Raw genomic sequence first — 72089 nt, 5'->3', positions numbered from 1 at the left:
TATAAGCGAAACGCTTACTAAGTACTATACTATCTCACAAAAACTCGAAGTGCATAAAAATGCAAACGATACTGAAACTGAAATGTTAAAAGAAATCTACTCATGCTCATCTAATAGCAAAGTACTCAAATAAACTAAAATACTCATGATATACAAGAATAAAGCTGAATACTGGAAATAATACTAAACATGCTCACTAAACTGATAAGAAAGTAATGAAACAAATGTTGTATGCTTAGAAACAAAGAAACTAAACTACTGTTGATTCTAAACATAGGTGATACTTGTTTCATTTACTTATAGATTTATACTTGAAATTAATCTTTTAATTTCTTTTACTTTTACTTTTACTTTTCTTTCTTATTCTTTTCTTTCTTCTTCTTTTTCTTTCGGCCCAGGCTTAGTACCATCTTAATCTTATGTGCGCTCCCTAATAGAGACTGTTGTAGTCCCACAGGGTAAAGACCTCGGTCTTACCAGAGCCGAGACCTCGGAAACGGTCACCTGGATTTGTTTAACGACAACCTCGGAAGTCGGATACTAGTCTCTTACTTTAATTTACTTGTTATATCTTTTTAACTAGACCTTGGTCTTGTTCTTACTTATAGCTGCTAATTATAGCAAGGAAAGTCCAAACTAAACACTATGTGCATACATATATATGCTAAAATCTGTTCATGCATATCTTAAAGCAAAGTGAAACAAAAATTAGCATACTACTATGTGTTATAATCTGTTCATGCACATCTTATAGCAAAGGGAAACAAAAATCAGCATGCTACTATATGCTAAAATTTGTTCATATGAATACTAAAAATCTGCACATGTGAATAACAAAAATCTGCACACGTGAATCATTAAAAATCTGTGAATGAAACAAAATTAAAAACTAATACTGCTCATGCAATTTTAATACTGCCTACTTTAAATAAATGCTGCCCTTCTAACTAAATAAGGGTTGTTCTTGCCCTTTGAGTTGCAAGGAAAATGCTAAACCATTCTAACTAATTAAAGGGCTGTTCTTGCCCTTTTGAGTAGTAAGGGAAAATGCTACACCTATTCTAACTAAATAAAGGGCTGTTCTTGCCTTCATGAAACTCAGAACTAAACTTGGGTATAAACAACATACCAGAAGCTATGGTGGACTTTAAGCGATGCATACTAGAAGCAATAAGATGAATCATGTTTAGGAATATGGACTTAAAGCCATGCATACCAGAAGCAATACTAGAAGCAATTACCAGAAGGAATAGATTCCTATTAAAATAAAACATATGTCATGCTTAAAGAATTCTGCACTTAATGAACAACAAACAACAGTACTAAATGTATTGTTCCCTTCTAACTATCTACTGCAATTACCAAAAACAGACCCAATCCGTAAGCTCCAAATGGCCTGGTTCATGCCCGCAGAAATGCAAAAGGCATGAGGCTGTTCTAAGCTCCAAATGAAGCTGTTCGTATCCCTATTTTTGCAAAATTTCAAGTTGAACTTGCTGCCCATTTGAGGTACACGACAGCTACATCAAACCAACGCCGCCCAATCTAAGCATCATGCTCACAAACAAAGAGGAGCAACCAAATCTCGGAACCACTCTAGGGTTTTCAACAAGCTCCAGAAAACAAGGAACAAAACCGAAACAAGCAACTCACGGCAGCAAACCCTAAACATCATAATTCTCTACCAATAAAGTTCCAAAAAACCCAAATGAAGCAATTCTTCCCAGAATGGATGGCACGGTAGAAAACTAGAACTCATCCCTATTCTTTCTTTGAAGATCTCGGCAGATTCAAAAACAACGAGAAACAAAACCAAAAACAACTCCTACCACAGGTGAGTAGTACTTATAGCGGTTTGCCTGCACTTACAACCGAAGGAGAGGAAGACCCTAGGGTTTCAGGTAGAGCTTGAAGGTCTCGGCTCCTCTTCGTGTCCACGGAAGCTCCTCGACGAGACGATCTCAAGGAGGTGGAGAAAACCCCTCGGAGAACCTCCTCGCCCACCGCTGGAGAAGCCCTAGATCCCCTGCTGCGGATTCGTCCGTGAAGAACTGGCGCCGTCGCGAGCGAGCAAGGAGAGGTTTCGAGAGGAAGAGAAATAAAAATAGGTTTAGGGAAAAGAAATCAAATCTTTATACTTAGGGTTATTTCCGATTCCAACTATAGCTTAACTATATTTGCTTCCCTTCTAATCACAAAACAACCGCAGATCAGTTGGTTGGCTTGGTTCGGCTATGGTCAGGTTCGACCGGAGGTCTTGGGTTCGAGTCTCACCTTTAATGATTTTTTGTCAAAACTTCTTTCTTTTTGTAAACATATTAAACGACCTCCAAAAATTACGTAAAAATACTCTAAAATTTTCTAAAAATCTCTAGAATATTCTAAAAGTATTTTCAAATATTTTTATGGACTTTTAGAACTTGAAATAGGGAAAATTGGATCGTTACAATCCCCCATACCTTATAAAAAGTTCGTCCTCGAACTTAGAATAACTCTGGATACTTCTGTCTCATACTGTCCTCCCGCTCCCAAGTGACTTCCTCTTGTATCTGGTTCTGCCAGATGACCTTCACTAGTGGCACTTCTTTATTTCTTAGTCTCTTGACTGCTCTGTCCACTATCTGTGTAGGTCTGCTCTCATAACTAAGATCCTCTTGGATCTGCACTGACTGAGGCTGAATCACTTGGCTTGGGTCGTGGAGACTCTTCTTTAGCAGTGAGACATGAAATACATTATGTATTGCTGACATGTCTTGTGGTAAATCTAGCTTGTAAGCTACTTTCCCAATCCTCTCTATGATCAGGTAAGGTCCTATGTAGCGAGGACTTAATTTGCCCTTCTTGCCAAATCTCATCACTCCCTTCATAGGAGTGACCTTGAGGAAGACTGAATCTCCTACTTGAAATTCCAATGGCCTACGGTGTGTGTCAGCATAACTCTTCTGTCTGCTCTGGGCAGTCTCAATTCTCTATCTGATTTTCTAGATCGCCTGAGTAGTCTCATCTATCAGCTCTGTCTGAATGCCCAGCTCTACTTCCATTTCTTTTCTCTCACCTGCTTCTTGCCAGCAAAGGGGTGATCTGCACTTCTTGCCATACAGTGCCTCATATGGTGCCATCTTGATGGTCGCCTGATAACTATTGTTGTAGGCAAACTCAGCTAAGCATAGATACTTGCCCCAACTTCCCTTGAAATCCAGCGCACAAGCTCTGAGCATATCTTCTAAAACCTGATTTACTCGCTCTGTCTGTCCATCAGTCTGAGGATGGAAAGCTGTGCTGAACTTGAGTTTGGTGCCTCATGCATTCTGAACGCACTCCCAAAAGTGTGAGGTGAAGCGTCCATCTCTATCAGAAACAATAGATTTAGGAACTCCATGAAGTCTGATCACCTCCTTAAAGTATAGTTGTGCCAACTGCTCTATGGAGTGGGACACCTTGATGGCTAGGAAATGGGCAGACTTAGTCAATCTGTCCACTACTACCCATATTGCGTCATATCCATTCGTAGTTCTTGGAAGACCTGTTATGAAGTCCATGGATATGTCTTCCCACTTCCACTCTGGTATTGGGAGAGGTTGTAACATTCCTCCTGGTCTCTGGTGTTCTGCTTTGACTCTCTGGCATGTCAGGCAGGTACTGACATACTTAGCAACGTCTCTTTTGAGTCCAGACCACCAGAACCTCTGTTTCACGTCTTGGTACATCTTGGTAGAACCAGGATGCATGGAGTAAGGTATACTATGAGCTTCCTCTAAAATTTTCTTTCTCAGCTCTTCATCATTGGGAACACAAAGGCGGCTCCCCTGATAAAAGATCCCGCTATCTGTTACTCGAAACTCTGATTTGTCTTCTTTCTGTATCCCTTGCTTGATCTTCTGAATGTTTGGATCTTCACTTTGCTTTCTCTGTATGTCCTCAAACAAGGTAGACTCTAAGGTCAATGCAGAGAGCTGTCCATAAATAATTTCAAGTCCAAAATCTGACAACTCCTTCTGCAGTGGCAGGGCTAATGATGACAGAGACATCAGGGATGCACTGGACTTTCTGCTTAGTGCATCTGCCACTTTGTTAGCTTTGCTTGGGTGGTAGAGGATTTCACAGTCGTAATCTTTGACCAACTCTAGCCACCTGCGCTGTCTCATGTTTAAGTCCTTCTGAGTGAAGAAGTACTTAAGACTCTGATGATCTGTGAAGATTCTACACTGAACTCCATACAAATAATGTCGCCAGAGTTTCAGTGCAAAAACCACAGCTGCCAGCTCAAGATCGTGAGTGGGATAGTTCTTCTCGTAGTCTTTGAGTTGCCTGGAAGCATAAGCTATAACTTTTCCTTCTTGCATGAGTACAGCTCCTAGGCCCATCTTGGAAGCATCACTGTAGATGTCAAAACTCTTGTCACTCTCTGGAACTGTCAGGATAGGAGCACTAGTCAGTCTCTTCTTGAGCTCTTGGAAACTCTGCTCACATTTATCTGACCATTCAAACTTCTTGTTTTTCCTGGTGAGGGCTGTTAGTGGAGAGGCTATCCTGGAAAAGTCCTCCACGAATTTCCTGTAGTACCCAGCTAAACCAAGGAAGCTTCTGATCTCCCTGGAGTTCTTGGGTCTGCTCCAGTTGTTGACCGCTTCTATTTTGGCTGGATCCACCTGAATGCCTTCTTTAGAAATGATGTGACCTAGAAACGCCACTTGCTTTAACCAGAACTCGCACTTTGAGAATTCAGCATACAGCTGCTTCTGCTGTAGAGTCTGCAATACTATCCTCAAGTGCGTGTCATGCTCCTCTGGAGTCCTTGAATAGACTAGAATGTCGTCGATGAATACGATGACAAATTTGTCAAGGTATTCTCTGAACACTCTGTTCATTAAGTCCATGAAGACTGCAGGCGCATTAGTCACGCCAAAAGGCATGACTATGAACTCGTGGTGTCCATATCTGGTCCTGAAAGCTGTTCTGGGTATATCACTTCCTTCACTTTTAACTGATGGTACCCAGAGCGCAGGTCTATCTTCGAGAATACTGTTGCCCCTCTCAACTGATCAAATAAGTCGTCGATCCAGGGAAGGGGGTACTTGTTCTTGATCGTCACTTGATTCAAAGCTCTGTAATCTATGCACATCCGCATAGATCCGTCCTTCTTCTTGACAAGCAACACAAGAGCTCCCCAAGGTGAGTGACTAGGGCGAATGGAGCCTTTGTCAAGTAACTCCTGTAATTGTGCTTGTAACTCTTTCAACTCTGCTGGAGACATGCGATACAGAGCTTTTGAAATTGGGCTGGCGTCAGGAACCAATTCAATTTCAAACTCCACTTCCCTGTTGAGACGTAGTCCAGGTAGCCCTTCTGGAAATACCTTTGGATACTCACAGACTACCCAAACATCTTCTTGCTTGGGTCTTTCTTGTTATCTTTATCCTTCCAGTTCTGATTACTTGTCTGGGTTCTCTGTTTCCCCACTGTCTTGTCTTCTATCTTGACTGGCTTGTGTTGCGTTTGTTGTGCCTTGTTGCTGTTCAGATAGTGCTCACTAATGCCCTGCTGACCAGCTCTTCACCAATCTATGGTCGATGAGTTTCACTACTCACATTAGGTGTTATTTCTGGTCTCAGCATTAGGAGCATCAGTCTGACTCGTTCTTTCACTGTACTTACTAACTATAGGCAAAGGTGAGCTAGCCTGTTAAATCTTTAAACCGCTTCTTCTACTGGTAGGTCACCTTGTCTGAATTCCATAAGCTCCTCATACTGTTTATTGGTGATCCATTGACGGAAGACTTCTTCGTAAAACTCTGTCTCGAAGTCAACCCAGCTCATCTGGTTGACTGCTCTCTCACTCTTAACTCGCTCCCGCCACCTACAAGCACCTCCAGATAGGCAGAAAGAGGCACACTTACCCTTCTCGACTTCTGGTCAGTCAAGAAGCTCCGTTGTGCTCTCAAGTGTCTTGGACCAAGCCTGGGCACCCCAGGGCTCAGCTTTCTGGTTTCAGTTTCAGCCACTGGATGAGGTATGCTTCTTGTCTTCTAGGTGTTGTGGCGACTTCCAGGGCAACTGATAGAACTTCAGTCACCATTGGGGTCTCCACATTAATGGTTGGGGGAGTGGGAGGAACTGACTTCTGATTGGCCATTAGATTGGCAATCACTTGCTGCTGCTCGCTACTTGTCTCTGAAGTTGAGCAACAACTTCAGAGAGAATAGACCCAGGGGTTCTGGGCTCTTCGTTCTCCTGAACTCGGTCCTCAGTATGAACGGTACGGGAACATCCTCTTCTTGACATCTAATTATGCAGAGGAAAAGGCTTAATAGCTCCTCTAACCCTTCTAATCATACTTATATATGAATATAGAAAAGGAAAACAAAATCTTCTATCTTACTTAAGCATTCAAAAACAAATACTCTATACTGCAGTTAATAACAAGGAAAGCATAATAAAGAAAGAATTTAAATACTTTCTTACTTGGAGACGACAAGGATGATGCTGATGTATGTGTGATGCTGGAGAATGGGACCTGCTCTGATACCAATTGTAACGACCACCCTTCTTACTACTACTCTCTGAGGGCGACCGTTACCTAACTACTACTCTACTTACTAGTGTCACTTATGCTATTATTAGCAACACTTAGATTTATCACGGCCCTAGAGGAGCTCCTATCGAAACATTTTCACAGAGTCTCCCCTGTACCGGTGACCAAATCAACAATACAAACAATCTATACTCAGTCACAGGCGGCTGGAACACATATTTTCACAACCACGCAGTAATAATACATACTATAACTAAAAGAAAGCTATTTTAACAATAGTAACCAAACATAACTCCAACAATAAGACGCATCAAACTACGAGTAGTGCGGAATAAAACTTAATTACAATCTCACAAAACTTCATAATAGTATTTAAGAAGAAAACTAGAACATAAACTGGAACTCTAAACAGGTAAGTCCTGAACATTTGCTAGCAAACTCTGGATCTCTCCATAGTCCAGTCATCACACACCTTCATCACCACCACCTTGTCGCATTCCTTTCATACTTTAGCTTTTCCTTTATCTACAGTAGGAGGAAAAATAGATCTATAAGCGAAACGCTTAGTAAGTACTATACTATCTCACAAAAACTCGAAGTGCATAAAAATGCAAACGATACTGAAACTGAAATGCTAAAAGAAATCTACTCATGCTCATCTAATAGCAAAGTACTCAAATAAACTGAAATACTCATGATATACAAGAATAAAGCTGAATACTGGAAATAATACTAAACATGCTCACTAAACTGATAAGAAAATAATGAAACAAATGTTGTATGCTTAGAAACAAAGAAACTAAACTTCTGTTGATTCTAAACATAGGGGATACTTGTTTCATTTACTTATAGCTTTATACTTGAAATTAATCTTTTAATTTCTTTTACTTTTACTTTTACTTTTCTTTCTTCTTTTCTTTCTTCTTCTTTTTCTTTGGGCCTAGGCTTAGTACCATCTTAATCTTATGCGCGCGCTCTCTAATAGAGATAGCTGTAGTCCCACAGGGTAAAGACCTCGGTCTTACCAGGGCCGAGACCTCGGAAACGGTCACCTGGATTTGTTTAACAACAACCTCGGAAGTCGGATACTAGCCTCTTACTTTAATTTACTTGTTATCTCTTTTTAACTAGACCTTGGTCTTGTTCTTACTTATAGCTGCTCATTATAGCAAGGAAAGTCCAAACTAAACGCTATGTGCATACATGTATATGCTAAAATCTGTTCATGCATATCTTAAAGCAAAGGGAAATAAAAATTAGCATACTACTATGTGTTATAATCTGTTCATGCACATCTTATAGCAAAGGGAAACAAAAATCAGCATGCTACTATATGCTAAAATTTGTTCATATGAATACTAAAAATCTGCACATGTGAATAACAAAAATCTGCACACGTGAATCATTGAAAATCTGCGAATGAAACAGAATTAAAAACTAATACTGCTCATGCTATTCTAATACTGCCTACTTTAAATAAAGGTTGCCCTTCTAACTAAATAAGGGTTGTTCTTGCCCTTTGAGTTGCAAGAAAAATGCTAAACCATTCTAACTAATTAAAGGGCTGTTCTTGCCTTCATGAAACTCAGAACTAAACTTGGGTATAAACAACATACCAGAAGCTATGGTGGACTTTAAGCGATGTATACCAGAAGCAATAAGATGAATCATGTTTAGGAATATGGACTTAAAGCCATGCATACCAGAAGCAATACTAGAAGCAATTACCAGAAGGAATAGATTCCTATTAAAATAAAACATATGTCATGCTTAAAGAATTCTGCACTTAATGAACAACAAACAACAGTGCTAAATGTATTGTTCCCTTCTAACTATCTACTGCAATTACCAAAAACAAATCCAATCCGTAAGCTCCAAATGGCCTGGTTCATGTCCGCAAAAATGCAAAAGGCATGGGGCTATTCTAAGCTCCAAATGAAGCTGTTCGTATCCCTATTTTTGCAAAATTTCAAGTTGAACTTGCTGCCCATTTGAGGTACACGACAGCTACATCAAACCAACGCCGCCCAATCTAAGCATCATGCTCACAAACAAAGAGGAGCAACCAAATCTCGGAACCACTCTAGGGTTTTCAACAAGCTCCAGAAAACAAGGAACAAAACCGAAACAAGCAACTCACGGGCAGCAAACCCTAAACATCATAATTCTCTACCAATAAAGTTCCGAAAAACCCAAATGAAGCAATTCTTCCCAGAATGGATGGCACGGTAGAAAACTAGAACTCATCCCTATTCTTTCTTTGAAGATCTCGGCAGATTCAAAAACAACGAGAAACAAAACCGAAAACAACTCCTACCACAGGTGAGTAGTACTTACAGTGGTTTGCTTGAACTTACAACCGAAGGAGAGGAAGACCCTTGGGTTTCGGGTAGAGCTTGAAGGTCTCGGCTCCTCTTCGTGTCCACGGAAGCTCCTCGATGAGACGATCTCAAGGAGGTGGAGAAAACCCCTCGGAGAACCTCCTCGCCCGACGCCGGAGAAGCCCTAGATCCCCTGCTGCGGATTCGTCCAAGAAGAACTGGCGCCGTCTTGAGTGAGCAAGGAGAGGTTTCGGGAGGAAGAGAAATAAAAATAGGTTTAGGGAAAAGAAATCAAATCTTTATACTTAGGGTTATTTCCGATTCCAACTATAGCTTAACTATATTCACTTCCCTTCTTAATCACAAAACAACCGCAGATCAGTTGGTTGGCTTGGTTCGGTTACGGTCGGATTCGACCGGAGGTCTTGGGTTCGAGTCTCACCTTTAACGATTTTTTGTCAAAACTTCTTTCTTTTTGTAAACATACTAAATGACCTCCAAAAAATCGAAACTTCTTTTTTTTTGTAAACATACTAAATGACCTCCAAAAATTACGTAAAAATACTCTAAAAATTCCTAAAAATCTCTAGAATATTTTAAAAGTATTTCCAAATATTTTTATGGACTTTTAGAACTTGAAATAGGGAAAATTGAGTCGTTACAAGCAAATTAAGATTTAACAAAATGAAAAATCAAATTAAGATTTAACAAAATGAAAAAGCAAATTATGAATTTAAACAAAATTAAAGGGGGAGCATAGCATAAGTTTCATTACATTCATGCTCATGTTTAAAATTTCTTTATTTTTTGTTTGTTATATTTTTACTTTACTTTGAACTCTGTTGCCATAATAAAAAAGGGGGAGATTGTTAGTGCGGGAAGAATCCGACGATCGAACCTGCATTTTGTTTATGTCAAAGGGTTCAAAGTTAAGTTGTTTTGTTATCTAAAATACTTGAATGAGTTTGCAGGAAAAGTCCTAAGTGTTAGAGTGTATACTAAAAGTCTAGTTTTTTGTAAATATTTATTTTGAAATAAAGAATCACATTGGTCAAATGTCTACATTTGTATGCTAAGTGTAGTTGTTCAATTAATTTATATTGTAGATAACATGGTGTGTAGTGTCACACACAAAAGATCATGTTATCAATTCCTTATAAATTATAAACAGTAGCTCACGACTAAGATGGAAAGGAACAAACCATTGGAATAGTCATAGTGTAATTTGGTATTAGTTTATCTTAACTATAAAATTACACTAGTATACTCTGAGTGTATTGAGCAGGAGCATTTAAGGTAAGTTCTTTTTTTACCGACTGAATAAAAGAACAAGACCATTTGATATTATGGAAGTGTGTGCTCTTAATCTGGATATAATAACAGACACATATATCTAGTATTTATTTATTTGACTTATCAATGGGTGAGATTTAGTTCGATAAATCAAGAGGCCCGATAAGTTGGGAAATGATATTATTTATAGCGTGTGTTGTTGATTATAGAAGGAAACTGTGTTCTAGTAATCAAGGTTGATAATGTCCCCAAGAAGAGCTCATAAGGATTGTCATGTAAACCCTGCAGGTGGACTCAATCCGACATGACGATAAGGTTGAGTGATACTACTCTTGGAGCTAGATATTAATTAAGTGAGTTGTCAGTAACTCATTTAATTAGTGGACATTCAATATCTTAAACACAGGGAGATTAACACACTCATGATAAGAAGGAGCCCAAAATGTAATTTGGGATTAATGCGGTAGTTCAATAATAATTCTTTAGTGGTATAAATTATTATTGATGAAATTAAGTTGGGTGTTCGGGGCGAACACGGGAAGCTTAATGTCATCGGGAGACCAAAACCAATTCCTCCTCTCAGTCCCTATCGTAGCCTCTTATTTATAAAGTATTATACCCACCGTCTTACCCACGTTAAGGTGGCCGGCCAAGCCAAGCTTGTGTTAGGACCAAAAGTAGCTAGAGGGGGGGGGGGGGGGGGAATAGCTCGTCGCGTTCGCTCGGTGCTCGGCGTTACTTGTTCCTTCAAAGATGTGCAGCGGAAAATACAGAAACAAACACACAACGCTAACACGGTTGGTTTTACTTGGTATCCACCTCACAAGAGGTGACTAATCCAAGGATCCACACCAACACACACACCCTCCACTAAATAAAACTCTCCTTTATGGTAACTACCAAGGGCGGAGAAGCCCTACAAGACTCAATACAAGAAGAGAGGGAAAGGATACAAGAAATACAAGCTTACAAGCTTACAATGAGTATAAACCCTAACCCTAGCTTCTCTTCTTGCCTTTGATCCGCCTCTTGACTTGGAAAGCTTCCAAGATCCTTCAAGAACTGGCGATCTGATCTTTGAGAGCGCTGTGGAGGAGCTGGCGAGTAATCTGGAGTGAATCGGAGAAGCGATGCCGCAGACATCACACGCCTGCAGCTATAAACGACGCCAACGGTCGGATCCCGATCGATTCGAATGTTCCCAATCGATCGGGGAGGCTTTGGATCGATCCACGGATCGATCCAGAGCGCCTCTGTGCTCTGGAAACACGCCTGGATCGATCCATGGATAGATCCAGCGCTTATCGCGCGAAGCAGCCGCGTCCCAATCGATCCACTGATCGATTGGGACCTCTGGATCGATCCACGGATCGATCCAGAGGCTCTCTGTTCGCTGGGACAGGTCTGGATCGATCCACTGATCGATCCAGGACTTGATTTTTGTCCAAAACCAAGTCCCAAACCTCCCAAACCAACATCCGGTCAACCTTGACCTGTTGGTATGTCATGCCTAGCATCTAGTCACTCCCTTGACCTGCTAGGACTCCCTTACCAAGTGTCCGGTCAATCCCTTTGACCCACTTGGACTTTTCTCTGTGCCAAGTATCCGGTCAATCCCTTTGACCTACTTGGACTTTTCTTTCATGCCAAGTATCCAGTCAATCCTTTGACCTACTTGGACTTCCCAGCACCAGATGTCCGATCATCCTTGATCCATCTGGATTTTCCCTTGCCTGGCTTCACTCACCAGGACTTTCACCTAGCTTCACTCACTAGGGTTTTCCATCTGCCTAGCTTCACTCACTAGGACTTTCACCTGGCTTCACTCACCAGGATTTCCATCTGCCTAGCTTCACTCACTAGGACTTTCACCTGGCTTCACTCACCAGGATTTTCCATCTGCCTAGCTTCACTCACTAGGACTTCCATCTGCCTAGCTTCACTCACTAGGACTTCCTTCTGCCTGGCTTCACTCACCAGGACTTTCATACTGCCTAGCTTCACTCACTAGGTCTTTCATTTTGCCTAACATCCCAGTTAGGACTTCCCAGTCAAGTATCCGGTCAACCTTGACCTACTTGACTCTTCTTCAATCAATATCTTATTGTCAAACATCTAAACCCAAACCAAGACTCAGCTTGGTTACCCAGGTCAACCTTGACCTGAGGGATATTGCACCAACAATCTCCCCCTTTTTGATGTTTGACAATACCACAATAACACTTACAATCCCATATGTAAGTTAGGCTAATCCCATAGCCTCCTTCTTCATGCCACTAGGTAATGAAAGCATAAATTAAGCTCTTCATTCTCCCCCTAAGAGGGCAAACTCCCTCTAGGTAATGAAAGCCTAACTTACTCCCTTTCATGAGTCCTTTCATTCTCCCCCTATGACCTTCCCATAGGTAATGAAAGCCTAACTTAACCATACATTCTCCCCCTATTGGCACACATCAACCCATCGTTGGACACACATCAACTTATGCTCCAATTCTGGGCACACTTCAACAAATCCATTTGTTGAAGACTCTCCCCCTGAAGAGTTGCTCATCGTGATCACAACTTCACTCATTGTGATCACCCGATAATGAGATCCCATACCCGTCATTATCACCTTAACTTCTCCCTCAATGTTGACAAATACCCAACCTTGAGCATTTTCAACCACTTGAGTGTCCACTTGAAATAATGAGGATATCCACTCCCCATTTCTCCCCATTTCAAGTTTAAATGCTCAACCTTGAGCAAGTTCACAACAGAAGGTTAACTACCTTCCAAGGTTCATGAAAAAAAATTTTTCATGTCTTTAAAGAGTCCCTCCCCCTAAAGACATGGTGGTAACTTCTGTCATTGCACCAACAATGACTTGGAATCCCTAAAACATTAGGAAACCCAAATTTAGAAGTTTTGAGGTTCAAATATTCAAAATTTGAAACAACCTCAACCTAAACTTCTACTTAGTTTTCGTTAACCAATCCATCCTTGTTTTCAACATGAAAACACCCTTTGTATGTATACAAATGTATTTAAAGGGTTTGGAATGGTTACCTAGACTCAAAGAGGTTCAAAGATGCTGAAATCAGGCCTTCCCAGCCAAAACCAGCAACTTGGATCGATTGAAGTTGGGTTCCAATCGATTGAACCTTTCTGAATCGATCTACTGATCGATTCTCCTGATCGATCGGCTGATCGATCCAGCGAGCTTTCGCGGGAATTGCCGTTTGAATCGATCCATGGATCGATTCAAGAACTCAATCGATCCATGGATCGATCGAGACTCTGATAGTTGCTGAAATTTCATTTCAGTCAACTTCAGAAACCCCTAGAAAATTCTACAAAAATCCAAAAATTATGAAATTTCGTGTAGACATTATTTAGGGCATACTTAATCATGGAAAAATAGCTTTCTATGAAAATACATCATATTTTCAAAGATTGACACAAATTTGAAAACTTGCAAAAACTTTAGTGTTTTTCTTCAAGTTTGTGTCTAACTATTCAATGGTGATTACTATCAAAAGATAGCCTTCACCAAGGTTTTCCAAAAACATTTCAAAAACATTTTCAAAACCAATATCCCATCATGTTCCTTGGGCATAATGCACATGACTTGTACATTAGCTTTCCCAATGATGGGAAAACACATAACTATGTGTTTTGATGAACCTAAAACTCAAAAGAATGCACTAAATCAACATCTTGAGTTCTGTTCATCATCTTAACATCTCACTTGTATATAATATAGACAAAACACATACAAGTCACCTTATAGTCTTTGTGAGATGTAGATTTTGGTTTTTGCCCTAATCTAGGGATCATGCATATTTATCTAGGCATTTTAGAAATGTTAGACATCCACCTAGGATGTCACTTGTCAATAAGTGTCGTTAGATGCCATTTGTCCTTAATTATAAGGAATTAAACTTAATGCATGATTATGTTATGGCATACATCAAAAGAAAATAATTTTCAAAAGAAAATAATTTTCAAAAGAAAATAATTTTCAAAAGAAAATATCCTATTACTACATGATGTATGAATGTCATGACATGATATTTTTGGATTTTTCATAATAAAACATGAATGCAAAAACTAGACATGATGTCATGGCATATGATGGGCAAACAATCATGGCAAGATTTAGCATAAATAAAATATACCTAGATTAACTATCTAAGTATCCTTAAAGTCTTAGCTAAACTTATAACTTAAACCTAGATTACCCTAAAGTGCTACAAGAGAATGCCAAAGCCTAAATTTGGCATTTCTAATTTCCTTGATTTAATGTATGCCAATTGAAAATAAACATGTCCTCAAATGTTGGCATATTCCATGTTTCCTCAAGAGTAACACTTTTAAATTTAAGGCCCGGATTGCCTTAGATTGCCTAAGAACATACCAAAATCCCAACTTGATAGTTCTTATGATTTTCCCAATTTGTGCCATTTTAAGATAAAAACAATTTTTCACCATTTGGCACATTTTACTCTTTCAAGGAGTAATCAATAATTCCATTTCATTTTCAAAGGTTAACTAAAACCTTGAAAATGCTCCTTGAGTGTCAATTTCCTCAAAGTTGGGTTAACTACCCTTCTAATCGGAGTTGACACTCTCTAACCCATCTATGGGGTATAGAAGATGCTCCTAGGAACCCAACACCTATTGGTGCTCCTTGGATGCTCTAGGTACTCACTAGGGATAACTTCCCTAGATACCTTCCTAGTGACCTTATTGGGCTTCTTAGAAGCCTTGGTCACATTTTCTAGGTCAACTCTAGGGATAACCTCCCTTGTGACCTTGTTTGTGACTTTCTTAGACTTCTTAGAAGTCTTAGTCACATTTATTGCAAAAATACTCTTAGGGATGACTTCCCTAGTATTTTTGGCTTGACCACTAGACCTAGGGTTTGTTCCATAACTATATGGAACTCTATGGTAAGAGGGCACATCCTTCTTAGCCTTTGGTTTGTATCCCAAACCTCTATGGCCATTGGATGGCTTTTGTACCCCTAAACTTAGGTTATGCTCATTTTGCCCTAATAGGATATTTTCCATCCTTTTTAGGGTCTTTTCCATTTTATCAAGTCTTGACCTCAAGACTTGATTTTCTATCACTAAGTCCTTAGTTTTAGATTTTTCATTTGATTCATGAGCATATTTGTTTTTGGGCTTGTATCTAAAATCTTTAGAGTTATTGCCCAAGTGTCTATCTACCTTCCTAACCTTAGGTTGGGTAGTTTTGGCATGTAGGGCCACATGTTTTTCCTTAAAGCCCTCATGCTTTCTATTCTTATGGTAAATTGCATTAAAATGATAAAAATTTGACCTAGCATGTTTTTTACCATTTTGTAAGGGAATAGGCTCAATGAAAGTTACCTTCCTTTTTACCTTAGAGGCTCCCCCTTGACTAGTGCCTCCTTGAGCCGTGACCACCTTCTTCCCTTTGGGGCATTGACTTCGGTAATGCCCCTTTTGATTGCAAGAGAAGCATATGATATGCTCCTTGCTCTTCTTCGTTCCGGGGATGGTCTCCTTGGGCTTCACCTTGCCCTTTTGTACCACTTGGCCCTTCTTCTTGGTCAATTTAGGGCACTTGCTCTTGTAGTGCCCATGTTCCCTACACTCAAAACATATTATATGACTTTTATTATTAATTGAAATATTCATACCTTTGCTTGTAGGGGTGGCATCTTTTTCTTTGGATCCAGAGGTAGAAACTTCCTTTTGATAGGACCTTGATTCTCCTCCATTTGATTTTTCTTGACTTGTGGAGGTAGAAGCTTCTTCCTCCTCTTCTTCTCTTGACCCGGATGTAGAAGCTTCTCCTTCTTCTTGATCCGGTGTCACCAAGGATTGCTCCCCCTCAATCCTAGAGGTGGAGGCTTCATCATCTTGAATATGAAACAAGGAGTATGCTCCCTCCTTGTTCCCTTCGTTGCATTCCCTTGAGGATGAAGCATCTTGGATTTCCTCTTCTTCGGAGGTTGAGCATCTATCAACCTCGGAATCCTCCTTTTGGTCTTGCTCCAAAGAGTCACCCTCTTTGGATTCTTCATGATCTTGTACAGTGGAGGGGATCTCTTCATGAAGCTTGGCCAATTTGCTCCAAAGCTCCTTGGCATCTTCGAATTCTCCAACTTGAGCCAGAATGGTGCTTGGCAATAAATTGACCAAAAGCTTGGTCACTTTGTCATTTGCCTCGCACCTTTGGACTTGTTCCGGGCTCCATTTGCTTTTCTTTAGAACTTTGCCCTTTGAATTTCTTGGAGCCTTGAAGCCTTCCATTAGAGCAAACCATTGCTCTATCTCCATCATAAGAAAGTTTTCGATTCTTGATCTCCAAGAATCGAAGCTTGCCGATGTGTATGGTGGAGCCACCCTTGTGTCAAATCCAAGTCCATCTTGGAATTGCATCTTGAAGTTGAGCTTGATAAAGTCTTGAACTTGAAGAATTTGCTTCAACTTCTTCACCCTCTAGCTTTTCTTGTTATGCTTGACCCTTCCGGCGATGATTCCGGTGAAGAGCGGCCTTGCTCTGATACCACTTGTTAGGACCAAAAGTAGCTAGAGGGGGGGGGGGGTGAATAGCTCGTCGCGTTCGCTCGGTGCTCGGCGTTGCTTGTTCCTTCAAAGATGTGCAGCGGAAAATACAGAAACAAACACACAACGCTAACACGGTTGGTTTTACTTGGTATCCACCTCACAAGAGGTGACTAATCCAAGGATCCACACCAACACACACACCCTCCACTAAATAAAACTCTCCTTTATGGTAACTACCAAGGGCGGAGAAGCCCTACAAGACTCAATACAAGAAGAGAGGGAAAGGATACAAGAAATACAAGCTTACAAGCTTACAATGAGTATAAACCCTAACCCTAGCTTCTCTTCTTGGCTTTGATCCGTCTCTTGACTTGGAGAACTTCCAAGATCCTTCAAGAACTGGCGATCTGATCTTTGAGAGCGCTGTGGAGGAGCTGGCGAGTAATCTGGAGTGAATCGGAGAAGCGATGCCGCGGACATCACGCCTGCGGCCTATAACGACGCCAACGGTCGGATCCCGATCGATTCGAATGTTCCCAATCGATCGGGAGGCTTTGGATCGATCCACGGATCGATCCGAGCGCACGCTTTAAGCGCTGGATCGATCCATGGATCGATCCGGCCATTCCAGCGACGGCCTCCCAATCGATCCAGCGATCGATTGGGACGAACGATCCACGGATCGATCCAAAGGCTCTCTATTCGCGGGGTCCAGTGCGGATCGATCCACCGATCGATCAAAAGCTGGATCGATCCATCGATCGATCCAAAGCCTTGATTTTGTCCAAAACCAAGTCCCAAACCTCCCAAACCAACATCCGGTCAACCTTGACTGTTGGTATGTCATGCCTAGCATCTAGTCACTCCCTTGACCGCTAGGACTCCTTACCAAGTGTCCGGTCAATCCCTTTGACCCACTTGGACTTTTCTCTGTGCAAGTATCCGGTCAATCCCTTTGACCTACTTGGACTTTTCTTTCATGCCAAGTATCCGATCAATCCTTTGACCTACTTGGACTTCCCACACCGGATGTCCGATCATCCTTGATTCATCTGGATTTTTCCTGCCTGGCTTCACTCACCAGGACTTTCACCTAGCTTCACTCACTAGGGTTTTCCATCTGCCTAGCTTCACTCACTAGGACTTTCACCTGGCTTCACTCACCAGGATTTCAATCTGCCTAGCTTCACTCACTAGGACTTTCACCTGGCTTCACTCACCAGGATTTTCCATCTGCCTAGCTTCACTCACTAGGACTTCCATCTGCCTAGCTTCACTCACTAGGACTTCCTTCTGCCTGGCTTCACTCACCAGGACTTTCATACTGCCTAGCTTCACTCACTAGGTCTTTCATTTTGCCTAACATCCCAGTTAGGACTTCCCAGTCAAGTATCCAGTCAACCTTGACCTACTTGACTCTTCTTCAATCAATATCTTATTGTCAAACATCTAAACCCAAACCAAGACTCGGCTTGGTTACCTAGGTCAACCTTGACCTGAGGGATATTGCACCAACAGCTTGGAGCCCAAGCTAGGGCCGGCCAAACCAAGGTGAGTTGGTTTCATTAGGTGGCCGACCCTAGCTTGGTGTTGTCGGCCACATTAAATTAAAAAAGATTTTATTTTTAAAATCTTTCTTATGTAGAATCCATGGTTTTAAAAGAGAGTTTAAAATTTAAATCTTTCCTTTTATACCTTTCTACAAAAGATTAAGTGAAAGGTTTGATATCTTTCCTTATTTGTAGTTAAAAGGAAGATTTAAATTTTGATAAAATTTTCCTTTTTTTGTAATCATCCTTATGATTTAAAAGAGAGTTTTAAAATTAAATCTTTCCTTTTATAGTTTCTACAAAAGATTAAGAAAAGATTTGATATCTTTCCTTATTTGTAGATTGAAAGGAGGATTTTAATTTTAGAGAAAACTTTCCTTTTGTAAATCATCCATATGTTTTAATAGAGAGATTTTAATTTATAAAAATTTCTTTTTATGACCAACCATGAAGGGAATTTTTAAAGAGAAATTTTTATTTAAAAATTTCCGGAAACAAATTAAGAAGTTTTAATTTTGTGTTTAAAACTTTCCTTATTTGGAGGGATTAAGGTGGCCGACCATATAAAGTTTGAAAGGAAAATTTTATTAAACTTTCCTTTCATTGGCAAAGAGAGTAAGGAAGTTTTAATAAAACTTTCCTTATTTGCCAAGACCAAGGAATATAAAAGAGAGGGTAGAGGTGCCTCACCTCATAACAATATCTCTTCTATTGGTTCCTCTCTTCCTTGGTCGTTGGCCGGCCCCTCTCTTCCTCTCCATCTCCTATTCTTCTTCCTTGGCCGGCGGCATCTTCATCTCAAGGAGTTTTTGTTGGTGGACGGATATTGTTAGAGGAAGAAGGAGAGATAGGAGACTTTGTTTCTAGCATCCCTTGGAGCTTGGTGGTGGTGGCCGAACCTCATCTTTTCTTGGAGATCTTGTGGTGGACGAAACTTGTTGGAGAAGAAGGAAGCTTGGGTGGTTCTCGTCTCGGTAGATCGTCGCCCACACGACGTCTAAGATAAGAAAAGGAATACGATAGAAGATCAAGAGGTTGTTTCTTACAAAGAAAGGTATAACTAGTATTTCTATTCAGCATCATACTAGTTTTCTTTGTATAGATTTTGAAATACCAAACACAAGAGGAATATGATTCTAGGTTTCGAATTTGTGATTCGAGTTTGTGTTCTTTTCTTTTCTTTTTCGATCTTGTGATTCGATTGTTCTTATTGGTTAATCTTAGGGTTACTATAAGGAGATTGAATATTGAATTTCTTTAAAAGGCTTTGTCAAGGAAGTGGTGGATGATCCCATAACCAAATTTTAGAAATAAATATTTAATCAACTTTGTAACATGGGTGGACTTGGATTAATAATGTTAAGCATCGTTTGCGATCCAATTCTAAACCTCTAAGAACAGTTAAGTTAAATTTGGAATCAATAATGTTAGGTTTCGCTTGCGATTCCTAATTTAATTTCTAAAGAACACAATAGGTTGTTAGGAATGGTTCAGGACTTGTACAAAATTTTTATACAGGGGAACCGGTACGATATTCCGCGTATCAACCAACAATTGGTATCAGAGCTAGGGTTACCTTTATGTGTTTGGTTTTCAGTTTAATTATGCACATGTCATACATAATTTAGGCAGGATAATAGTAGGATAAGCTAACTCTGTGGTTGCAGGCTCCAACTATTATGGCTTATAGAGATTGTGTGTGATTGGACCCTTGGACATGTCAAGGGCATTTTATTTGTGTGCATGATTGTATGTATTAAATACAGCAGGAGCTGTATTAGTTTTAGAATTTTACATTTTTGTTTCAATTTAGATTATATGTACATTCCTTTGTGGAATATAGGATCGATATATATAAAATTCTATTTTTGTCGCAGATTGTATCCTTGCGAGGCGTGGTACTATTTGTGGACCAAAGGCGCAGCGGAAGAAGAAGCAAGATAGATGCGGCGACTAGACCCGATTGCGATGGCTAAAGATGGTAGCAACTAGGGTTGGCAGCACATGGAGGGCAGTGATGGAAAATGCTATAATAGTTGGAAAATTATTTTTCCATATTTATTTCTTTATTTACTGTGATGTGTGTGTGCATGGTTAAAATTCCTCACCTTAAATAACTAAGTGGGAGAGGGATTAGTAAATAAATTCCACGGTCTCCATTACTGGTTTGTAAGTGATGCAACAAACTTGCGTGTTGGCTCTGAGTGCCTCCCTCCACAACGGATGAGTTTGTTTGCGGATCACTAGATCAAACTTCCTTTATGGATGGTTATAGAAAATTATTTAAGAGCGTGTGATCTTCTCCAACTGAAGGGGCATAATCCTATTTAATGGACTAAGTATCAAGTAATGGTATACACTTAGACACATTTAATAGTATCCTCCCCAACGGAGTCACTGCTATTATTTGTGTGACCAAAGGAATACCAACTATTAATTTTATTTGTCATAAAGTTATGATGACTAGATAATAAAATTAATGGGTAAAACCCTCCTCTTACAAATGTTTGATTTTGTATACGTCCACACTAACGTGGCATGCAAAATTCACGGTGTTTTGAGGTGTTGGTAAATTTAAATAATATTGTTTGAGGAATCAATATTATTCTAAATTTAGAGTCTTGACCAAAAGTTTATTTTGTGATTCTTAGGATGACTTTCAACCCACTGGCTATTATACTAAAAGAGAACAAACTTACCGGTCCCAACTACATAGATTGAAAAAGAAACCTAGATATTGTCCTAACTGGTGTAAGCTATAAGTTTGTACTAATGGAGGTTTGTCCTAATGTGCCTAATAGTGATTCTAGTGAAGAGGAGATTGAGTATCATAAGAAATAGGTCAAGGCAAATGAGATGGCGCGGAGTTACATTTGACTTTTATATCAAATATGCTGCAACATCAGCATCAGACCATGCCTACTGGCTATGACATGATGTACAATCTCAAGGAACTCTTCAGACACTAGAATCAGGCTGACAGGCAAGACTGTATGATCTCTAGGTACTGGACTAAAAGCAGGAATGAAGAAGCCGAAAGACAAGTGCTTCATTTACAAGCAGTCTGGACATTTGTAGGCGGACTGCCCTCGTAGGAAGAGAACAATATAGGTATATCTTATTCTCTAGTAGTAGGAACATGTTTAGTGGTGTTATCTACCGATACCTGGCGTGTAGATATAATAACCACTGATCATGTCTGCAAATTATTACAGGGGTTCCAGGAAACCCGACAACTACACGAAGGAGAAATCACTATTTACATGGGCAATGCTATAGAAGTAGCAGCTATTGCAGTGGGAGATGTTTATAGAAATAAAATATTGGCTTTAAGAAATTGTTTTTACGTACCAAGTTTTAGAAAGAACTTGATTTCAGTTTCTAAACAATACAAGGATGGATATTCTATCTATTTATGATAGCAAAGGTGTTATCAAGATAAATAGGGAAGTTATCTATTTTGGTATGTTCGTTGGTAATTTGGATACTCTAAATCCAATAACTCCCATGATACAACAAATGAAAACACATCTTCTAAATCTAATAAGAGAAAGGAACCTTCGAAAATGAACCAAATATATCTTTGGCATCTAAGGCTTGGTCATATTAACTTGAGTAGGTTTCAAAGGACTCTTGGGTTTATTAGTGTTGGAAAACTTTACAACTTGCGAATCTTGCTTGAAAGGAAAAATGACCAAGAGACCTTTTTAGGCCAAGGGGTATAGAGCTAAAGATGTGTTGGAACTGGTTCATTCTGATTTGTGCGGTCCTATAACTATCCAGGCAAGAGGTAGTTTCGAATATTTCGTCTATTTTATAGATGACTATTCGAGACAAGGGTACATTTACTTAATGCGCCACAAGTCTGAGTGCTTTGATAAGTTCAAAGAGTACAAGGCTGATGTGGAGAAACGTCATGGTAAAAGTATCAATACACTACGATGTGATCGTAGTGGCAAGAACCTCTTAAGAAAATTTAGGAGTCACTTATCAGAAGTCAGGATTCAATCCCAACCGTCTGCACCTGGTACATCCCAACAGAATAGTGTGGCAGAAAGAAAGAATAGAACTCTTATGGAAATGGTTAGATCGATGATGAGTTACCAGATTCAGTTTGGGGATATGCTCTGGAAACAGCAGTGTACATTCTGAATATGGTACATTCTAAATCAGTATCCTCTACTCCCATGGAATTATGGAATAGGCGTAAGCCTAGTCTGAGTCATATTCGGATATGGGGTAGTCCAGCACATATGCAAAAGGGAGATACTGACAAGTTGGAATCACGTACAGAAGTTTGTCTGTTTGTAGGATATCCTAAGGGAACGAAAGGTGATTTGTTTGATAATCCTAAAAATCAGAAGATCATTGTTAACACCAATGCTCGATTTTTAGAGGAATATTATGTAATAAACCATAAGCCCATGAGTGAAATTATTCTAGAAGAATTGAGAGAGGGCATGCCTACTTTAGTACCAACAGTGCAAGATGAAATATCACAAGAAACTACAACACGTATCACAAATGATACACAACCACAAACAGTGTCTCGTTGTAGTGGGAGGGTTGTGAGGCAACCTGAGAGATTCATGTTTTTGGGAGAGTCTTCAGACTTGATCCCTGGTGAACATGAACCTGATCCCTGGACATATGACGAAACACTCCAAGATAAAGATGCAGTATCTTGGCAAAGAGCGATGAACTCTGAAATAGAATCTATGTATTCTAATAAGGTTTAGGAGCTTGTAGAACCACCAAATGGTGTAAAAGCTGTTGGATGTAAGTGGATCTACAAAAGGAAAAGTTGGATAGATGGGAAGGTGGAAACCTTCAAAGCAAGGCTTGTTACAAAAGAGTATACTCAGAAAGAGGGAATCGATTACGAGAAAACCTTTTCGTCAGTAGCTATGCTTAAGTCTATCTGGATACTCTTATCTATTGATGCTCATATGGATTATGAGGTTTGGAAAATGGATGTCAAGATAGCTTTCCTTAATGGAAGTCTTGAAGAAAACATCCATATGAAGCAACCAGAGGGGTTCATTGAAAAAGGCAAAGAGCGTCTAGTGTGCAAGCTAAAACGGTCGATTTATGGATTGAAGCAAGCTTCAAGATCTTGGAACATCCAGTTTAATGAAGTAATCCAATCATATGGATTTATTCAGTGTCCGGATGAGTCTTGTGTATACAAGAAGTGTGATGAAAATGTGGTGATATTTCTTGTACTATACGTAGATGACATTTTGTTAGTTGGAAACAATATCAAAGTGTTATCGGAAGTAAGAGTATGGTTGTCCAAACAATTCGATATGAAGGACTTAGGAGAATGCACACATATTCTTAGGATCAAAGTAATAAGGGATCGCAAGAAAAGGATGTTGTGCTTGTCCCAAGCTTCATATATTGATACAATCCTAGCTCGTTTTAGCATGCAAGACTCACTACAACAAAAACTGCAAACGACAACGGATATTATCCGTTGTCGTAGGGTCAAAAAACCGTTGTAATTGAGGGTGTTGTAGAGTGTATTACCCTACGACAACGGTTTTGAATCCGTTGTCTTTGTAGACATTTGACAACGGTTTTTATCCGTTGTTGTTTATATGCTCAAAATTTGACTATGAAGGATATGATAACGTTTTAAAACCGTTGTGGTAGATAATTTCAACAACAGAAATAAACCGTTGTGGAAGACTTTTTTTTACAACAGATATAAACTGTTGTGGTAGATAATATTTGACTCGTTTTGTTTTTTTTACAACAGTTTTAATATATTTTACAACGGATAAAACCGTTGTCTTTTATCACTTTTTACAAAAAAATTTCGTTGCAATTTACCTAGTTTTTACAACATTTTTAACTGTTATCTTTAATGTTCATTAATATCAAACAACCAATCTTATTTTACTATAAGCAAACCACCAATACAAAACTAAATATTTACTACATTAAATCCAAAATATACATCCATATATAATTCATCTTGTAGCCACATATACAAAAATATACAAAATGAGTTGTTACTCATCAAAATACACAAGTTTTCCATTACTGTTCTCCATATACATTAAATCACATGTTTTTCATTTGTTGTTCTCCATATGGCTGTTAATTTACAAATTAGCAAGGCAAGTTATATCCTAACAAAGCTTACTTCTTGCATCAAAAAAACTCAAGTCTCACGAATTGCCCAACCTGCAAGAGAAAAATTTAACAAAACTTATCAAATTTCATAATTCCAAAAGGAGAATGTAATTAACCAATTTATAGTGCATAGAAGGCAAAAACAAACCAAATGAAGGAAACAAAAAGAGGTGTTTATTAGAGAATAACAGTACATGGAATCTACTAGGAGTAGTGATACCTAACTTAGCATAGTTTACTAAATAATTAGCACTGCATGCAGCTAACATTATTTAAGTGAACTATCATCCAAGATCAATAGAATCCATGCAAAGCGCATTACATCCATTAACATCTTGAAACAAAATATTCATGTAATTTTCTATGCCATTTTCCAGACTGCATTACCTTTGAGTATTTGGTAGGCACAATATGCTTTTCCATTTTGCAAGTAACAAGTTGCCAAGAGTTGTAAATTGATCTGCAATAAACAGACCCATCACAGAAGCATAAGTGAAAGTAAAAAACATGGGTTCAAAATCTTCCAATTAAAACTTGAACCAAAAGAATTGGATCATCATGATGAGTTATGTTAGGGTGAATTGTTTGTAAAGCTAAAACAACCAAAAATTCCTCAAAATAGAAATCACATACGCACAGCTTTAATAATTACATAGGACACCTAAAAGAACCAAAGTGTCAATCAAATAAGTGCAGATTAAGAGCTATAACATCACTACATTCCAGCTAGAAAAATAGATTTTTCATTCCCATTTCATCAATACAAAGAGAAAATCTAACAAATTTAGCTGCAATGCACGTGCAATTCACGGATAATTTACACTGCTCATCCAAGCAAAAGTATATAGAGCAAACTATTAAAAAATCAAACTGCAGTATATAGATGTTTTGTATATCAATATACTATGGATCATACACGAAATGCCTTTACAAGCTCTTCATTTCATTATTCTCAAGCAATCACTAACATGCATATAGATTAACATAGTTGTGCTTGATGAAGCATCATAATTGTCATTCGCGATGATACTTGCAAGGTCCAACAAGATGGAAGTAGGAAATAAAAATTTGTCATCAACAATGAATTTCGAATGTACTTTTGCCACAGTAGAATTATGCTCAAGGAGTCATCAACAAAGTATGTAGTTCAACATAGTAAAAATTTAAATGCGATTGTAAAAAGAAAAAATAATAAATTATAGGATTAGACAAGGAAATTAAACTAGTAAATGAAACAAACACAGGTACAAAATTTAAGATATCCCAACAGATATCAGATATTCCTTGGACGGTAGAAAAATGCTAGGTAAAACGTTAAAGATGTATACATGGAGACTTTGAGATAGGAGGAAAAACAAGATTAAGTCATGGCATATAGATGAAAACCATAAGGAGAGTACAAACAAGAAATTTGTAGAGCAACTCATAAGATACAAAAGGCCATCATCTAACAATTCACAAAGAGATAACTTCCACATTGTCAGTCCTTGCATAATTCGGAAACAACTAAATAAGATACTCACACAACCCAACCATTATTAATTTGGGACCACAAAGAGAGGCAATAAATAAGGGAAATGTCAGCTAATTCTGTTCATGGTAGAAATGCAAGAATGAAGTATTGAGCAAAGGAGATAGCTAGCTGTGAACAAATAAATTATTGGCAGTAAGGAATCAAAATCAATAAGTCATGGAGTCACAAACAAAGTGTTCAACCATCTTTTGAAGTCTAGTAATTTATACCTAGTAATGAATATAGTCTAGTACGCAATCCGCCCATTCGGATCGCACTTCGTCAATTTCTTCGTTGGAGTAAATTGTTTTCTTGAACCGTTAACAAACCCAAATTAATTTAGTAAAAAAAATCAGTAATGAAGAAGCAAAGTCAAATTAAAGAAATTATTTGAGAACATTGAGAATATGTCAAATATGCCAAGCAAATGAGAAAAAAAACCAGAAAAACATACACTGACCAAAAGCTGGAAATTTATGGTTGCTGAAATGAGTCCTCAAATATTCTCAATGAAGAATTAAATATGTACAACTGTACCATAGGGCACAATATTGGACTTTGATTTCAGTGACAGTGCAACTGGCATATCCTAGAAGACAATCAATCATGTCATACATTGATACACTCATTATTACAAATAATATTAAGTATCCATAATTAAATACATATATACCAACTATATATGTAAAGATGCGATTTTAAACTTGAAAGACACATTACCAGTGATGGAATGCACAGTCGTCATCAAACCTTCCGCAATTCCAAATCTATCATGAATGACCTATCATATCAAAGAAATCAATCACCTATCACCAATTTCATCACAAAGCTAAAATGCTCTGTCTCAAGTTTAACAACCTTTGCAAGAGGGGCAAGGCAGTTGGTGGTGCAGCTGGCATTGGAGACAATATTGATGTCAGATGTGTATGTATGCTCATTCACTCCCACCACAAACATAGGTGCATCCTTGCTTGGAGCATAAATGATGACTTTCTTGGCACCACCCTGGTATTCAGAAAAATAGGGATTCTCATCCTTGTCTTCCAATGTCATTTATACATGTCATCAATAGTAATAATGTCTAAACAATCTTCCAATATAACATAGGCTTGAATTTTATCAAAATCATCCAGCTGTCTTATAAAAATAATGAGACATTGAACAAGATTATTACTATAGACAGCAACATGCAGAATATCATTACAGGCAAAAAAATTTCTATGCAAGCTAACAAATATGAAGTCAATATTTAGATTTGTCACCTTTGAAAAGACAAAATCAACAACACCTTCATATGCTAGCACCAACATATGAACTTGTGCTTCAAACTGCTTCACAAAATCAGATTTATCAACACGTACCTTCTTATGTCATAAATTTTTTGAGTCAATGCAATTCATATATTTTCATTCACAATTTTAAGGAACTTCAAGGCCAGTGAATCCACATGTAATGGTCAGCAGATTTGGGTCTCTAATCTGACCATGACTCAAGAATCAAGATAGGAACAAAAATGTGAAATGGTGGGAAGTAAAATAATCTAGAATGAAGTTCCTAAAATCGAATGTATATTAGTTGCACGCAGTATGTATTTTTGTAACTAAGGTGACCCACCTGATCACTAATTACATTAAATCCACATGTACAAGCATCAGACACAAACAACATAAAACTAGTCCGTAACATTAATCTCATTCCTTGATTTGCAAAACTAGATTCCTCTTCATCAAAGAAAGAAGATCCAGTGGAGAAATGCAACCTACGATGCAGTAATTCTCACCTACCTTTAAGTGAGCAGCAGCCTTGTCCTTGTCTGTGAAGACACCAGTCGACTCCACAACGAACTCAGCTCCAGTCTCGCCCAAGGAATCTCCTCAGGGTTTCTAAACACAAACCACAATCTCTGTAAACAACTTTCACCAAAATTGAAATATGGAAAGCAGCTTCTTCTATCAGTATGACACAGATAACATGAGTTTAAAGACCTGATGCCAAAGACAATAACTTCGTTCTCTCCAAAAAGAAGGGTCTTGGAATCCTTCACTTTTATCTCATGATGCTTCCATTGTCCATGCACGGTATCATATTTAAACATGTATGTCTACAATTCATTAGCCACGGTATAGTGTCAGATTCAAGATTCAGAAAAACTAATCATATAGTTAATCATAATGTAGCAACAATAGTGCACGAACCCACTCTGCACGGATGCTTAAAAAATATCAAATCAAGCCACCAAAATCGAAACCAAAGAACTAAACTAATACGCACACTACAAGCAGAGTACCATGTAGTCGGTTGTGATGAACAGATCATTGACGGCGACGAGCTCCACATCATCGCTCTGAAGCGTGACTCTAGCGACCAACCTCCCAATTCTTCCGAAACCTAATAAGTGGTACCAAAACAAAAGTAAAGGCCTGCAGAACCTCGATCGAGGTCTTGACTCATAGGAAATCATACAGCAACTAAGGAGGAGGCCTACCGTTGATGCCGATCTTGATCTTAGCTGCAACAAAAACCACCAAACGAAAACAAAAGAGGAAACCAGGAGTCAAAATCGAGATCACATAAACATAAAAGAGATGAAGAGCAAAGGGGATCGAAGGCGTACCCATGGCAGCGAGACGAAAAGGGCTTGTGAAAAGGGCACGAGACGGCAGTGTCAGCGAGGGAGCTATGCGTCCGCCCATTAAAAGGAAAGGAAGGACTTTCTTCATTTCCCTTCTACCAATTTTCTGTTCCCCCAAATTCCATCTCCCTCCATCAAGTGGCGAGCCGTGCAAGACCTAGAAAACCTATCCGAACACACTATTTCGACCAATAAAAGTGAATAACAAATAGAAATCTATGCTTAAAACCAACGCCTTCAGAGATCAAACACCACAAACGTTGACATATGAGTAGGCAAAGGGTACGATGAAACAAATCTAAAGCTAAAAAGAAGAAGAAAAGAGAATGTTGTGCTTGCAAATACAAGTATAGTGGAATCAAAAGTAGGTTTCGTTTTTGAGACAAAATTTATGAACGAAGACAAGACCTAGGTTATGAATCTACCTTAACTATGGCTCTAGTACAAATCCAAAGAAGACAAGACCTAGGTTATGAATTGACGGAGTAGGAGTGCCACCTTTGGCGAAGAAATACACCTCGTCTGATCAAAAGGTTCCATGAGCGAAAGAAGCAGCAGTGGAAGGTCAAAGGGCCTCGTCAAACTCAGAAACCCGCTCACCAGGAAACAAGAGGAGCACACCGTCATGGAGGAAGATCCAGGGGAGGCATGAAGAGATTGTATGAGGAGAGGGAAAGAAAAATGGCTTAGGTTTTGGAGCGCGAAGGGGAAAACACGGCGCCGAAAAGAAAACAGCGAGGGAAAGCAAAACAGGGAGGGGGGAAATTACCAAATTCAATTACAACGGTTTTTTCAAAACTGTTGTCGTAGCCGCTAAAAATGCGGATAAAGACAACGGTTTATAAAACCGTTATAAAAAGTGTTGTCGTTTTTAAAAAATGTCGCTCAATGACAACAATTTTGCTAAAACTGTTGTCTTTTATATTTAATGGGGAGTTCAAAGACAACGGTTTTGACAAAAACCGTTGTCCTTGAGCAAATACGCAACGCTTTCTCTTAAAACCGTTGTCGTAGGGGTGTTGTCGTTTGCAGTTTTTGTTGTAGTGACTCTAAGAAAGGTTTTCCACCTTTTAGGCATGGAGTAGCTTTATCTAAAGAGATGTCTCCGAAGACATCAAAAGAGATACAGGACATGAAGGCAGTTCCTTATGCTTCAGCTGTCGGAAGCCTAATGTATGATATGTTGTGCACGAGACCGGATATCTGTTTTGCCATGGGCATGGTTAGCAGATATCAAAGTAACCCTGGACAAAGACATTGGACTGCTGTAAAGCATATATTGAAGTACCTGAGAAGGACTAGAGATTATATGCTGGTTTACCAAGTAGATGATTTGCTCCATGTGGGTTACAAAGATTCCGACTTCCAATCAGATAGGGACAATAGTAAGTCTACATCAGGCTATGTGTTTACTTTAGGAGGTGGAGCCATTGCATGGAGGAGTGTTAAGCAGAAATGCGTTTCTCACTCAACCATGGAAGCTGAGTATGTGGCAGCCTCTGAGGCAACAAAAGAAGCAGTGTGACTTAGGAACTTCCTAATGGACTTAGATGTGATTCCTGGTTTGGTCAAAATCATCACAATTTATTGTGATAATAGTAGTGTAGTAGCAAACTCGAAGGAACCATGAGCCCATAAGGCGAGTAAACACATAGAGCGCAAGTACCACCTGATACGAGACATGTAAAGCGAGGAGAAGTTGTTGTCGCCAAGATTGCATCAGCAGATAACCTGGCAGATCCTTTCACTAAGGCCCTTCTGGCGAAAACTTTTGATCGACATGTTGAAGGAATGAGAATCAGATGTATGACAGCGTTTATGACAGCATAGTCTTTTAGTATAAGTGGGAGATTGTTAGAGTGTATACTAAAAGCCTAGTTTTTTATAAACATTTATTTTGAAATAAAGAATTACATTGGTCAAATGTCTACATTTGTATGCTAAGTATAGTTGTTTAATTAATTTATATTGTAGATAATATGGTGTGTGGTGTCACACACAGAAGATCATATTATCAATTCCTTATTAATTATAAATAGTAGCTCACGACTAAGATGGAAAGGAACAAACCATTGGAATAGTCGTAGTGTAATTTGGTATTAGTTTATCTTAACTATAAAATTACACTAGTACACTCTGAGTGTATTGAGCAGGACCATTTAAGGTAAGTTCTTTTTACACTGACAGAATAAAAGAACAAGACCTTTTGATATTATGGAAGTGTGTGCTCTTAATTTGGATATAATAACAAACACATATATCTAGTATTTATTTATTTGACTTATCAATGGGTGAGATTTAGTTCAATAAATCAAGAGGCCCGATAAGTTGGGAAATGATATTATTTATAGTGTGTATTGTTAATTATAGAAGGAAACTGTGTTCTAGTAATCTAGGTTGATAATGTCCCCAAGAGGAGTTCATAAGGATTGTCATGTAAACCCTGCAGGTGGACTCAATCCGACATGATGATAAGGTTGAGTAGTGCTACTCTTGGAGCTAGATATTAATTTAGTGAGTTGTCAGTAACTCATTTAATTCATGGACATACGATATCTTAAACACAGGGAGACTAACACACTCATGATAAGAAGGAGCCCAAAATTTAATTTGGGATTAGTGTGGTAGTTCAATAATAATTCTTTAGTGATATGAATTATTATTGATGAAATTAAGTTGGGTGTTCAGGGTGAACACGGGAAGCTTAATTGCATCGGGAGACCAAAACCAATTCCTCCTCTCGGTCCCTATTGCAGCCTCTTATTTATAAAGTATTATACCCACCCATACCCACCTTAAGGTGATTGGCCAAGCCAAGCTTGGAGCCCAAGCTAGGGTCGGCCAAACCAAGGTGAGTTGGTTTCATTAGGTGGCCGACCCTAGCTTGAACCCAAGCTTGGTGTGGCCGACCACATTAAATTAAAAAGGATTTTATTTTAAAATTCTTTCTTATGTGGAAGCCATGGTTTTAAAAAAGAGTTTAAAATTTAAATCTATCCTTTTATAGCTTTCTACAAAAGATTAAGTGAAAGGTTTGATATCTTTCCTTATTTGTAGTTAAAAGGAAGATTTTAATTTTTGATAAAACTTTCCTTTTTTGTAACCATCCTCATTATTTAAAAGAGAGTTTTAAAATTAAATCTTTCCTTTTATAGTTTCTACAAAAAATTAAGAAAAGATTTGATATCTTTTCTTATTTGTAGATTGAAAGGAGGATTTTAATTTTAGAGAAAACTTTCCTTTTGTAAATCATCCACATGTTTTAACAGAGAGATTTTAATTTATAAAAGTTTTTTTTTATGACCAACCATGAAGGAAATTTTTAAAGACAAATTTTTATTTAAAAATTTTCAGAAACAAATTAGGAAGTTTTAATTTTGTGTTTAAAACTTTACTTGTTTGGAGGGATTAAGGTGGTCGGCCATATAAAGTTTGAAAGGGAAATTTTATTAAACTTTCCTTTCATTGGCAAAGAGAATAAGGAAGTTTTAATAAAACTTTCCTTATTTGCCAAGACCAAGGATTATAAAAGAGATGATAGAGGTGTCTCACCTCATAACAATATCTCTTCTATTGGTTCCTCTCTTCCTTGGTTGTTGGCTGACCCCTCTCTTCCTCTCCATCTCCTATTCTTCTTCCTTGGCCGGCGGCATATTCATCTCAAGGAGTTTTTGTTGGTGGCCGGATATTGTTAGAGGAAGAAGGAGAGATAGGAGGCTTTGTTTCTAGCATCCCTTGTAGCTTGGTGGTGGTGGTCGAATCTCATCTTTTCTTGGAGATCTTGTGGTGGCCGAAACTTGTTGGAGAAGAAGGAAGCTTGGGTGGTTCTCGTCTCGATAGATCGTCACCCACACGACGTCCGAGACAAGAAAAGGAATATGATAGAAAATCAAGAGATTGTTGCTTACAAAGAAAGGTATAACTAGTAATTCTATTCCGCATCATACTAGTTTTCTTTGTATAAATTTTGAAATACCAAACATAAGACGCATATGATTCTAGGTTTCGAATTTGTGATTTGAGTTTGTGTTCTTTTCTTTTCTTTTTTATTTTGTGATTCAATTGTTCTTATTGGTTAAACCTAGGGTTACTATAAGGAGATTGAATATTGAATTTCTTTAAACGGCTTTGTCAAGGAAGTGGTGGATTATCCCATAACCAAGAAAGTCTAGTGTCTCGCCATGTTTAACCTGGAAGCCAATTTTAGAAATAAATATTTAATCAACTTTGTAACATGGGTGGACTTGGATTAATAATGTTAAACATCATTTGCGATCCAAGTCTAAATCTCTAAGAACAGATAAGTTAAATTTGGAATCAATAATGTTAAGTTCTGCTTGCGATTCATAATTTAATTTCTAAAGAACGCAATAGGTTGTTAGGAATGGTTCAGGACTTGTATAAAATTTTTGTACGGGGAACCGGTACGATATTCCGCGTATCAACCAACACTAAGGTAACTTAGGCAAAAGTCCTAGCTACGGTTAGGCAGGTAGAAAACCCTAAAGGGTGGTGATCCTAGGTCCTAGGGGTGGTAACCCTAGGCGGAAAGACTTGGCAAGTCAAGGGCTTCGGGCAAAAGTCCTAGGGGGTGGTAACCCTTGGTGGAAAGTCCTGGTGTCGCGAACCAGGTGGAAGTCTGGACGGGTCATGGAGCGGGCGTCCAACATGAAAATCGGAAGACTCGAGCGCCGAGTAAAAGTCCAGTTGGTTTGGAGGACTGGACTGACGATAGGTATATTCTCCTGAGTGGAGTAGGGGAGGACGCGTTTCCCGCTGAGGGAACAGTAGGCGTCGGTTCGACCTAGGGTTTCCGGTCAGAAATCTGAAGTCAGAACCAGACAGTCCGGTGACTGTGAATTTGCCGGTGATGGAGACACTCTCAAGGGTCTTGAAGGCACCCTCAATGACCTTTATCAGGAGGTCTCGACCAGTAGCTGTAAACATCAAGTCCTAAGCGATCGTTCAATTGTTTGCTGCTAACAAGACGTTCCAATTGAGCCATAACAAGACCCCGACAACCTAGAGCTACAAATTTCAAATTCTTGTTGTCGGTATAATTTTTTTAGTGCAGTTAAATTGTAATACCTGATTGTACTATTTTTCAAAATTATAGTTGTTGCCCAAAGTAAATGCTCAACGAGCGTGGGCCTTGGAGTAGGAGTCGCCCTAGGCTATGAACCAAGTAAATCTTGGCATCTTCTCTGTGTGTGTTTTTTTAAATTTTCGCTACATTTACTCAATCGTTTCGAATACTAAAAGTGAAAGTCACGAGCGCTATTCACCCCCTCTAGCGCGTTTCGATCCAACAGAGTACACCAGCAGACGAGAAGGACGCGCGCGGCGATCCAAGGGACGAGAAGCAGGGAGGAAGTCTGCTCGAGGAGATAGCCAAAAATTGGGTTCAAGTGAGCCCTATTCCAGATGGACAAAATCACCCAAGCGATCAGAGTAGCAAGAGAGCCAAAAGGGAGTTGCGGAGTTCTATCTTCGCACGGATAATTTCTCCACGCCGAGGGCACCTTCAAAGCCTCTTGAAGGTGCATTTAAGCATCGGATAAGATTTTCCAGGGGCTATAAAAAGACCCCTGGACCTAGGAAATAGACAACAACTCCTGTATTCATTTCCTAACTACTTTCTGAGCTTTCAACAAGTGTAAGAGGCTTCTTCTCCTTCAAACAAGAAGATTTTTAGTGCGTTACTTGCCTTGGATTAATAACCACCTAGGTTGTAACCAAATAACTCTTTTGACCTCTTTTTTTAAGTTGTTCCATTTATTCTATTTTTAATTGCATTACTAATCTGAGTTAAAAGATTGGGAACGATTTTGTTTTGTTGCTTAACAGGCAATTCACCCCCCCTCTTGCCGGCCTACCTAGGCCATCAAGTGGTATTAGAGTCCAACAACTTTAGGAGGACTAACCGCCGAATGAAGCATACGAGATGGTCGGACCGAGCATCTACCTACTAAAATTCAAGGGGGAATTCACAAACTGGAAGAAAAGAATGGAGGCATTTTTTAAGACAGATTTCGATTTATTGTTAATAATGGAATTCGGGTTTATAGCACCTGAGGGCAAAGAAAAATACCAATGGATGAAGAAGGAGCAAGTCAACATCATGGCAAATGGCAAAGCAGAGTTTCATTTGCTGAACGTCTTACCACCATAAGAAGTCAACCGGATCGGAGCATACGAGTCTGCCAAGGAGCTCTGGGAGAAATTCCTGGAACTATACGAAGAAACCTCAGAGGCAAAACTCATGAGATGGAATCTACTTCGCAACCAAATCAACAACCTTCAATTAGAGGAAGGCAAAATTGTTGCACACCTTCACTCAAGGATCAAGGAGCTCATCACCGGACTCACGAATCTCAGAGAAAAGGTAAGCAACCGAGATTTACTAAGGTACGCACTTAATGCATTTCCTAGAAATACTGAATGAGAATCATTAGTAGATGCTTATTATATATCTAAGGATCTAGAATCTAGTACTTTAGAAGAATTATTTTTAACTTTTGAAGTCCATGAAATAAGATGTGTAGATCTGAAGAAAGAGCCAAAGCACAATATTTCTCTAAAGGAAAAGATAAACGAACAAGATTTAGAATCTTCTATCGATGATAATGAAACAGCGCTGATGGTACGTAAATTTAAAAAGTTATTTAAAACTAAAAGATTTAATCAAGTGCAGAGTAGAAAAAGAAGAAGGAAAAGATGCTACCACTGCGATGAAAAAGGGCATGTGAAAGATAACTATCCTAAATTGAAAGACAAGGACAAGAGCAAGAACAAGAAGTCAACCCAAATGAATAAGTACAAGAATCTAAAGGCGACGTAGGACGAAACATCGCCCGAATCAAAAATTGAAGTCATTGCCAGACTTGTGTTAGTGTCAAGTCATCAAGAAGACAAAGATGAAACAAGCTCATCCGAAATGAGAATTGAGAGCATCGATGAAGAGGGAGCGACATAAGAAGAAAACAGTACTTCAGGGGGAGCTTCAGATTATAAGATCGACAAGGTAAGTCAAATACGGTCTCTTCCTCCTAACAAATTATTTTAGTTTGTTAAATTATTAACAAAGAATTGTTGTATGTTAGAAAAAAGAAAATAAAGAATTAAAATCATTCTTAGCTACTACTTATCGATTAGAGGACTTCAATAAAATTAAAATTGAGAATGAAAAATTATAAAAAGAAATAGAAAATTTAAAAAATCGTGCATGCTTAAATATTCAACATATTAGAAAATACAATGAATTAAATTGGTACCTCAAATACCATAAGGGATAAATTAGAAAAATTTCACAGAAATACATTTCTAAAAAATTTTTAATTAACCCACTAGAAAGAAACCTATATTGGGTTCTAAAATCATATTTGGATTGATTTTTTTTTAATTAGGGCTTTCAGAGAGAAAATTAATGTTTAATTTCTTTAAAAGGCTTTGTCTAGAAAGTGATTATTGCTCCAATACCCAAGAAGTCTAGTGCGTCGCCATAGCTTGGAAGCCAATTATTGAAATAAATATTTAATTAATAAACTAATAAGTATGTAATAATAATTAAATATTGCTTTCAATATTTGTGAAAAATGCTATTAGAAATTATCTAGAAATCAATTTTTTTTTTATAATTTCATCACTTAGAAATTATTTATCTCATAAAATTTAAAATTTTTAAAAGAGTTAAAATTTCTTTTAAGCAAAATTTTCGATTTCACTTGTTTTCAACTTGTTTTCTTAACTCAAAATTTTTTTCGGGCTTAAACTTTAAAAAAAATTTTACAGCCTTCCTTAGACTTTTATTTTTGACCTTACTAATTTTTTAAGTACCATCTTTAATGTGATTAAAGGGGGAGAAGGGAAGATTAAGTCTAGGGGAAGGTAATAATTTAATTTTTTTTATATTTTTGAGATACTTCTTATGTTTGTTTACTCTAACTTAACTTGGATTTCTTCCATCAAAAAGAGGGAGATTGTTGGCACCCCAATTTAGTTTTGATGTTATCAACTAAGTTAGGTTAGGTCCTATTAGTTTTTAACCCTTGTGTCTAAGTGTGCAGGAACTTAGGAATATAAGAAGTCGAGCGGAAGACACAGCTAGCAAGAAGGATGGCACGGGAAGGGAGTCGACAGGCTCGGTGCATCCGAGGGACGAGGTGCTACAGAAGAGTACACCGGCAGACGAGAAGGACGTGTGTGGCAGTCTGAGGGATGAGAAGTCGAGGAGGGAGTCTGTTCAAGGAGAAGGCCAGAAATTGAGTTAAGATGAGCCCTATTCCGGATGAACAAAATTATTCAGGCGATCGAAGCAGCAAAAGAGCCAAAAGGGAGCTGTAGAGCTACTGGAGGCACCCTCAATGGAGTTAAAAGCGCCTCCGCACCTTTCAGTGGGAAGGCGCCTTCGACCAGGCAAAATTCAGCTGTTAGCGAAGATAGAATTCTATCTTCGCACGGATAATTTCTCCACGCTGGAGGCGCCTTCAAAGCATCTTAAAGGCACCTTCAAGCATTGGATAAGATTTTTCAAGGATTATAAAAAGACCCCGAACCTAGGAAATAGACAACAACTCCTGTATTCATTTCCTAACTACTTTCTGAGCTTCCAACGAGTGTAAGAGACTTCTCCACCTTCAAAGAATGAGACTTTTAGTGCATTTACTTTCCTTGGATTAACAACTACCTAGGTTGTAACCAAGTAACTCTTTTGGCCTCTTCTTTTTAAGTTGTTCATTTATTTTATTTTTAACTGCATTACTAATCTGAGTTAAAAGATCGGGAAATATTTTGTTTTATTTTTAACAAGCAATTCACCCCCCTCTTGCCAGCCTACCTGGGCCATCACAATTATCTTCCAAGAGCTCAAGAACTAGTGGAGAATAGTAAAGAGGAAGTTATTAAATCCCTTGTGAAAAATATCTTTTACTCACGATCTAGGGTTCCCAAACGATTGGTCATACTCTCAATCGATTGTCACGTCGAATTCATCTGTTCAAATATTGCAACGACTCTTTTTGGTTTCTCCTAATCAATTACTTAATCGATTACATGTTTCAATCGATCACCTGATTAATTCATAAGCTCGCTGTTCGCTCGCAATTTTCTTCCAATCGATTGGGCATTTTCCCAATCGATTCAGCACAACACTATGCTTCATGAAACTCTAACCCAATCGATTGGAGAGAGCTGAATTGATTGGTTAATTAATTCAACACCTCTCTATGCTCTTGCAATTATTTTCCCCAATCGATTTCCTAATCGATTAGGGAAGGCTTAATTGATTGTCTCAATCGATTCATCATTTTCCTTTCTCACGACAAATAGTTCTCAATCGATCATCTAATCGATTGGTTTTGGGTCAATCAATTACCTAATCGATTGCCCAACTACTTGTTTAACCCAAGTCTAGGGTTCCCTTGCCCAATATTCGGTCAACCATTACTTGTTAGGACTTCTTTGCCAAATGTCTGGTTGACCTTTTGACCGACTTGGACTTTCTCTTGTGTCAACTTTTCGTTGGACTTCCGATTACCAAGTGCGGTCCTCCTTGACCCATTTAGATTTTTCCTCTTGCCTAACTGCAGTTAGTACTTCTCTTTGCCAATGTGCAGTCCTCCTTGACCCACTTAGACTTTTCTTTGCATAACCACAGTTAGGACTTCCCTTTGCCAATGTGCAGTCCTCCTTGACCCACTTGGACTTTTCTTTGCATAACCACAGTTAGGATTTTCCTTTGTCAACGTACAATCCTTCTTGACCCACTTAGACTTCCTTTCCCCGTGTACAGTCTACTTGACCCACATGGACTATCCTTTGCCAATGTATAGTCCTCCTTGACCCACTTAAACTTTCCTTTACCAACATGCGGTCCTCCTTGATCCACTTGGACCTTCCTTTACCTAACTCTCGAGTTAAGAATTTAACTTGCATAACCTCCAATTAGAGCTTTACAATCAAGTATCCAATTCTCCATGACCTACTTGACTCTAGTCTCACATATTATCCCACATATTATCCAAACATCGAAACTTAAGCTCGAACCCACTCGAGCTTAGTCAAACTGATCAATCTTGACTCGAGGATGATTGCACCAACAATCTTCCCCTTTTTGATGTTTAATAATATGTTTAAGTTAGGCTAACCCATATTATCCCAACTTCATTCTTCATCTCATGCCAAAGTATGAATGTGGGTTTCTAACTTAAATCACATATTTTCTTCCCCTTTGACACATAAAAAACTCTTCACCTTAAAAGTCAATTTTGTCAAACGAACTCAATGAAAGTCTCATGCCTTTCATTATATCCTATGCTCACCCTTGAGTATTCATTCATTATAATGAATATTTTCAATCTTCCATTGTCTCCTCATCCTTATCATTAAAAAAAAATCATACTTTTAAGGAGAACTTGTTGGGACCAAATATATAGCTAGAGGGGGGTGAATAATTCGTCGCGCTCCTTATGCTTTTCGTTGCTTGTTTCTTCAATGATATGCAGCGGAAATACAAGAAACAAAATATACAACGCTAACACAAAGGATTTACTTGGTATCCACCTCACGAAGAGGCGACTAGTCCAAGGATCCACACACTCACGCACCCTCCACTATGAAAACTCTCCTTTACAGTAACTACCGAAGGCGGAGAAGCCTTATAAGCTCTCCGTACAAGAAGAAAGAAAGGGTAAACAAAATAGAAGCAAAAGCTTACAAGTTTGCACACAAAACCCTAACCCTAACTTCTTTCTCGCCTCTTGACTTGGATGTGAACCAGCACAAGCCTCCAAGAACCTTCAAGAACTGGCAATCTGAACCTGAGAGAGATGTTGTGGAGATGCGGTGAAGATCAGAAGTGGAAGTCGTGAGATGTCCGAGAGAAACGCTTGCCAACAGCTATATCCTACGCCAACGGTCAAATCCCAATCGATTGGATTGCTCCTAATCGATCGGGGAGGCTTTGGATCGATCGGTCAATCGATCCAAAGCTCCTCTGTGCTCTAGGGAATTGCCTGGATCGATCGGCCGATCGATCCAGGGCTTATCGCGCAGAATCGCAACTCCAAATCAATCGCCCGATCGATTGGAGCTTTGGATCGATCGATTGATCGATCCAGCGCTGTTCTGTGTGATTACGAGCCTCTCCCAATCGATCCACCAATTGATTGGGAGGAAGTTTGTTACGAGGACTCACCCAATCGATCGGCCGATCGATTGGGCATGAGCCAATCGATCGGCTGATAGATCTAGCTCCTTGATTTTGCCCAAAATCAAGTCCAAAAGCCCTCTAAACCAACATCCGGTTACCTATGACCTGTTGGTACATCATGCCTAGCATCCGGTCACCCTTGACCTGCTTGGCCCTCTAAACTCGCTCGCCAAGTGTCCGATCAATCCCTTTGACCCACTTGGACTTTTCTTCATGCCAAGTATCTGGTCAATCCCTTTGACCTACTTGGACTTTTCCTCCTCGTGCCAAGTATCCGGTCAAACCTTTGACCTACTTGGACTTTTCCTCCTCGTGCCAAGTATCTCTTCAGGGCTTGGGCGCTGTTTTGATGCAGCACGGTAGGGTAGTCTCCTATGCTTCTCGTCAGTTGAAGGAGCATGAGAAGAACTACCCAGTACATGATTTAGAGCTAGCCGCTATTATCTTTGCTTTGAAGATTTGGCGACATCATCTTTATGGTATTACTTTTGAGATTCTTACTGATCATAAGAGTCTCAAATATATTTTCACCCAGAAGGAACTCAATCTCCGACAGAGGAGATGGATGGAGTTCCTGAAGGATTATGATTGTACTATTAGCTACCATCCGGGTAAAGCTAATGTGGTTGCTGATGCACTGAGCAGGAAGTCCAGAGGGACTTTAGCTTGTCACCGAGTTTTAGTCACGGACTTGATCGGACAGAGCAGGGTATTCTTGTTACCATGGTTGCTCAGTCGTCGATCAGGATGAGGATTCGAGAGGCCCAGGCCGGAGATCAGCATTTACAGTTCATTAGCAGCCAGATAGCTTCCGGACAGCAGACTGAGTTTACACGAGACGATGAGGGGATTGTTTATTTCCGAGGCAGATTATGTGTACCTCAGTCTCACCCGGTCATGGAGGAGTTACTTCAGGAGGCTCATCGATCTAGATTTGCTATCCACCCAGGTGGGACCCGTATGTATCGTGATTTGAGGCGTTCCTATTGGTGGAACGGTATGAAGAAAGACATCGCAGATTTTGTAGCTAGATGTCTTGTCTGTCAGCAGGTGAAGGCCGAGCACCAGAGACCTGCTGGATTACTTCAGAGGATCCCTATTCCCGAGTGGAAGTGGGAGCACATTACTATGGACTTCGTGGTTGGTTTGCCTAGGACTCGACGAGGCCATGATGCGATTTGGGTAATCGTTGATCGATTTTTAGCGATCCGGAAGACTGATTCTCTGGATCGATTAGCAGAGTTATACTGTCGTGAGATTATTAGATTACATGGTGTTCCTTTGAGCATCATATCAGATAGAGACCCACGGTTCACGTCCCGATTCTGGCAGAGTCTGCAGCAGGCCTTGGGCACACAGCTCCGTTTCAGTACGGCATTCCATCCGCAGACAGATGGACAGTCAGAGCGGACCATTCAGACTTTGGAGGACTTGCTGAGGTCTTGCGTTATGGATTTCGGAGGCAGTTGGGAGGACCACCTGCCATTAGTGGAGTTCGCCTACAACAACATCTATCATTCGGCTATTCAGATGGCACCGTTTGAGGCGTTGTATGGTAGGCCTTGTCGGACACCCACCCTCTGGGAAGAGGTTGGGGAGGCCCAGTTGATAGGACCTCAGAGAGCTCAGCAGGATGCAGAGTTGATTCGTACTATCAGACGGAGGATGTCAGAGGCTCAGGACCGTCAGAAGAGTTATGCTGATCAGTGGCGGAGACCCCTGGAGTTCTCCATTGGTGATCATGTATTTCTTAGAGTTTCACCCACGAAAGGGGTGAAGAGATTTGGTCTCCGAGGTAAGCTAGCTCCCCGATATATTGGACCATTCCAGATCTTGGAGAGGATTGGAGCAGTAGCTTACCGTCTGGCGCTACCACCATCTCTAGCTGGCATTCACGATGTATTCCATGTATTTATGCTGAGGAGATACATATCCGATCCGGCACATGTTCTGTCAGATATATCTGTTCCTATTCAGTCTGATGTTACTTACGAGGAGGTTCCGGTGCGGATTCTGGACCATAGAGAGCGTCAGCTGCGGAACAAGACTGTCCGACTGGTTAAAGTCGGATGGCAGCATCATTCTTCCGAGGAGGCTACTTGGGAGCTGGAGGATACGATTCGAGCCCGATACCCTCATCTCTTTACTTGAGGTATGTGGGTTAGAGTTTCTTTCAGCATTTATACTGTTTGGTTATATTATACTGTTGGCTGTTGGTTATAGCGAAATTTGGGGACCAAATTTTTATTAGTAGGGGAGGATGTAAGATCTCGGAAAATTGAATTAATAGGGTTATTTGAGAAATAGCCTTATAGAATTTTTCCGGAATTTTTAGGAATTTTCTGGGAATTTTTCGGAGCTCGTACGACGAGTTTTGAGGGGATCAATTTTGTGTTCGGATTAAACCTATTTGGGATACCCGTTTAATTGAGGAAATGTTTTATTTATAAAACATTTTCCTTTTATTTTTCTTTCCCCAACTCAACGGCGACCCCAACCCTCTCCTCACCCGAACCCTTGTGATCCCGACCTTTCTTCCTCCCCCGACGCCGAGTTCTTCCTTCTTCTTTCCTCTGGCTCCGATCTCTCTCGGTTTCTCTTGCCTTCATCGCCGATCCTGAGGAGCTCGTCGCCAGATCTCGACGGTGCTGAGGAAGACAAGCTGGATCTGGCCGAGGGATCTCTATTTCGGTGGCTTCTTGCGCTGATCATCGGCGACTCCTTGGTGGCTAGGGCACGGTGAGGAGCAAGACTCGCATTGTTTCCCAGCCAATCGTCCACCGAAGCTTGGAGAGGTGCTCTGGTCCGGATTTTGTGCCACTTGATCGCTGGCGTGGGTAAGCTAGCCTTAACCGAAAACCCCTCTTCCCGAATTGCCTCTTGATTCATCACTGGATCCTTGTATATTCAAGGGTTTAGCTAGATTAGGGTTATCCTTTTGGAATTTAACTATTCTTGTGCTGGATTCTTTCCCGGATCAGATTGGTCATCTTCTTGTGGTTGGTTTTAGGTTTTGGTTGAAGATGATGGGCTCTTGAGCTATCGGGCAGAGGCTAGAAAGTTTTGCTTGATCACTGCTTTCTCCTTCTTGAGCCGATTGATCAGTGAAGGTCAGTTCTGTGATGTTCTTGATCCAGTAGCTACTCACCTCACGTCTGGCAGTAAACCATCCAGCAGCAACAGCAACTGGGATTGAGGTAAGTGGAGAGGAATCCAGTAGGTGGTTCTGTGAGATTTCTTGCTCTTGGTTCTGTTAACATTCCCACCTGCAATTTCCCCTAGTTCCAGCAGATCACTTTGTATTCCAGCAACTGGAATTGGGAGGGAGGTTCGTTCTGTGCTGTGGGGTTATCCTTGTTCCGGTAGCACTCCTTCCAGCAGCTTCTTTTTGGCTACGGAACAAGAGCAGTGGCTGAATTGAGGTACGTGTAGAGGTAGTTGATACATGCTGTATTGGATTAGGAATTAATTGGAGATGATATGTTAGTATATTATTAGTTGAATATAGGTAATTGATCTTGGATGTAGATCATATGGATTAGGTTAAGAGTAATTGGTTAGTTGATGGTGATTAGATATAATTGGTTGAATTAATCTAATAGGGTAATTAGGGTTAGGGTAATTAACCCTAATTAACTGTTAGATTTAATTTAAATGGTGATACGTGTTATGATTAGATATAATTGCTTAGATTTAATCTAATGGAATGATAAGGGTTAAGACAATTAACCCTAGTCAACTATTGGATTTAAATTAAGTTTATATTTCTAATCTAATTGTTGATTAGGGTTTTGCCCTAATTTAGTTTTGGGAATTTTATTTAGCTATTTCATTTGAATTTAGCTAAATAAAATATATATATTGTTTGACGCAGGATTTGATTCGAGACAGGCGTCTCGACGTTGACTTCGGATTTGGATTGTATCTTCTACTTGAGGCGGGTACCCTTTGACTTATCTTTTGATAATGTCTTATGATATGTGTAGCCTATATATATTTACTAGTGGTAGATAGTAGATCATTTCTTCCCTGGTTTTAGCTAGTTGATACCTATCACATGTTTCATCTGCTAGTTGCTTTACTTCAGGATTGGGTATTATATCTCTTGCCATGTGTATATATGATCATAGAGATGCATATCTATAGTGCTCTACTCTACTGGATTAGTTGCTTTACATGTGTGATACATGCTCTTGGATTCATGATACTTACATCATTGTTATATGTGATGTCTTTGGATTTATGCTGTTTATTATCATCGTTATATATGTGTTTGTCTGTTTGGCATCTACATATAGGATATGTTCGGTATGATATATTGTCGCACGCACCATATCGCATGATTGCATCTTGGGCGATTAACGACTCCATTATTGTTGAGCTCGTCCTACGTTGACTGCGCGCGTGACCACTCGTGGGTAGTGGCACACCTGTGGTGTGTAGGTTGCCGGTGGTGCTCATTGAGGCTCCACTCATGGGTAGTGTGATAGGCGTGGTAGCGGGGTCCCTCCCGTCGTTGTGTCGGAGATGAGGCGTGGCGCTCCCTTGTTAATTGTTCAGCTACAAATAATTACGGCCCTAGTCCGATCACTATTGTGAAAGGAGAATTAAGTGGGATAGATTTGCGAATGCAATATTTATCTAATTTTACTTTTACTTTCATTTTATATAAAATCAATTTATTTATTTTTAGAATATAGATTAGTTGTTTGTCATATTCATATCTCTATCTTTATCTGTATGTTTATTATTGTACCAAGAATTGAATATCCACGTGCGTCTACTTCCATTATCTAGGCTTGATTAGGGTTCGGAATGATATGGTTCAAAATGTTGGATCGTGATAGATAAGTGAGGAGGGTGAATCTCGATCGTTAAAAAATCTTTTATTGATCGTAAACGTAAAACAAATTAAAGTAAGAATTATAGTGATATATCTATTGGATTACTGTTGAGTACTTTGAACTCACCCGTTATTATTATTTTTCGGGTTGAGGCCGTCGGGAGATATTCCATCGTTAGCCCCATTCAGCGAGGATTTTCTTTGTCGGATTTATTCTGCTTTTGCATCTTATATACTGGTATTGTGGGTTTGTATTGTGGACTTTATGTCGAACCTTTGGGTTTGCTGCTTTTGTTTTCCGCTGCAGATTTTCACACTACTTCGTGGATTTGTTTTCTTCGTTGTAGTGGAGTATGATGTGTACGTATATCTTTGTTGGTTTTATATCGTTCTTCCTTATTAAACTGCGTGGATTGAGTATATGTTGAGCTGTGTGGAATATTGATATAAACTGCGTGGTTTGTTTCTTATTTGTACTGTATTGTTCCGGCCGAGTGTGGCCGAGGCATAGATATATGTATACTGAGATTCATATTGTCCGCCGTACAGGGGAGATGCTGCCGAAATTTCTTCGGACAGGGACTACCTGGGGCGTGACACCCTTGACCTGCTTGGCCCTCTAAACTCGCTCGCCAAGTGTCCGATCAATCCCTTTGACCCACTTGGACTTTTCTTCATGCCAAGTATCTGGTCAATCCCTTTGACCTACTTGGACTTTTCCTCCTCGTGCCAAGTATCCGGTCAAACCTTTGACCTACTTGGACTTTTCTTAATTGCCTGGCTTCACTTACCAGGACTTTCAATCTGCTTGGCTTCACTCACCAGGACTTCTCATTTGCCTGGCTTCACTCACCAGAACTTTCAATCTGTCTAGCTTCACTCACTAGGTCTTTCACCTGGCTTCACTCACCAGGACTTTTTAACTGTCCGACTTCACTCACCTGGACTTTCACCTAGCTTCACTCACTAGGACTTTCCTTCTGCCTAACCTCCCAGTTAGGACTTTCACCTGGTTTCACTCACCAGGATTTTCCAGTCAAGTATCCAGTCAACCTTGACCTACTTGACTCTCCTTCACAATCTCACCACATGAACAATTGCACCTGCAATCTCCATGTCTTGTCTATATGTATTGTCAAACATCGAAATCCAAACATCAAGACTCGAGCTTGACTTAGTCCAAGCTCAGTCAACTTGGTCAACCTTGACCTGAGGAATATTGCACCAACAATCTCTCCCTTTTTTATGTTTGACAATACCACATTTAAGTTAGGCTAATCCCATAGCCTCAACTCCCTTCATGCCACTAGGTAATGAAGGCGTAAGTTAAACCCTACGTTGTCCCCCTAAGAGGGTAAACTCCCTCTTAGATAACGAAGGCCTAACTTAAACCCTTTCACTCTCCCGCTAAGAGGGCAAACTCCCTCTTAGATAATGAAGGTCTAACTTAAACCCTTTCATTCTCCCCCTATTGGCACACTTTAAAATAAGCAAACTCTCCCCCTGAAGAGTTACCTAACGTTGTTCACAACTTCACTTATTGCTCACAACCCGATAACAAAGGTCTCATACCCTTCGCTATCATTAAATGCTCATCCTTGAGCAGTCACCCCTTGAATAACGAAGATATCCACTCTCCATTATTTTCATATGCTCAACCTTGAGCATTTCCGTGAAAGAAGGTTAACCACCTTCCAAGGTGTATGAAAAGTATTTTTCATGTCCTTAAAGAGTAACTCCCCCTAAAGACATGCACGAAACTTCTATCATTGCACCAACAATGACTTGGAATTCCTAAACCTTTAGGAAACCCAAAATTAGAAGTTTTGAAGTTCATAAATTCAATAATGAAACCAAACCTCAACCTAAACTTCGACTTAGTCTTCCTTAACCAATCCATCCTTGTTTTTATCATGAAAACTCCCCTTAAATGTGTATAAATATGTTTTGAGGGGTTTGGAGTGGTTACTTAGACTAAAGATGGTCCAAAATACTGAAATCAGGTTTTACCAGCCAAAATCAGCATTCCCAATCGATTGGAGTTGGTTCCCAATCGATTGAACCTACTTGAATCGATCCACTGATCGATTCAGGAGGGCTGGATCGACCGGTGGATCGATCCAGGAAGCTTCTGTTCGCGAGAAGCTTGCTCTCAATCGATCGCCCGATAGATTGAGGCACTTCAATTGATCGGGTGATCGATTGAAGCACTGAAAAACTGAAATTCAATTTCAGTGAATTTCAGAAACCCCTAGAAAATTCTATAAAATTCCAAAAATCATAAAAATTCATGTAGACAATCCTTAGAGTATATATCATCAAGGAAAAATAGTTTTCTTTGAAAATACTTTCTATTTTCCAAGATTTACACAAACTTGAAAACTTATAAAAACTTTAGTGTATTCTTCTAGTTTGTGTCTAACTTTTCAATGATGATTACTATCTAAAGATAGTCTTCATCAAGGTTTTCCAAAAGCATTTTAAAATGATTTTCAAAACCAATATCCAACCATGTTCTTTGGGCTCAATGCACATGACTTGTACATTAGCTTTCCCAATGATTGGAAAACATATAACTATTTGTTTTGATGAACCTAAAACACAAAAGAATGCACTAAATCAACATCTTGAGTTTTGTTCATCATCCTAACATCTCACTTGTATTTAATGTGCACTAAAACACATACAAGTCACCTTATAGTTCTTTTGTGAGATGTAAAGTTTAGTTTTGCCCTAATCTAGGGATCATGCATATCCACCTAGGCATTTTGAGGTTATGAACATCCATCAAGGATGTTACTTGTTAATAAATGTCATTAGTCCTTAATTGCAAGGAATAAACTAATGCATGATAATGTTATGACATACATCAAAGATAAATAATTTTCAAAAGAAAATTTCCTAGAACTACATGATGTATGTATGACATGACATGATATTTTTGTGTTTTTCATAATAAAACATGGATGCAAAAATAAATATGATGTCATGACATATGATGGGCAAACAAAGCATGGAAAATTAACATAAGTAAAATACCTAGAATAACTCTCTAAGTATCCTTAACCCTTAGCTAAATTAAAATTTAACCCTAGATTGCCCAAAAAGTCCCAAGAAATGCCAAAATCTAATTTTGACATTTCTTTTGCTTTTCCTAATTTGTGCCAATTTAAATTAAGCAAATTCCTCAAATTTTTGACACAAATTACTCTTTTAAAGAGTAACAAATTGAAATAAGGCTTAGATTTTCCTTTAACTTCTCTAAGAACATACCACAATCCCAACTTGGTAGTTCTTATGATTTTTCAAAATGTGCCAAACTAATTATAAAATTTTAAATTTCTCACATTATGACACATCTTACTCTTTCCAAGAGTAAATGAAAATGCACTTCATTTTCAAGGTTACTATCATTTTCAAAGGTTAATAGTAACCTTGAAAATGCTCTTAAAGTGCCAACTTTATCATGATTGGGTTAGCTACCCTTTCAATTTAGGTTGACACTCTCTCACCCATCTAAGGGGTAGAGAAAATGCTCCTAGGAATCCAAAACCTATTGGTGCTCCTTGGATGCTCTAGGTATTCATTAGGGATAACTTCCCTAAATACCTTCCTAGTAACCTTGTTAAGCTTCTTAGAAGCCTGGGTCACATTTTCTAGATCAACTCTAGGGATTTCTTCCCTTGTGACCTTCTTTGTGACTTTCTTGGACTTCTTCGAAGTCTTAGTCACATTTGTTGTAAAAATGCTCTTAGGGATAACCTCCCTAGTATTTTTGACTTGACCAATTGACGTAGGGTTGGTTCCATAACTATATGGAATCCTATGGTAAGAAATTACATCCTTCTTAGCCTTTGGTTTGTATCCCAAACCTCTATGACCATTGGATGACTTTTGTTGTCCTAAACCTAGGTTATGCTCATTTTGCCCTTTTAGGATATTTTTCATCTTTTTTAGGATCTTTTCTAATTTATCAAGTCTTGACCTCAAGACTTGATTTTCCACCATTAAATCCTTCGTTTTTGGGTTTTCATTAAATCCACGAGCATTTTTGTTTCTAGACACATAACTAAAATTCTTTGTTTTCTTGCCTAGATTTTCATCTACCTTCCTAACCCTAGGTGTGGTAGTTTTAGCGTGAAAAGCTACATGTTTTTCCTTAATGCTATCATGCTTCCTATTTCTATGGTAAATAGCATTAAAATGATAAAAATTAGAATTGTCATGCTTCTTACCATTATTTAAAGGAGTAGGCTCAACAAATGATACCTTTCGTTTTACCTTGGAGGCTCCCCCTTGAGTTGTGCTTCCTCCTTGAGCCTTGACCGCTGTCCTCCCCTTGGGACATTGACTCCGATAATGTCCCTTTTGATTGCAAGAAAAATACACAATGTGCTCCTTGCTCTTCTTTGTTGTGGGGACGGTCTCCTTGGGCTTCACCTTGCCCTTTGGTGCCACTTGGCCCTTCTTCTTGGCCAACTTGGGGCACTTGCTCTTGTAGTGCCCATGTTCCCTACACTCAAAACATATAATATGATTTTTATTTTTAATTTAAACGTTTATACCTTCATGTGTAGGGATGACATCTTCTCCTTTTGATTCGGATGTAGAAACTTCCTCTTGTTCCAATAGTGATGCTCCTCCAATAGATTTGACTCGACTTATGGAGATAGAAGCTTCTTCATCCTCTTCTTCTCTTGACCCGGATGTGGAGACTTCTCCTTCTTCTTGATCCGGTGTCACCGAATGTCGCTCCCCCTCAATCCTAGAGGTGGAGGCTTCTTCCTCCTTATATTGTATATGAAACAAAGAGTATGATCCCTCTTTGCCCTTTTCATTGTACTCCTTTGAAGATGAGGCTTCTTGGACTTCTTCATCTTCGGAAGTTGAGCATCTCTCAACTTCGGAGTCCTCTTGATTTTGATCCAGTGAGTCACCCTCTTTGGATTCCTCTTGATTTGGTACAGTGGAGGGGATCTCATGAATCTTGGCCAATTTGCTCCATAGCTTTTTGGCATCTTCAAAATCTCCAATTTGCTCCAAGATGTTGCTCGGCAATAAATTGACCAAAAGCTTGGTCACTTTGTCATTGGCCTCACATCTTTGAATTTGGTCTTGGCTCCACTTGTTCCTCTTGAGAATTTTGCCCTTTGAATTCTTTGTAGCTTCGAAGCCTTCCATTAGAGCAAACCATTGCTCTATTTCCACCATCAAGAAATTCTCGATCCTTGATCTCTAAAGATCGAAGCTCATCATTGTGAATGGTGGAGGCACCCTTGTATCGAATCCAAGACCATCTTGGAATTCCATTTGAAGTTGAGCTTGATGATGAAGTCTTTGACTTGATAGAATTTGTTCCAACTTCTACACCCTTTAGCTCTTTTCCCTTTCCGGCGATGATTCTGGTGAAGAGCAACCTTACTCTGATACCACTTGTTGGGACCAAATATGCAGCTAGAGGGGGGTGAATAGCTCGTCACACTCCTCGTGCTTTTCATTGCTTGTTTCTTCAATGATATGCAGCGGAAATACAAGAAACAAAACATACAACGCTAACACAAAGGATTTACTTGGTATCCACCTCACGAAGAGGTGACTAGTCCAAGGATCCATACACTCACGCACCCTCCACTATGAAAACTCTCCTTTATGATAACTACCGAAGGCGGAGAAGCCTTACAAGCTCTCAGTACAAGAAGAAAGAAAGGGTAAACAAAATACAAGTAAAAGCTTACAAGTTTGCACACAAAACCCTAACCCTAACTTCTTTCTCACCTCTTGACTTGGATGTGCACCAGCACAAGCCTCCAAGAACCTTCAAGAACTGGCGATCTGAACCTGAGAGAGATGCTATGGAGATGCGGTGAAGATCAGAAGTGGAAGCCGTGAGATGTCCGAGAGAAACGCTCGCCAACAGCTATATCCTGCGCTAATGGTCAAATCCCAATTGATTGAATTGCTCCCAATCGATCGGGGAGGCTTTGGATCAATCGGTCGATCGATCCAGAGTGCCTCTGTGCTCTCAGGAATTGCCTGGATCGATCGACCGATCGATCTAGGGTTTATCGCGCAGAATCGCACCTCCCAATCGAGCGTCCGATTGATTGGGAGCTTTGGATCGATCGGCTGATCGATCCAGTGCTGTTCCGTGCGATTGCGAGCCTCTCCCAATCGATCCACCGATCGATTGGGAGGAAGCTTGTCGCGAGGACTCACCCAATCGATCGGCCAATCGATTGGGCATGAGCCAATCGATCGGCTGATCGATCCAGCTCCTTGATTTTGCCCAAAATCAAGTCCAAAAGCTCCCTAAACCAACATCCGGTCACCTATGACCTGTTGGTACATCATGCCTAGCATTCGGTCACCCTTGACCTACTAGAACTCGCTCACCAAGTGTCCGGTCAATCCCTTTGACCCACTTGGACTTTTCTTCATGCCAAGTATCCGGTCAATCCCTTTGACCTACTTGGACTTTTCCTCCTCGTGCCAAGTATCCGGTCAAACCTTTGACCTACTTGGACTTTTCTTAATTGCTTGGCTCCACTTACCAGGACTTTCAATCTGCCTGGCTTCACTCACCAGGACTTCTCATTTGTCTGGCTTCACTCACCAGAACTTTTAATCTGCCTAGCTTCACTCACTAGGTCTTTCACCTAGCTTCACTCACCAGGACTTTCCAGCTACCCGACTTCACTCACCGGGACTTTCACCTAGCTTCACTCACTAGGACTTTCCTTCTACCTAACCTCCCAGTTAGGACTTTCACCAGGCTTCACTCACCAGGATTTTCCAGACAAGTATCCAGTCAACCTTGACCTACTTGACTCTCCTTCACAATCTCACCACATGAACAATTGCACCTGCAATCTCCATGTCTTGTCTATATATATTATTAAACATCGAAATCCAAACATCAAGACTCGAGCTTGACTTAGTCCAAGCTCAATCAACTTGGTCAACCTTGACCTTTGGAATATTGCACCAGCAGAACTTCCCCCTCAAAACATGCTCCAAATTTCTATCATTGCACCAATAATGATTTAGAGTTCCTAAACCTTTAGCAAACCCAAAATTGAAGTTATGAAGATGAAAATTTAACATTGAATCTGTTGGATCGAAAGCGCTAGAAGGGGGGGGGGGTGAATAGCGCTCGTGGCTTTCACTATTTTCGAATTCGTAAATCGTACGAGTTTAAGCAGCGGAATAAAGAAAAGGGAACAAAAACAATACACAAGGACACGAGGAGTTACTTGGTTCAGAGCATGTGGCGACTCCTACTCCAAGGCCCATGATCGTTGATCACTTCCGGTGGGCAACAACTATAAGCTCGAAACAATTGTATAGATTAAGATTTATAATGAGTGAGAGAATGTAAATTATATCGAACGACAGATTTTAAAACAGCGGAGCTTCGGGTCGTCGGAAGGTTGCTTCAGTACTTGGGATGAACTTGTTAGCAGTTGAACATAGAAGGATCACTTGTGAATGCTTGATTTTAGTGCTGCTCGAATCCTCCTTATAAACAGTGATGGAGGCGCCTCCAAGCCTGTCTGAAGCGCCTCCAGGCCGCTGAGTCACACGCGTGGATCAGCTCTGATATGGTCGCACCTTATCCCATTGAAGGTGCCTCCAAGCTGCTCCAAGGCGCCTCTAATGCCTGGTCCAAGGCGCCTCCAGCTTCTCTGAACAGCTGGCTTCGGCTAGCACCCGAGGCGCCTCCAAGCCCCATGGAGGCGCCTCGGACACTGTTCATCCGAGACTAAGTGTGCTTCTTTGTTCTTGTAAAATGTGTTAGTCCCAAATACAAACCCTGCAAAACAAAGTTAGCACATAAACAATATGATAGATATAATTGACAGTCATCGGATTGTCCGGGTCTGACTTCGGATTTCCAACCGGAAACCCTAGGTCGACCCGACGCCTACTGTTCCCTCTACAGGGAACACGTCCTCACCTACTCCACTCAGGAGATTTACTTGTTGCCAGTGCGATCCTCCAGATCGACTGGACTTTTTCTCAGCGTTCGAAGCTTCCGGACTTTCTACGGGACTTCCACTTCCCAGCTAGTCCAGTCTTTCACCTGGTTCGCGACACCAGGACTTTCCACCTAGGGTTACCCCCCTAGGACTTTTTCCTGAAGCTCTCGACTCGCCAAGACTTTATGTATAGGGTTACCACCCCCTATGACCTAGGGTTACCATCCCCTAGGGTTTTCCACTTGCCTAATCGCAGCTAGAACTTTCTTGAAACATTCAATTAAGTACGTTAGATTACAAAACAACTTAACTTTGAATTCCTTTGTCATTATCAAAACAACGTTCGATCGTCGGATGCTTCCCGCACCAACAGAATCTAAACCTCCTAAACTTCAAATTAGTCTCTTTTTTTAACCACTACTTTATCATTTTCATCAAGAAAATTTCTCTTAAATACTTGTCAAGACATTTCTTTGGGTTAGGGAAGGTTAACTCGACTAAACATATCTTAATGGACTGAAATCAGACAATTTTAGCCCAAATTAGACATTCTAATCAATTGGTTTCAATTACCAATCGATTCTATCATGTCTTAATCGATTGAAGTTGAGTTTCAGTCGATTACTGTCACCTTATCAATTGATTAAAGGGGTTTAATCGATCACTTAGATCGATTCTGTGAACCTTTGTGCTCGTGAAAATGCATTTTAATTGATTGAGCTAATTAATTCACTCTTGGGTGAATCAATGACTTGATTGATTGGTGTTTTTGAATTTTTTTATTTCAATTCCAGACCAAAATTCATAAATGTCTACAAAATTCTAGGATATTAAAAAAATCACAAAACTTCATGTAGACATTATTTATATCATGTACTATTAAGAAAAATAGTTTTCAATGAAAACAACTCTCATTTTCAAGGATTGATACAAAATTAGAACTTATTAAAAAATTTAATGTTTCACTCTATTTTGTATCTAACTAATCAATGGTGATTCCTATCAAAAGATAGACTTCTCCAAGGTTTTCAAAATGATTTTAAAATGGTTTTCAAAACTAAATTTCTAACCATGTTTTTTGGGCTAAATTCAACATGACTTGTACATTAACTTTTCCAATGATTGGACTTCATATAATCATTTGTTTTAATGATACTAAAACTCTAAAAAAATACACTAAATCAACATCTTAAGTTTTGTTCATCCTTCTAATATTTCACTTATATCTAATGCGCCTCAAAAACACATACAAGTCAAACCTTATAGTTTTTGTGAGATATAACTTAGGTTTTTCTTAACTAAGGGCTCGTGCATTTCTAACTAGGCATTTAAACTTTAATCATTCTGTTGGATCGAAAGCGCTAGAGGGGGGTGAATAGCACTCGTGGCTATTTCATTTTGGAATCGTAAAACTCGAGTAATAAATGCAGTGGAAATTAAAATAACACAATCAAACACGAGGAGTTACTTGGTTCGGAGCTTGTGACGATTCCTACTCTAAGGCCCGCGATCGTTGATCGCTTCCGGTGGGAAACAACTATAAGCTCAAATAATGGTTACAGAATTATTACAATCTATTTGAATTGAAAGAGTATACCGACAACAAGAATGTGTAATTTCGAAGCTTCGGGTCGTCGGGATCTCGTTGCAGTACTCCGGGATCGTCTTGTTAGCAGTTTATAGCAGAAAGATCGCTTGGAAGAAGATGTATTGGCTGCTGCTTCAAGACACCCTTATAAAGGGTGTTCAAGGCGCCTTCATTAAGCTCCAAGGCGCCTCCAACCTAAGGTTTTATCCCGATTAATCTGCTGTCGATCAAGCTTTGACCGCTGCTCATTATCCACCTCAAGGCGCCTCCAACACCACTCCAAGGCGCCTCCAACGCCACTCCAAGGCGCCTCCAAGCCGCGGTCCAAGGCGTCTTCAGTCCCCATGAAGGCGCCTCCATCTCCTCTGGACAACTGGCTTCGGCTTGCACCCGAGGTGCCTCTAAGATCCATGGAGGCGCCTCAGACATTGTTCATCCGAGGTGTGAGTTGCTTCTTTGTTCCTGCAAAATGTGTTAGTCCCAAACACATATCCTGAAAAACAAAGTTAGCACTGAATAGGTATACTTAAGGAAATATCGACAGTCAATGGACTGTCCGGGTCTAACTTCGAATTTCTGACCGGAAACCCTAGGTCGACCCGACGCCTACTGTTCCCTCTACGAGGAAGGCGTCCTCACCTACTCCTCTCAGGAGAGTTACCTGATACCAGTCCGGTCCTCCACACCGACTGGACTTTGTGCTTAGGCTTACCACCCCCTAGGACCTAAGGTTCCCCCCCCCCCCCCCCTTAGGATTTCTCCTCCACCTAGGGTTATCACCCCCTAGGACCTAGAGTTACCACCCCCTAGGATTTTTCCTCAACCTAGGGTTACCACCCCCTAGGACCTAAGGTTACCGCCCCTTAAGATTTTCCACCTGCCTAACCGCAGTTAGGACTTTCCTGCACACTTGTTTAAGCTCATTAGATAAAAAACAACTTAACTTGAACCCTTTGACATAATCAAAATACCAGTTCGATCGTCGGATGCTTCCCGTACCAACACATTCAACCTATGATGTTAATTGATGTCATTATCCTTAATTTCAAGGAATTAAAAATAATACATGAAAATAATTATGATATACATCAAATTCATATTTCTAAAAGGAAATCTATCATATCTAAATGATGTATATATGGCATGACGTGTAACATTTTTCATAACAAAATGAATGCAAAGGCAATGATGTCATGGCAAGTGATAGAACACACAATACATAGCAATTTTAGCGTAAATAAAATAACTAGATTATCTATGTAATTATCACTAACTAACTAACTAATCGCTAAGTTTAAAAATAACCTAAGTTTGCCCTTTTCTTCTAAGAAAATGTTGAAATCCCAACTTAACATTTCTTTGACTTCTATCCTAGTTGTGTCAATTTGATCAAACTTAATTCTTAGTAATTTTGATTGACACACTTTTACTCTTCAAGAGTAAAAATTTAAACTTTCATTTTCAAGGTGTAACATTTCCTTGAAAATACCCCAAAGTGTCAACTTTATACCACGGTTGGGTTAACTGCCCTTCCATTTTAAGTTGACACACTCTAAATCCACCTAGAGTGTAGAGAACGCACTCTTAGGAATCTAAAATCTATTAGTGCTCCTTAGGTGTTCTATTTATTCACTAGGGATAACTTTCCTTGATACTGATGTGCGTAGGTTTTATACACTTGTTTAACATATTTTGATGCGCATTCCTATATTTTATGCATGCTTTATCTATGAATTTTCATACTCCTTGCTTTACTTTTAGCATATTTACTCTTCTTTATTCGAAGATCTGCTCTTGTGTATTTTCTATCTACAGGAGTCAAATTTGGAGAGGAAATGATATTCATGGCGAATTTGATCAATGAACGAAGGAAGTCAGCGCCAACCATGTGTGCCACACTGCCATCTCAAAGGAACAGGAAGGAAAATGGTCTTGACCATGTGGAGCAGACCGGGTGTGCAACATCATCAAAAGAGGGGGCTGACATGGCCATTTGGTATCACACGATCATGTCACTTTTGAAGCAGAATGAGAACATGACCGTGTAGATCTACATGGCCATGCAACCCTTCCAGAAGCTAAGCATTGCCAAGTCGTGTATGCCACATGGCCATGCAACCTTTCCATAGACCAAGATTGGCACGGCCGTGTGTGCCACATGGGCATGTGAACCGTCCAGAGGCGAAGCATAGCACGACTGTGTGAATCTCACATGGCCATGTGACTTTGGCCGAGAGGTAAGCAGAGGCCGTGTGAGGTCCACACGACCGTGACATGGGTCGTATGGTGCCCAAACCCACTGCTCTATATAAAGGGTTTCTCCCTCTTTGAAAGGGGGAGGCTCTCCCTTTGGGGAGATCCAATATGAAGGTTTTTCTCCATCTTTTGGGTGACAATCCGATGATCTAAAGACGTTTCCATTCCCGATTCGACTCCGGTAGCAAGGATTGGTTCCGAAGATTACTCGTCGTCTCTAGATAAGCATTTCTTTTCTATCTTCTTGATTTGGATCGAAATATTTACGATCTTCTTGTCTTCGGATCTTTTCCTTTGTTTTTATGGAGTAGATCTTCTTGTTCTATGATGAAGGGAGTATATGTGATGTGAATTGATGTAAGATTTTAAGGATTTGTCAACTTCTTGTTTCAATGATGTTGTTATATTTTGTATCAATTCAATCTTGTATGGATTGTTGCGTTTGGATCTAATTACCATTCTTAATTGGATGTTTATAATACTTGTGGATCTTGTAGAGGAATTCTCTAAATTGTATGGCCGAGGGGCGTCGTGATAGGGCTGCCCCATTAACAGACATCTTAGGGATCACCTTGAAGGGTGAAGCAAGAATATACAAAGAAGTGGGATAGATAGATGAGCTGTTTCCTATATCTTGATGTGAATTGATTAGTGATGTGTTTCTATGTTATATGACCAAGGGGTGTCGTGACAGGGCTGCTCCACTAACAGACTTCATAGGGATCATGACTATTTAGTTAGTTAAGGTGTATATATAAGTCACTAGCCGATGTTTTCTGCAAGAGATAACCGACGACTTCTTACAAATGCATGACAATTGAGGATATAAATGGTAAAATCATATTACATTGATAAGTATCACAAAGAAACCAAATCTTTTAGAACTTTCATAAAACCTAGTTTCTGCATTACTTTTCTATTTCCATTTTCAAATTGCTTCTTAGTACGTGTAACTCCTAATTAATTGTTTAGCTAATTCGCTTTGAGATATCTTTAGTGGTTATAACTAGTCCCTATGGATACGATATCTTTTATATTACTGACGACGTAACTGTGCACTTGCGGTGACGTAATAGATACCTTCCTAATGACCTTCCTAGACTTCTTAGAAGCCTTGGTCACATTATTCTCCTCAAAGTCAACTCTAGGTATATCTTCCCTTGTAATATTGACTTGACTCCTAGACCTAGGGTTAGTTCCATAACTATACGGAACTCTATGATAAGAGATCGCCTTTTCTTTGGACTTAGGTTTGTACCCCAAACCCTTCTTGCTCTCTGATGACTCTAGCTTTCCTAAACCTAAGTTTGGCTTCTTTCTTTGACACTATTTGTCATTTTTACTGGGGTCCTCTCTAATTTTTCAAGTCTTGACCTCAAGATTTGATTCTCTATCCTTAAATCTTTAAATATAGATTTTTCTTAATTTCCTTGAGCATTTCTCCTTTTAGGCATGTATCTAAAATCCATAGAATCTTGCCTAAAGCATTTTCTACCCTCCTATCCAGGTATGGTGGTCTTAGTATAAAATGATTTATGATTTTCTCTAGTTTTTTCATGCTTCTTATTTTTATGATAAATAGTATTAAAATGATTGAAATTATTTTTAGCATGTTTTTTATCCTTATTTAAATAAGTACTATTAACTAATGGCACCTTAGTTTTGTCCTTGGAAACACCTCTTGACTTGAGCTTCCTCTTTTCTTCTTGGTTGAAATTCTCCCCTTTGGTTATTGGTGTTGGAACCCCAAGGTTGTTTTGGTGTGATCAATAAGTTAAGTTAGGTCCTGTGTATTTTTAACCTTGTGTCTAAGTGTGCAGGAGCTTAGGAGCACAGATAGTTGAACGAAAGACGCAGCTAGCGAGAAGGACGGTACGCGGTGCGTCCGAGGGATGAGGCACTGCGGAAGAGTACACCGGCGAACGAGAAGGAAGTGTGCGGTGATTTCGAGGGACGAGAAGCCGGAGCGGAAGACTGCTCGAGGAGCAAGAGACGCAGCTAGTGAGAAGGTCAGCACGGAGTGCGACCGAGGGACGAAGACTGCGGATGAGTACGTTGGCGGACGAGAAGGAAGCACGCGGTGATTCCGAGGGACGAGAAGCCGGAACGGAAGCCTACTCGAGAAGATCGGAAGTTGGGTTCGAGTGAGCCCTATTTCGGATGGAAGAGATCACCCAAGCAAGCGGAAGACTCGGACTGAGGCGAACGAAGCCGGAGCAGAAGGCCCGGGCTAAAAAAAGTCAACAGGGTTGACTTTTCTAACCGAGGCGCCCGGAACTGACTTTTTGACCAGATCGCGTCAATCATGATCTGAACGTTGGTGGATAAAATTTTATGCCCCCCCCCAAGGGCACCCGGAACCCCTTCGGGGCGTCCCAACTAAGGCTATAAATACAACCTTGGTCCAGAAGCTTTGAATCAACTAAGAAATTGTAATTCCAACACTTGTGTACTTCTTTTAGAGTTTAGCTTCTTTCTTTTGGCGCGTTCATTGCTGTAAGAAGCTTCTCCTCCTAAAGGAGATATTCTAGTGCGACATCTTCCTTGGATTAACAACCTCCCCAGTTGTAACCAAGTAAATCTCGGTGTGCCTCGTCTTTTCAGTTTTAATTTATTGCTTTCTTAATTTATACAAGTGTTAGTTTGAGAAAGTTCGAGAAAGAGTTTTCTTTTTTGTTTATAGGCTATTCAACCCCCCTTCTAGCCGGTCGCCGCCATCCAACAAGTGGTATCAGAGCAAAGGCGCTTCAGGAGGACTAACCGCCAAACGAAGCAACAATATAATGGCCGGACCAAGCATCTACCCGCCGAAATTCGAAGGGGAATTCGCTAGATGGAAAAAGCGAATATAGGTATTCTTTAAAACTGATTTTGATTTAATGTTAATTATGAAATTCAGTTTTATAGCACCGGAAGGTAAGGAGAAATACCACTGGACGAAAAAGGAACAGGCCGACTACGTGGCAAACGACAAAGCTGAGTACCATCTACTAACCATTCTTCTGACACAAGAAGTCAACCGGATCGACAACTACGACTGCGCGAAGGAACTTTGGGAGAAGTTCCTTGAACTGCATGAAGGAACGTCCGAAGCAAAGCTCGCAAAAAGAGATTTACTCCGCAACCAGCTCACCAACCTGCGACTTGGGGAAGACGAGACAGTTGCACATCTACACTCAAGGATAAAGGAAATCATCACTGGACTTTCGAATCTCGGAGAGACGGTGAGTAACCGAGATTCGCTAAGGTACGCACTAAACTCCTTTCCTAGAAATTCAAAATGGGCGTCACTAGTAGATGTCTTTTATATTTCAAAAGACTTAGAAAAAAATTACATTAGAAGAATTCTTTTCTACATTTGAAGTGCATGAATCAAGATGTACAGGTACGAAGGAGCCCAAGAACAACGTCACCCTCAATGCATCGAGAGACAAACTTGAGTCAGAGTCTTCTCTCGACGACGAGGAAATGGTAATGATTGTAAGACGATTCAAGAAATTATGTAAGTCTAGAACTACAAACCATTCGCAGAATAGAAAGAAAAGGACCATTCGCTGCTACCACTGCGATGAAGAAGGGCACGTCAAGGACAACTGCTCCAAGCTAAAGAACAAGGATAAAGATAAAGGTAAGAAGCCTATTTAAAAACGCAAAGCATTAAAAACGACGTGGGACGATACGTCGTCTGAATCGGAAGTCGAAGCCTTCTCCGGACTTGCACTAATGACAAGTCATCAAGACAACGACTTCGAGTCAAGCTCTTCCGAAATGAGCATCGAGAGCATCAATGAAGGGGGACCCACGTCGGAAGATAGCAGCAGTTAAGGGGGAGACACGGACAACGAGATCGACAAGGTAAGTCAGGTACGATCTCTTCCTCCCGATAAACTCTTTAAATTCATTAAATTACTAACAAAAGATTGCTACAAATTAGAAAAAGAAAATAAAAATTTAAAAGTAATACTAGCTAAATCTTGCCCTCTAGAAGATTTAGACAAATCAAAATTAGAAAATAAAAAATTGAAATAAAAAAATGATAATTTAAAAGTACAAGTAAATGATTTGAAAAACCATGCATGCTCATCTAAGACCAATGTTAGAAAATACAACAATTTAAATTGGTATTTTCGATATCATAAGAAACAGATTAGAAATATTTCAAAGAAAAATGTCCCTAAGAAATTCCAAGTTAATCCAGTAGGCCGAAATCTATATTGGGTTCCTAAGTCTTGTTTAACTTGAATTTTTAATCGGATTTAGAGCTTTCAGCGAGAAAATTAGACATTAAAATTTCTCTATGAGGCTTTGTCTAAGGAAGTGGTTGTTGCTCCAATAACCAAGAAGACCTAGTGCCTCGCCACGACCTGGAAGCCAAAATATTGAAATAAAATGTTTAATTAACTTTCTGATAAAGCATTTAGATTAAAATTTAATAATGCTTTAAAAAGTTTTTTTAATTATTTTTCTTAGGATTTTTTTTTGCGTAAAACTTTTTAATATAAGTTAAAAGTTTTTCTGAAATTTATGCTTAAAATCTTTACTTAGAAAAATTTTCAAAATTTCTTAAGTCAGATTTTTTTAATTCAATTACTTAAAGCTTTACTTAGAAATTTTTTTATATACTTAGAGTTTTTCCTTAGAAAATTTTCTTACCTAAAAAGCTTTACTTAGAAATTGTTTAACTTAAAATACTTTTTTCTGAAAATTATTGCAAATTCTCTAACTTAGAATTTGTTCAACTTAGAATTTTTTTAAGAAAGTTAGAAATTTTTTTTAACCCTTAGATTTTTCTCGGAACCCCATTTTTTTATGTGATCAAATGGGGAGAAGGAAAGTATAAGTCTTGGGGGAGGTAGACTAATTTTTCTATCTTTTTGCACTTAATTGCAAATTTAGTTAGTTTATTTTCATGTCTATTTTTACCCTACCTTAACTTGGGTTGCTCACATCAAAAAGGGGTAGATTGTGTGGAACCCCAAGGTTGTTTTGGTGTGATCAACAAGTTAAGTTAGGTCTTGTGTGTTTTTAATCTTGTGTCTAAGTGTGCAGGAGCTTAGGAGCACAGGTAGTTGAGCGGAAGACGCAGCTAGTGAGAAGGACGTCACGCGGTGCGTCCGAGGGACGAGGCGCTACGGAAGAGTACACTGGCAGACGAGAAGGAAGCGTACGGTGGTTCCGAGGGATGAGAAGCCGGAGGGGAAGACTACTCGTGTAACAACCCAAATTTCCTCATTCCGAGTCCTAATAGTAATTAAAAATATTTAGAGATGCTTTAGAAATATTCTAGAGATTTTTAGAGTATTTTTATGTAATTTTTGGAGTTTGTTTGGTATTTTTACCAAAAGAAACAAGTTGCAAAAATAAAGAGGTTGAGCCGAGGTTCGAACCGGAGACCTCCGGTTAAGCAAAACCTTAAATTGTCTCGGATGACCAGGAACCCAGCAGGGCCATGTGATGAAATAGATAGCGGAATTTATTTAAGGGATAACAGAGAACAGAATACCCAAAATATAAATAAAAGAGGTTCGAACCCATGACCTCTGACCCGAACCAACACTTAAACATAACGTGATAGCCAAGCACCCAAGCAGGTGTTTCGTGATCAAATAGATAGAGAAATAAACTTAAGCAGTAATAGAAAACAGAAAATACTTAGGTATAAAAGAGGTTCGGCCGAGATTCAAACCCGCAACCTTCAACCTGACCCAAGATTTAAGTGAACCGCGATAGCCAAGCGTTCACGAGGTGTTTTCGTGAACAAATTAATAACGAACTGGTCTTAAGCCATAACAGAAATACTAAGTTATAAAGAGGGATAAGTTGATGTTGTATTTCCCGTGACCTAAAAACCTTTCTCCTCTCCTCTTCCCTCTCGTGCGCGGCGCCTTTGTTCGGGCGAATACGAAGCCGAGTTTAGGGCATCATCTCCAGCGGTCGGCCAAGGCTCGATTCTGTGGGCTCTTCACCGAATTAAGATCCTTTCAGTGAGAAGAACTCGTGGGCATGAGGAAGAGTCAAAATTTGAGTTCCTACGCAAACCCTAGAGGGTTCTTGTTCGGTTGTGAGTCCAAGAAGCAAGGTAAGTGCTTCCTCACCTGCAGTAGAGTAGTTTCGGATTCATGTTAGCTTCTTGTTTTTGTTTTCAAATCATGCCGTGGAAGTTATTGTTATGGGTTGCTGCCGTGGGTTTCAAAGAAGGATCATGAATGGTAAAGTTCAAGTATGTGGGTTGTCTACCTCAGGCTTTGTAGCTGGAATTCAGATTTTTGTTGTTCTAGGCAATGAGCATGAAGAACAATTTCGATCTTAGATTTCCAATGACAATTTTTCTTATTAGTAGCACTTCGGTTTCGTTTGCTTTCTTACTGTGGCACTAATCAGGAGGATGGTTGAATTAGATTTGTGGGTTGTGACTTGATGAGCATGTTCGGGTTGTATGGAAGCTAGCAATTTGTTGGTTGCTAATCGGAAAACCTAGAGGTTCCACTGTACAAAAATTTTGTACAAAGGTCTGAACATTTTCCTAGCTACCATGTGTTCTTTTAAATTAAATTTTGGATCGCTTGCGGAACTTAACACGTTTGATCCAAAACTTAATCTATTCGTTCTTTTAGGTTTTGACTTGGGTCTCCTGCGGAACTTAACACGTTCAACGCAAATCACCTTAAGTTATTAATTCCATTAAATATTAATTTCCAAAATTGGTTCCCAGTACTGACGTGGCGAGGCACACGACCTTCTTGGATATAGGAGCAACCACCACCGACTAGACAAAACCTTTTATGGAAAGCTAATATTTAATTTCCTAAAATAACTTTAGGTTAACCGAAAAGAACAATCAAATCACAAGGAAAAATAAAATAAAAGAACACAACATCGAAAAACATATTCGAAACACTAGAATCGTAAACCTCTTGTATTTGGTATTATTTCCATAAATAACTAGTATGATGCGGAAAGGAAAAATTACTAGTTATACCTTCTAGAAAGACCTCTTGATCTTCTACCGTATTCCTCTTCTAACCTCGGACGTTGTGTGGGCAACGATCTTCCGAGATGAGAAACCACCAATCACCTTCTTCTCCTCCTAGCTAGGTTCGGCCAACAATAAGGAATCTTTACCAAGGATGAAGAACAAAACACCAACCAAGCTCCAAGAGATGCAAGCTTTCTCTCCTTCTTCTTCTTCTTCTCCAATTAGTATCCGGCCACCACAAGAGCTCCAAGGGAGATGAAGGATTCGGCCACCACAAGAGGAAGAGAGGGAGATGATGATGACCGACCACAACACCAAGGAAAAGAGGGAGAGAAATAATAGAGGTTGTATATCATGAAGGTACCCCCACCCCTTCTTTTATATTCCTTGGCCTTGGCAAATTAGGAAATTTAATTACAATAAAATTTCCTTAATTTCCTTGACATAATTTAATTGAGAAAAATAAAATAAAATTTCCCAATTAAAAACATAATGGCCGGCCACATCAATGGAGGAATAAATTAGACAAGTTTTAATCAACAAATTAAAACTTCCTAATTTGTTTCCGGAAATTTTAAAAATAAAATTTCTCTTCAAAAATCTCTTCATGGTTGATAAAAAGAAATATCTATAATTTTAATTTTTCAACATGTGAATAATTTTTAAAGAGAAAAATAAAATACCTTTCCAATCCACAAATAAGGAAAGAGATCTAATCTCTTTCTTTAATCTTTTGTAGATCCTTTTAAGAGAGATATTTTAATTTTAATTCTCTTTAATAAATTATATCTTCCACATAATAAAAATTAAAATTAAAATTCTTTTTAATTAATTATGGCCGGCCCTCTCAAGCTTAGGGTCGGCCACCCCAATTCATGCTTAGGCTGGCCCTAGCTTGGTTCCCAAGCTAGCTTGGCCGGCCCCCTTTAGGTGGGTATAGAAGGTGGGTATAGGTGGGTATAGTACTCTATAAATAAGAGGCTACGATATGGACCGAGAGGAGGAATTGGTTTTGGTCTCCCAATAAAATTAAGCATCCCGTGTTCGCCCCGAACACACAACTTAATTTTATCAATAATAATTCATTCCACTAGAGAACTATTATTGAACTACCGCACCAATCCCAAATTACATTTTTGGGCTCCTTCTTATTATGAGTGTGTTAGTCTCTCTGTGTTTAAGATATCGAATGTCCACTAATTAAGTGAGTTACTGACAACTCATTTAATTAATATCTTAGTCCAAGAGTAGTACCACTCAACCTTATCGTCATATCGAACTAAGTCCACCTGCAGGGTATAACATGACAATCCTTATGAGCTCCTCTTGAGGATATTATCAACCTAGTATCTCTAGGACACAGTTTCCTTCTATAATCAACAACACACACTATAAGTGATATCATTTCCCAACTTATCGGGTTTATTGATTCATCGAACTAAATCTCACTCATTGATAAATTAAAGAAATAAATATCAAATATATGTGCTTGTTATTATATTAGGATTAAGAGCACACACTTCCATAATAACTGAGGTATTTGTTCCTTTATAAAGTCAGTATAAAAGAAACAACCTCAAATGATCCTACTCAATACACTCTAAGTATACTAGTGTAATTATATAGTCAAGATAAACTAATTCCTAATTACACTACGACCTTCCAATGGTTTGTTCCTTTCCATTTTGGTCGTGAGCTACTGTTTATAATTTATAAGGCACTGATAACATCATCTTCTATATGTAACACCACATACTATGTTATCTACAATATAAATTAATTGAACAACTACAAACAAATGAGGTAAATTGACCAAATGCGATTCTTTATTTAACATAAATGTTTACAAAAGCTTAGGCTTTCAGTATACACTCCAACAATCTCCCACTTATACTAATGACTAAGCTGCCATATCTTCTACCATACATCTGATTCTCATTCCCTCCACATGCCGATCGAAAGCTTTCGTCGGAAGAGCCTTAGTGAAAGGATCTGCCAGGTTATCTGCTGATGCAATCTTGGCGATGACAACTTCTCCTCGCTTCACGATATCTCGTATCAGGTGGTACTTGCGCTCTATATGTTTACTTGCCTTATGAGCTCGTGGTTCCTTCGAGTTTGCAACTGCACCGCTATTATCACAATAAATTGTGATGATTTTGGGCAAACCAGGAATCACATCTAAGTCCATTAGAAAGTTCCTGAGCCATACTGCTTCTTTAGCTGCCTCAGAGGCTGCTACATACTCAGCTTCCATGGTTGAGTCTGAAACACATTTCTTCTTAACACTCCTCCATGAAATGGCTCCACCTCTTAAAGTAAACACATAGCCTGATGTAGACATACTTTTGTCCCTATCTGATTGGAAATCTGAATCCGTGTAACCTACAGGGAGCAAATCGTCTGCTTGGTAAACTAGCATCTAATCTCTAGTCCTTCTCAGGTACTTTAATATATGTTTTACCGCAGTCCAATATCCTTGTCCAGGGTTACTCTGATATCTGCTGACCATGCCCACGACAAAACAAATATCAGGTCTCGTACATAGCATTGCATACATAAGGCTTCCTACAGCCGAGGCATAAGGAACTGCTTTCATGTCTTCTATCTCCTTTGATGTCTTAGGAGACATCTCTTTAGATAGAGCTATTCCATGCCTAAAAGGTAAGAAACCTTTCTTGGAATCCTGCATGCTAAAACGAGCAAGGATTGTATCTATATATGAAGCTTGGGACAGACACAACATTCTTTTCTTGCGATCCCTTATTACTTTGATCCCAAGAATGTGTGCACACTCTCCTAAGTCCTTCATATTAAATTGTTTGGACAACCATACCCTTACGTCTGATAATACCTTGACATTGTTGCCAATTAACAAAATATCATCTACGTATAGTACAAGAAATACCACCACATTTCCGTTACACTTCTTATATACACAAGACTCATCCGGACTTTGAATAAATCCATATGACTGGATTACTTTATTAAACCGGATGTTCCAAGATCTTGAAGCTTGCTTCAGTCCATAAATGGACCGATTGAACTTGCACACTAGATGCTCTTTGCCTTTTTCAATGAACCCTTCTGGTTGCTTCATATGGATGTTCTCTTCAAGACTTCCATTAAGGAAAGCTGTCTTGACATCCATTTGCCAAATCTCATAATCCATATGAGCGTGATGGATAAGAGTATCCGGATAGACTTAAGCATACCCGGTGAAAAGGTTTCCTCATAATTGATTCCCTCTTTACGAGTGTACCCTTTCGCAACAAGCCTAGCTTTGAAGGTTTCTACCTTCCCGTCATCCCTCTTTTCCTTTGTAGATCCACTTACATCCAACGACTTTTACACCATCGGTGGTTCTACAAGCTCCCGACCTTATTGGAGTACATAGAATATATTTGAATTCATCGCCTTTTGCCAAGATCTGCATCTATATCTTGGAGTGCTTGTCATATGTCCGGGATCAGGTTCATGTTTACCGGGATCAAGTCCGAAGACTCCCCAAAACATGAATCTCTCAGTGCCTTACAACCCTCCCACTACGACGCAGCATCCGTGGTTGTGTATCATGTGTGACACATGTTGCAGTTTCTTGTGGTACTTCATCTTGTACTGTTGGTACTAAAGTAGACGTGTCCTCTCTTAGTTCTTCTAAAACAACTTTACTACTGGGCTTGTGATCCATTATATAGTCTTCTTCTAAAAACTGGGCATTGGTGCTAACAATGACCTTCTGGTCTTTAGGACTATAAAATAAACCTCCTTTCGTTCCTTTGGGATATCCCACAAACACTCGAACTTCTGTACGAGATTCTAACTTATTAGCATCTGGTTTCAACACATGTGCTGGACTAACCCAAATCCGAATATGTCTTAGACTGGGTTTTCGTCCATTCCACAATTCTGTGGGAGTAGAAGAAACTGATTTAGAAGGTACTAAGTTTAGAACGTATACTGCTATTTCCAGAGCATATCCCCAAAACGAATTTGGTAATTCTGAATAACTCATCATCGATCTAACCATCTCCATAAGAGTCCTATTCCTTCGTTCTGCTACACCATTCTGTTGGGGTGTTCCAAGTGCAGACAATTGGGATTGAATCCCGGCCTCTGATAAGTAATTCCTAAACTCTCCTAAGAGGTATTTGCCACCACGATCAGATCGTAGTGTCTTGATACTTTTACCTAGTCGTTTCTCCACATCAGCCTTGTATTCTTTGAACTTATCAAAGCACTCGGACTTGCGGCGCATTAGGTAAATGTATCCGTATCTTGAATAATCATCTATAAAAGAGACAAAATATTCAAAACCACCTCTTTCCTGGACAGACATAGGACCACACAAATCAGAATGAATCAATTCTAACACTTCTTTGGCTCTATACCCCTTGGCCTTGAATGGCCTCTTGGTCATTTTACCTTCCAAGCAAGATTCACAAGTTGGAAAATTTTCCAACTCTAATGAACCCAAAAGTCCATCGGCTATTAGCCTCTGAATCATTCTTAAGTTAATATGACCAAGGCTTAGATGCCAAAGATATGCTTGGTTCATTTCCGAAGGTTCTTTTCTTTTATTTGAGTTAGAAGATGAGTTATAAATTTCCATGTTTTGCTTTGTGGAAGAAATTGGATTTAAAGTATACAAATTGCCAACTAATGTACAAGAATAGATAATCACTTCATTTCTCTTAATAACTACATCGTTACTGAAAGAAACTGAATATCCATCTAAAAACAGTTTAGAAACTGAAATTAAATTCTTTCTAAAACTGGGTACATAAAGACAATTTCTTAAAACCAAATTTCTATTACTACTAAAAGATAAGTAGACGTCTCCCACTGCAATAGCCGCCACCTTAGTAGCATTGCCCATGTAGACGGTAATCTCTCCTTCAGTTAGTCGTCGGGTTTCCTGGAACCCCTGCAGGGAATTGCAGACATGATCAGTGGCTCATGTATCTACACACCAGGTGTTGGTAGATAACACCACTAAACATGTTTCAACAACTAGAGCATGAGATATACCTTTGTTGTTCTGATTCCTACGAGGACAGTCCGCCTTCCAATGCCCTGACTGCTTGCAGATGAAGCACTTACCCTTCGGCTTCTTCACTCCAGCTTTAAATCATATACTCTGAGTTTTATTCACTTTCTTTGCTGAACCAACTTGTTTCTTCTTCTTCTTTCCTTTCGGCTTAGAAGTAGAATCATTTTCAACATAGTGAATATGAGAGTTGTGACGAAACAATCCTTCTGCTGCCTGAAGTTCTGTCAGTAGTTCCGCCAATGAATATACCCTTTTATTCATAATGTAATTCAGGCGGAATTGCTCAAAACTTCTAGGTAGTGTTTGGAGGATCATATCGATCTGGGTTTCCCCATCAATTTCTCCTCCAAGGATCTATATCTCGTTCAGATAAGCCATCATCTTTAGGATATGATCCCTCACAGGAGTACCCTCTTGCATGGTGGCTGTCATTATCTTTCTCATGGCTTCTTGTCTAGAAGCCCTATCCTGATGACCAAAGAGTTCCTTGAGATTGTTCATAATATCATAGGCTGTTGGTAAATCTTGATGCTGATGTTGCAATACATTTGACATTGAAGCCAAAATGTAACACCGTGCCATCTCATCTGCTTTTACCCATTTCCTATGATATTCAATCTCCTCTTGGGTAGATTCACCAGTAGGTGCTTCAGGGCAAGGCTCAGTCAGTACAAATTTATAACTTTCAGCAATAAGAACAATGTCCAGGTTCCTTTTCCAATCTATGTAATTAGGTCCAGTAAGTCTATTCTGTTGAAGTATGATGGACAGTGGGTTGAAAGTCATCCTAAGAATCACAAATAACTTTTGGTCAGAACTCTAAATTTAGAATAATATTGATTCCTCAAACAATACTATTTTAAATTAACCAACACCTCAAAACACCGTGAATATTGTATGCCACGATAGTGTGGACGTATACAAATTCAGCATTTGTAAAAGGAGGGTTTAACCCATTAATTTTATTATCTTGTCAACCTAACTTTTTGACAAATAAAATTAATAGTTGGTATCTTTTGGTCACACAAATAATAGAAGTGACTCCGATGGGGAGGATACTATTAGATGTGTCTAAGTGTATACCATTACTTGACACTATGTCCATTAATAAGATTATGCCCCTTCCGATGGGGAAGATCACACGCTCTTAATTAACTTCCTATAGTCATCCGAAATGGAAGTCTATTCTAGTGATCCACAAACAAGCTTATTCGATATGGAGGAAGGCACTCAGAGCCAACGCGCAAGCTTGTTTGCATCACTTATAAACCAGTAATGGAGACCATGGGATTTACTTAAAAATCCCTCTCCCACTTAGTTATTTATAAATGAGGAATTTTAACTATGCTAGCCTACTAAACATGTATACTAACATCCACACACAGCACAATATAAAAGCAATAAATAGAAAATCTAATTTTCAACTATTATGGCTTTTATCTATAGTTGTCCTCCGTGTGTTGTCATCCCAAGCTGCTGCCATATTTGGCCACCGCTACCGGGTCTAGCTGTCGCATCCATCTTGCTCCTTGTTTCGCTGCGCCTCTGGTCCTCAGAAGGTTCCACGCTTTGCAAGATTCGATCAGCGACAAAAAATAGAATTTTACATTTTTGATCCTATATTCCATAAAAGGAATGTACATGTATCTAGATCAAAATTAAAATCCTAATAAAACTAAATACAGCTCCTGCTGTATTTTATAATACAATCATGCACACACATAAAAATGCCCTTGACATGTCCAAGGGTCCAATCACACACATAAAACTATAAGCCATAATAGTTGGATCCTGCATCCACAAAGTTAGCACATCCTACTATTATCCTGCCTAAATTATGTATGACATGTGCATAATTAAACTAATACCAAATACACAGAGGCAAAACCCTAGCTCTGATACCAATTGTTGGTTGCTACTCGGAAAACCTAGAGGTTCCACTGTACAAAAATTTTGTACAAAGGTCTGAACCTTTTCCTAGCTACCATGTGTTCTTTTAAATTAAATTTTGGATCGCCTGTGGAACTTAACACGTTTGATCCAAAACTTAATCTATTCGTTCTTTTAGGTTTTGACTTGGGTCTCCTGCGGAACTTAACACGTTCGACCCAAATCACCTTAAGTTATTAATTCCATTAAATATTAATTTCCATAATTGGTTCCCAGTACTGACTTGGCGAGGCACACGGCCTTCTTGGATATAGGAGCAACCACCACCGACTAGACAAAACCTTTTATGGAAAGCTAATATTTAATTTCCTAAAATAACTTTAGTTTACCCGAAAAGAACAATCAAATCACAAGGAAAAATAAAACAAAAGAACACAACATCGAAAAACATATTCGAAACACTAGAATCATAAACCTCTTGTATTTGGTATTATTCCCATAAATAACTAGTATGATGCGGAAAGGAAAAATTACTAGTTATACCTTCTAGAAAGACCTCTTGATCTTCTACCGTATTCCTCTTCTAACCTCGGACGTTGTGTGGGCAACGATCTTCTGAGATGAGAAACCACCAATCACCTTCTTCTCCTCCTAGCTAGGTTCGGCCAACAATAAGGAATCTTTACCAAGGATGAAGAACAAAACACCAACCAAGCTCCAAGAGATGCAAGCTTTCTCTCCTTCTTCTTCTTCTTCTCCAATTAGTATCCGGCCACCACAAGAGCTCCAAGGGAGATAAAGGATTCGGCCACCACAAGAGGAAGAGAGGGAGATGATGATGACCGGCCACAACACCAAGGAAAAGAGGGAGAGAAATAATAGAGGTTGTATATCATGAAGGCACCCCCACCCCTTCTTTTATATTCCTTGGCCTTGGCAAATTAGAAAATTTAATTACAATAAAATTTCCTTAATTTCCTTGACATGATTTAATTGAGAAAAATAAAATAAAATTTCCCAATTAAAAACATAATGGCCGACCACATCAATGGAGGAATAAATTAAACAAGTTTTAATCAACAAATTAAAACTTCCTAATTTGTTTCCAGAAATTTTAAAAATAAAATTTCTCTTCAAAAATCTCTTCATGGTTGATAAAAAGAAATATCTATAATTTTAATTTTTCAACATGTGAATAATTTTTAAAGAGAAAAATAAAATACCTTTCCAATCCACAAATAAGGAAAGAGATCTAATCTCTTTCTTTAATCTTTTGTAGATCCTTTTAAGAGAGATATTTTAATTTTAATTCTCTTTAATAAATTATATCTTCCACATAATAAAAATTAAAATTAAAATTCTTTTTTAATTAATTATGGCCGGCCCCTTCTCGCTTGGGTTCAAGCTAGGGCCGACCACCCCAATTCATGCTTAGGCCGGCCCTAGCTTGGTTCCCAAGCTAGCTTGGCCGACCCCCTTTAGGTGGGTATAGAAGGTGGGTATAGGTGGGTATAGTACTCTATAAATAAGAGACTACGATAGGGACCGAGAGGAGGAATTGGTTTTGGTCTCCCGATAAAATTAAGCATCCCGTGTTCGCCCCGAACACACAACTTAATTTTATCAATAATAATTCATTCCACTAGAGAACTATTATTGAACTACCGCACCAATCCCAAATTACATTTTTGGGCTCCTTCTTATTATGAGTGTGTTAGTCTCTCTGTGTTTAAGATATCGAATGTCCACTAATTAAGTGAGTTACTGAC

General features: G+C 39.3%; 1 long non-coding RNA gene and 1 pseudogene across 1 annotated transcript; one reads left to right on the top strand and one right to left on the bottom strand.

Moving 5' to 3' along the window:
* Positions 1-25029: 25029 nt before the first annotated feature.
* On the bottom strand, positions 25030-28590 carry LOC121994884 (annotated as a pseudogene).
* Positions 28591-42215: 13625 nt separating this feature from the next.
* LOC121994033 lies at positions 42216-43670 on the top strand. Its single transcript, XR_006115550.1, has 4 exons — positions 42216-42572; positions 42746-42932; positions 43018-43157; positions 43610-43670. It is a non-coding gene; the product is annotated as an uncharacterized LOC121994033 (long non-coding RNA).
* The last annotated feature ends 28419 nt before the right edge of the window (positions 43671-72089 follow it).

Source organism: Zingiber officinale, chromosome 6A, assembly GCF_018446385.1.
Source record: "Zingiber officinale cultivar Zhangliang chromosome 6A, Zo_v1.1, whole genome shotgun sequence".
NCBI lineage: Eukaryota > Viridiplantae > Streptophyta > Magnoliopsida > Zingiberales > Zingiberaceae > Zingiber > Zingiber officinale.
Note: the sequence above shows the minus strand (reverse complement) of the source record. Positions and strands in the feature narration are given on the sequence as shown.